This window comes from Callithrix jacchus, chromosome 9 (genome assembly GCF_049354715.1).
Source record: "Callithrix jacchus isolate 240 chromosome 9, calJac240_pri, whole genome shotgun sequence".
NCBI classification, from domain to species: domain Eukaryota; kingdom Metazoa; phylum Chordata; class Mammalia; order Primates; family Cebidae; genus Callithrix; species Callithrix jacchus.
This window is the reverse complement of record NC_133510.1, coordinates 48,413,674-48,485,762: the sequence shown is the minus strand read 5'-3', so window position 1 is coordinate 48,485,762 and position 72,089 is coordinate 48,413,674. Positions and strand designations below refer to the sequence as shown.

Genomic DNA, 72,089 nt, shown 5'->3' with positions numbered 1-72,089 from the left:
CTTTCTTGGGTCCTTTGTGTCTTAGTATCGTTAAAGACATTAAATATTGGAAATTTAGGGCGGGTATGGTGGTTCACACCTGTAATCCAAGCACTTTGGGAGGCTGAGGTGGGTGGATCACCAGAGGTAATCAAAACTCTATAAAAGGGAAACCATGTCCACTGGGAAAAGTGAAGGGGAATTTATAGGAATCTCATATGTGCAGGACCACCAAGAGCTCAGGCCCCTCAGAGGTGATGTTTGTATCACCCAACCAGGCAAAACCCCCAGTCTGCTGAGGTGCTGGCTAAGAGCAAAGGAAATGGAGAGTGGATAGCAGGAGAAAAAAGCTTCGGTAGTGTGCATTAGTAGCCCCAATTCTTCAGCCTTTCTTCTATCATCTCTTTTTTCCCTTGATTTTGGATTTGGCCATGTGTCTTGCTTTTGCCAATAAAATGAGGTGGAAGTTATGATGTACAAATTCCAAACCTAGGTCTTAGGAGATCCCATAGGTTTCCACTTGTATTCTTGCACCTTGGTCATAGCTATAAAAATAATATGCTTGGGCTGGCCTAGCCACAGGAGGACCCACATGTGAAGCATTGCCAAGCCCAGCTAAGCCCAGCCTAGATCAGCCAACTCCTAGCTAGTCACAGACATGTGAGCAAGTCCAACTGAAATCAGCAAAATTGCCCAGCTAGGTTCAGCCTAGACCAGCTGACTTTAGTTGACCAGTAGACTCATGAACTAAATAAATAAATGCTGCTAGAATGTTGTGGTTACTTTGCTATGCAGCATTATTGTAGCCATAGTCAACTGATAGGGAATTCATGAATACCAACATAGTCTTGCGATGAGAACTGAGCAGTAGTCTCTGTCCATATATTCTTTGCTGTTTCATGTATGCATTTTAACTAATTTTTCAATTGCTGATTTTTATGTATTTGCGTAGTACATTTTGATGGTGGTTAACTTAGCAGTTTAGCCTCTAATTTGTAAAATGTCAAGTTGGAATTGCAATGAACCTAAAGGAGGATTAGATATTATGATGCAGAAACAAGTGATTTTTTTCAGTTGGCCCTGTCTTTGGGCAGAGAGTAAGGGCATTTTTTCTTACATAAAGATAGTTGTTTAATGATAGTTGAGAACACTTTATTGTTGTTGTAATAGATATTGTTATATTTAGGTATGGAAGAAGAGTGTAATTGATGTTGGGAAGTCAAGGAATAGGTGATGGTAGTATTTGTCATAATTTTTTGGTTAGCTACTTTTGGAACATTCTTCTGATGTTTGGGAAATGTCTTAGCTTCTGAGTCCTGTCTTTCTAAGGTTTAAACTCACTTCCTAAGTCTCCTTGGTATCTGAGACACTGTCATATGACCTCAAATCATGGGCCACCAAATTATCATGCATCCTTAGCTACCCTGAACTGAGTATCCTCTTACCCACCAAGCCATAAAGCTGAGTGTGCACAGTAGAGCTCCATTATTGAAAGGAAGTGATATATACAATTTGACTCAAGCAGGCCTTGAAGGCACAAGTAAGTGCTCATATTCCCACGGCCTCTACTTTTGCTACATTTTACCCCACGTCTGCATCTGCAGTCTCACAGAGAATTCTCTATAATCAACTGATTGAGGGAGGAAAAAAAAACTCTGGCCTGATTGCATAGTGTATAAGCACCAACTGAGAATGGACAGTTGGAGCAATATAGCCACACTCTGGGGCAGTCCCGAAGGGCAGTGGTGAAGGGAAATCCTCCAGTGGGTAGAACTTCGACCAGTGTACCTGGTTCATTTTAGCTGGGAAGAGACATGGCCAGATATGAGATTATATATTGGTTTATGGCCTGTGGCCAATGGTTTGGCTGGATTATCAGGGACTTGAAAGGAACATGATTGGAAAATTGATAAGAAGGCTTGAGAAGAGGTATGTGGATAGATCTCTCTGAACACACAGAATGTGAAGGTATTTGCATCTTAAAGGGTGACCTCAGCAGAGGAACATTTTAATAATCAGATGTCTAGGATGGTCAATTCTGTGTATTCTAGTCAGCCTCTTTCCACAGCCACTCTCATCATTGGTCAATGGACTCATGAAAAAAGTGGTCATGGTGGCAGGAATGGGGGTTATGGGGCTCAGTGACAAAACTTCCATTCACCAGGGCTGATGTGGATATAGCCACTGCTAAATGCCCAATCTGCTATTGCAGAGATCAACACTGGGCCCTTAATATGGCACCATCTCTGGGGTGATCACCCAGCTACTCAGTGGCAGGTGAATTATGTTGGACCACTTCCAGCATGAAAAGGGCAGTGCCTATAAACATTTACTTGGATGTTGATTTTCCTTCCCTGTCCACAAAAGTTCTCCTTATCTACCATCTGCAGACTTACAGAACATCTTATCTGCTGTCATGAAATTCTATTTGGCATCTATTTACTGTGAAAACCAAGAAATTGGTTTTCACAGTAAATAGAGTATGCCAGTAGGTTCATACTCATGAAATTCACTGATCTTGGCACATTCACCATCATCCTGAAGCAGCTGGCTTGAGAAAATAGTGGAATGGACTTTTGAAGACTGAAAGTGTCAGCTAGATGATGGTATCTTGCAGTGCTGGGACGGTGTTCTCCAAGATGTGATATGTGCACTAAATCAATGTCCCATATATGGTGCTGTTCCCTCCCATAGCCAGAATTCACAGGTTCAGGAATCAAGGACTAGAAGTAGGGATGGCTCTCTTTACTATAACCGCTAGTGAACCACTCGTAAAATTTTGCTTCCTGTCCTGCAACAATAGGCCCTGCTGAGTTCTTAGTTCCAAAGGAAAATGCTTCCAACTGAGACAAAACAATGACTCCATTGAACTGGACTTGGAAACTGCCAGCAGGCCATTTTGGGATTCTCACGCATCTGAATCAACAGGCAGAGAAGGAGGTCACTGTACTGGTTGAGGGGATTGATGGCAACTATTAAGTAGAATTTGGGTCACTATTACGCAATGGGGGTAAGGAGAAGTATGTATAAAATATAGGGGATTCTCTAGTTTCTTCTAGCATTCCTGTGTCCTGTGAGTAGGTTAATGGGAAACTGCAATAATCTAATTCAGACACGACTGAATTGGGCTGTTATGGTTTAATTGTTGTGGGTCTAGACCCAGTAGGCAACCTGAGATGTTGGCAGAAGGCACAGCAAATACAGAATGGTTGGAGGAAGAAGGTCATTATAAATATACAGCTATAACCATGCAACCTGCTACAGAAAGAAGGTCGCAATATTTATGAGTATTTCTTCCTTATTTTGATATTAACATGTTTGTATATATGTATGTATTAACCTGATATTTTTGTTTTCTTTCTTCTTTTATCCCCTTATCATTTAACATAAGATGTGTTAATAATTTTAAAATAATATGTATGATGCTATTATTGAATGGAGTGTTCTATAAATGCCAATCATGTCAACCTGATTGATAAGGTTGTTCAAGTGGTCTACATAGCTGCTGATTTTCTGTCACTTATTTATTGAGATTTGTTGAAATTTCTCATTATAATTGTGGATTTGGCTATTCCTCTTTGTAGCTCTCCCAGTTTTTGATTTGTGTATCTTACAGCTCTGTCATTATGTGCATATATATTTAGGATTGTTATGTCTTCTTGATAGGTAACCTCTTTAATCACTATAAAATGAACTTCTTTATCCTCAGTAATAGTATTTGTTTCAAAATATACTTTTTTGATATTAAAATAGCAATCCAGATTTCTTTTGCTTGGTTTATCTTTTCTCATCCCTTTATTTTATAGCTCATTTGTGTTTTTATATTTTATATTTGTTTCTTTTAGGTAAGATACAGCTGTGTCTTGCTTTATAAAATCCAATCCAACAACTTCTGCCTTTAATTGAGGTGTTCAGACCATTTACGTTGAATGGGATGGTCAGTTATGTTGGGTTTAAAGCTACATACCACTTCGCTAATATCATATTTTCTAATTATCTTTGGTCCCTTAAAAAGTTCTGCCTCCTTTTGATTTTTTTTATTATTCCATTTTATTTCCTTTATTGGCTTATTAACTACAACTCTTTGTTGTGTTATTTTAGTGATTGCTTTAGGGTGTATTGTGTGTATCTTTAATTTATCATTAACTTATTACTGTCTACCTACCAGTGATAATGTACCGCTTTATTTATTGGGTAGGAATGCACAGCAGAGTACTTTCAGCTTCCCCCTCCTGACATTTGTCCTATTGCCGTCATATAATTCACTTTTATATGTGTCATAAATCCCATATTCTATTGTTTTAAGCAGTCAATAATTTTTAAAAGGGATTTGAATAAAAATTATTTTCTATTTATCCAGACATTTACCATTTCCAATATCATTTATTTCTTTGTCTAGACTCCGATTTCCATCTGGTGTCATCTTTCCTCTGCCCAAAGAAATTCTTTTTTACACTTATTGTTGTACAGGTCTGCTGCTGCTGAATTCTTTCACTTTCTGTCTGTCTGAAAGGTCTTTTCCTTTCTTCCTGAAGGATATTTTTGCTAGGCCAAGATTTCCAGTATCACTTTTTTCTTTCCTGTATTTTAAAGATGTTGTTCATCTCTTTTCCTGCTTGCATTGCTTTCAACAAGTGATCTGCTGTCATCCCTATTTTTGTTTTTCTGTACAAATGTATCTTTTTTATTGGCTTCTTTTAAAATTTTCTCTTTATCTTGTTACATGTGGTTAAAAATATATTTTTGGAGTTTCATTTTAGCTTCTTTTTGTGTCTTCAAGTTCACTATCATTTTATTTGCAATGCCTAAACATCAGGTCACCCAGGCCTGATGTTGCTTTCTTTTGTTTTGTTTTGGCATAAAGACAAACTTTATTGAGCCCCTCAGCACTAGTTCTCTTTCTCCTGTACAGTCCTGGTTCCCCGGAGACGTCCAGTTGGACCCGCAGCAATGAGACCCACTCTGCGGCCAGCAGGGACATCTCTGCGGATGGTGGAAGGCTTGACGTTGTGCTGGTGGTTGCCACCTCCAAAAGGATTCTCCACAGGGTTCATGGCCACACCCCGTACTCATGGCCAGCAGTTCCACTTTACCTTATATTTGTGGTAGGCCCGGCAGCCTTCAAGATGGGTTTGTCAATTCAGCCACCTCGGGCCACACCAAGCACAGCTCTGTTGGCTGAGGAGATAGATAACCTTCTTGGAGCCAGAGGGCAGCTTCACACGGGTCTTCCTCGTCTCAGGGACTGGGAGATAATGGTAGCATTGTTCCCTGATGCCTGGGCCGGCTTGCCACGGTCTCCAGGCTTCTCTTCCAGGCAGCATCTGATCGTACCCGCAGGCATAGTGCCCACAGGGAGCACATTGCCAATGTCGAGCTGGGCCTTCTTGCTGCAATACACACACTGGCCTGTGTGAATGCCCTTGGCCGTGATGAACAGCTCCGTCTGCTTCTTAAACCTGTACAGAACCCGGAAGCCCACTTTGACCAGGGGTGCGCTGCGGCCCAGGTAATGGATGATGTCCTTCATGATGCTCTTGTGTAGCCGTGTGGCTCGGCGAAATCCATGACGCGCAGTCCCGCAGCGCCCTCACGGTGCTTCACATGCGCGTGGAACACAGACCTGGTGCCCTTCCTCTGTCCATGGATCACGTGGCCCATGAGGACGGGTCCTGTTCACGAGCGTGGCCTAAAGAGAAAACGCGGCATCTGTGAGCTGCCTTATCTTCTAGGGTGGGGCCTGCATTTTTTTTTTTTTTTTTTTTTTTTTTTTAGTATTTGGTAGTTTTGATTTTTATGTTTGATTTGGGTATTTTAATATCAATTATGTCTCTGTTTAGTTTATTGTCTTTCTTCTAGCTTCTTAAATATGTGGAATACAGTTATCATAACCATTTTAATGGTATTATTTACTAATTCTATCATCAGTGTTGTTTCTGGGTTTTTAGTTAATTTATATCTTTTTTTAAATTACACTTTAAGTTCTGTGGTACCTGTGCAGAACGTGCAGGTTTGTTACATAACTGTACACCTGCCGTGGTGGTTTGCTGCATTGTTATCTCCTAATCTAATTTAGGTATTTCTCCTAATGTTATCCCTCCCCTAGCCTCTTGTCCCTTGACAGGCCCAAGTGTGTGATGTTCCCCTCCCTGTGTCCATGGGTTCTCAATGTTCAACTCCCACTTATGAGTGAGAACATGTGGTTGGTTTTCTGTTCTTTTATTAGTTTGTTGAGAATGATGGTTTCCAGCTTCATCCATGTCCCTGCACAGGACACGAACTCATTTTTTACGGCTGCGTAGTATTCCAGGGTGTATATGTGCCATATTTTCTTTATCCAGTCTATCATTGATAGGCATTTGGGTTGGTTCCAGGTCTTTGCTATTGTGAACAGTGCTCCAATAAACATATGTGTACATGTGTTGTTATAATAGTACCATTTATAATCCTTTGGATATATACCCAGTAATGAGATTGCTGGGTCAAATGGAATTTCTATTTATAAATCCTTGAGGAATCACCACACTGTCTTCCACAATGGTTGGACTAATTTACTCTCCCACCGACAGTGTAAAAGTGTTTCTATTTCTCCACATCCTCTCCAGCATCTGTCGTCTCCAGAATTTTTAATGAATGCCATTCTAACTGGCATGAGTTGATATCTCATTGTGGTTTCGATTTGCATTTTTCTAATTTCCAGTAATGATGAGCTTTTTTCATATGTTTGTTGGCCACATAAATGTCTTCTTCTGAGAAGTGTCAGTTTATATTCTTCTCCCACTTTTTGATGGGGTTGTTTTTTTCTTGTAAATTGTTGTAAGTTCTTTGTAGATTCTGGATACTAGCCCTTTGTTGGATGGAGAGATTGCAAAAATTTTCTCTCATTTTGTAGGTTGTCTGTTCACTCTGATGATAGTTTCTTTGGCTGTGCAGAAGCTCTTTAGTTTAATTAGATCCCATTTGTCTATTTTGGCTTTTGTTGCCATTACTTTTGGTGTTTTAGTCATGAAGTCCTTGCCCATGCCTATGTCCTGAAGTGTACTGCCTAGGTTTTCTTCTAGGGTTTATATGGTTTTAGGTCTTACATTTAAATCTTTAATCCATCGAGAGTTAATTTTTGTATAAAGTGTAAGGAAGGAATCCAGTTTGTTTCCTGCACATGGCTAGTCAATTTTCCCAACTCCATTTATTAAATAGGGAATTATTTCCCTTTTGCTTGTTTTTGTCAGGTTTGTCAAAGATCAGATGGTTGTAGATGTCTGATATTATTTCTGAGGCCTCTGTTCTATTCCATTGGTCTATATATCTGTTTTTGGTAACAGTACTATGCCATTTTGATTACTGTAGCCTTGTAGTATAGTTTGAAGTCAGGTAGCATGATGCCTCCAGCTTTGATTTTTTTGCTTAGGATTGTCTTGGCTATGTGGGTTCTTTTTTGGTTGCATATGAAATTTAAAGTAGTTTTTTCCAATTATGTGAAGAAAGTCAATAGTAGCTTGATGATTTTTATCTTTTTTGTAGGTTGTATTTCCTTATTTATTTGCATGCTTAATAATTCTTATTGGGATATTAGACATTGAGAATATCACCTTCTTGAGTTCTGTATACTTTTCATGTCCTGTGATATTTAAAATTTTTGTTTCTTAATAATTTCAACTTTTATTTTAGATTCAGGGGGGTATATGTGCCATTTAGTTATATGGGTATATTGTGTAACACTGAGGTTTGGAGTATGAGTGATCCATCACCCAGGTAGTGAGCATAGTAACTAATAGGTAGGTTTTCAGCCTGTGCCTCCTTCTCTCTCCCTTCTAGTAGTTTCCAAGGTGTACTATTCCCATCTTTATGTCCATGAGTACTCAATATTTAGCTTTGACTTATAAGTAAGTACATGCTGTATTTGCTTTTCTGTTCCTGTATTAATTTGTCTAGGAGGCTTTCAGCTGCATCTGTGTTGCAGAAAAGGACATGATTTCATTCTTTCATGGCTGCATAATATTACCTGTGTGTATAATATATTATATATGTATAATCACATTTTGTTTATCTAATCCACCATTGATGGGCACCTAGATTGCTCCCACATTTTTGCTATTATAAATAGTGCTGCAATGAACATGTTAGTGCAGTGGGGTTTTTTTTTTTTAAAGACCGATTTAATTTTTGGGGGGTTATAGCAAGTAATGGGATTGCTGGGTTGAATGGTAGTTAAGTTTTTATTATTTTGAGACATCTTCAAACTGCCTGCCACAGGTGCTAAACTAATTTAGATTCCCACCAGCAGTTTATAAGCATTTTCTTTTCTCTTCAGCCTTATTAGCATCTATTATTTTTTATATTTTGAACAATAGCCATTCTAACTGGTGTGAAATGGTATCTCCTGGTGATTTTGATTTGCATTTCTCTGTTAATGATGTTGAGCATTCTTTCATATGTTTGTTGGCTGCTTGCGTTTTTTTTTTTTGAGATGGAGTTTCGCTGTTATTACCCAGACTGGAGTGCAACGGCACGATCTCGGCTCACCGCAACCTCTGCCTTCCGGGTTCAAGCAATTCTCTTGCCTCAGTCTCCCGAGTAGCTGGGACTACAGGCACGCACCACCATGCCCAGCTAATTTTTGTATTTTTAGTAGAGACGGGGTTTCACCTTGTTGACCAGGATGTTCTCGATCCCTTGACCTCGTGATCCACCCGCCTCGGCCTCCCAAAGGGCTGGGGTTATAGGCATGAGCCACCGCGCCTGGCCTTGTGTATCATTTTTATTGACAAATATCTGTTCATGTCCTTTGCCCACTTTTTAATGGGGTTGCTTCTTGTGTATTGAATTGTTTAAATTCCTTATAGATTCTGGATATTAGATCTTTGTCAGATGCATAGTTTGTGAATGTTATTTTTTTCCTATTCTGTGGGTTGACTGTTTAGTCTGCTGATAGCTTCTTTTGCTGTGCAGAGGCTCTTTAGTTTTATTAGGTCCCACATGTCAATTTTTGTTTTTGTTGCAATTGCTTTTGAGGACTTAAATTGCTTGCCAAGGCCAATGTCCAGAATGGTATTTCCTAGGTTTTCTCATAGGAATTTTATAGTTTGAGGTGTTCCATTTAGATCTTTAATCCATCTTGAGTTAATTTTTGTTTATGGTGAGGTCTATTTTATTCTTCTGTATATGGCTAGCATGTGATCACAGCACTGTTTATTGAATAGGGAGTCCCTTCCCCATTGCTTGTTTTTGTTGGCTCTGTAGAAACTTAGATGATTTAAGGTGTGCAGCTTTATTTCTGGGTTTTATATTCTGTTCCATTGGTCTCCCTAGAATATTTTTGTGCCTTTTCTGGGATGTAGTTAAGTTACTTGAAAACAATTTGATCCTCTTTGGTTTTGCCTTTGAACTTTTGTTTAGGTGGCAAGGCTGCATTTAATATAGGGTTAATTTTGTCCCATAACTGAGGCAAATCTTTCTGAGGCCTCTATCTGATATTTCTGAATTAGAAGATTTACCACTTTGGCTAGTGAGAACAGGGACTATTTCTGTTCTTGGTTAGCTCCTAGGATTGTTCCTTTTAATTCTTGCACGTGGTTCATTTCACCAGACCTCACACTCATGTTCTCATCAGTACTTAGCTGTAGTCTTGAGGAGCATCTTCTGCAGATTTTCTAGGTCCTCTTATTGTGTAACTCTTCTCTAAGCCTCTGCCTAAGGAACTTCAGCTCTCTTGGCCTCTCTTGGCTCTTAGTAAGGGCTTCTCAGCTCAGGCTAATTACTAAGATTTTCTTGTGTTCCCTTTCTCTGTGTTGTGGCCTGGAAACTCTCTTAAGAAAATACATTGAAACAACTGTAGAGCTCACTTTATTTCTTATCTTTCAGGGATCTATGTACTTTGTTAATTAACATACAATATTATGGAAATAAGAACTAAATTGTGATTTTCTTCTTTTGTCCAAATTCCTGCCTAAGGGGCCTGAGGAGTGAGGCCCTACAAACAGAAAATCTCATCACAGGAGTTTTATTTTAACCCTATATTGCATGGTCTGCTTTCTAACCTGACTGTGGCCTAACATCACATAATAAATAGGCAAAGAAATAAAAATATTTTAACCCCAAACATATTTCCTTGCCGTATCTTGAAATTGCCCTGCAAGTTTGTCTCTTGTGGGAAAAATCCACATTCTGTAGAGAATCTCCTTTCCCCCATTTTATTTGCTTTTTCTTCATACCCAGGAGATAATCAACTAAGAGCTAGACACCCTTTTACCTCTGATAAGAAACATTTTACAACCTTTTCCTTCTGAAGTCCACTATCTGAGAGCTTCCTCTGCACAATAAAACTTGGTCTTTACAACCTTTTGTATTAACCTAAATATTTTCTTTCTATTGATCCGGTCTTCAGGTAAACTCAACAAATTGTCAACTGGAACATTTTTAAATCTACCTATAACATGGAAGCCTCTGCTTTGAGTTGTCCCGCCTTTCTGAACCAAACCAATGTACATCTTAAATGTATTGCTTGATGTCTCATGACTCCCCAAACTGTATGAAACCAGGCTGTGCTCTGACCACCTCAGGCACATGTTCTCAGGATCTGCTGAGGGCTGTGTCATAAGCCACAGTCTGTCATATTTGGCTCAGAATAAATCTTTTCAAATATTTTATGGAGTTTGACTCTTTTCATTGATAGAAACCATTGCTTTATATATTTTGTTTGTTTTTTAGTTGTTTGCAGCAGGAAGGTAAATCGGGTTCTTGTTCCTCTGTCTTGGAAAGAAGTAGAAGGCTCCCTCTGTCATGTTTTTGAAAAGAAAAGGAAGAAAGCACCCTATTCCTTTTAATATGGAAGAGAAAACCGTTTTCCTCTCTTTTCAATTACATTAAATGTACTCTGGGCTATAAGGGAAGTAGCACGATCATTCTGTAATGGATGTAAATGTGCTGCTTTTAGCAATATTTTCTTTCATTCTTTTGCCATATATAATTTTGAGATAAAAGATAATGTAGGGGTTGATGGTTCAGTTTGAGGGACTAGATGTTATTCAGGATGCTAAGTTTATATGTTTTTAGGATAAGAATTAGACAGTCCCCAAATGCTTTTCCCCTTTGAGGCACATTCTTTGATTATACTTGTATGAATGGAGTTTTCTCTTTCTGAAATTTTATGGATGAATGTTTCTTTATTTTAAATCACTATTCTAATCCGGATTGTTCGTTTCAGTAGTCTGGTGGCAGTTTCAGTGCTCTCATGTGCTGCATAATGACGTTTCAGTCAATGACAGACCATATGTACTACAGTGATCAGAGTAATGGGCTATACTGCACTAGATGTGCAGTAGGCTATACCACTGAAATTGCCACCACACAAGTAAAATGACTGGGTTTGGGTAGGTATACTCTATAATGTTTGCACAGTGACACAAAACATTTATGAGAAGGTATCACTATTGTCAAGGGGTGCATGACTGTAGTTACTTTCAAAAGTGGTTTGGAAGCAGCATAGATTTTTGTCTACATATTTTTGTGGGTTATTTAAAAAATATATGTATTTTTTTCTAAATACTAATTGGATGGAGAATATCCAAAAAAACCATTAGGATTTTCATATGGTTTGGCTGTATCCCCACCCAAATCTCATCTTGAATTGTGGCTCCAATAATTCCCACATATCATGGGAGGGACATGGTAGGAGGTAATTGAATCATGGAGGCAGGTCTTCCCACATACTGTTCTCATGGTAGTGAATAAGTCTCTCGAGATCTGATGGTTTTATTAATGGGAGTTCCCTGCACAAGCTCTCTCTTGCCTGCTGCCATGTAAGATGTGTCTTGCTTCTTCTTCACCTTCTGCTATGATTGTGAGGCCTCTCCAGCCATCCAGACCTCTAACCTCTTTCCTTTATAAATTACCCAGTTTCAGGCATGTTTTTATTAGCAGTGTGAGAATAGACTAATACAGTACATTGGTACCAAGTAGAGGGGCGCTGCTGTAAAGATACCTGAAAATGTGGAAGTGACTTTGGAACTGGGCAACAGGCAGAGGTTGGAACAGTTCAGAGGGCTCAGAAGAAGATAGAAAAATGTGGGAAAGTTTGGAACTTTCTAGAGACTTGTTGCATGGCTTTGACCAAAATGATGACAGTGATATGGACAATAAAACTCAGGCTGAGGTGGTCTCAGATGGAGATCAGGAACCTGTTGGTAATTGGAGTAAAGTTCACTATTGCTACACAAAGAGACTGGCAGCATTTTGTCCCTGCCCTAGAGATCTGTGGAACCTTGAATTTGAGAGAGATAATTTGGGGTATCTGGTGGAAGAGATTTCTAAGCAGCAAAGCATTCAAGAGGTGACAGAGAAGAAGAGTTTGGAAAATTTGTAGCCTGACAATGCAGTAGAAAAGAAAAACTCATTTTCTGGGGAGAAATTTAAGCTGGCTGCATAAATTTGTATAAGTAATGAGGAGCCAAATGCAATTCACGAAGACTGTGGGGAAAATGTCTTAGGTCATGTCAAAGACCTTACTGGCAGCCCCTCCCATCACAGGCCTGGAGGCCTAGGAGGAAAAAATATTCTTTTTTGGGCTGGGCCTAGGGCCCCCCTGCTCTATGCAGCCTCCAAACATTGTGCCCTGCCTCCCAGTTGTTTCAGCTCCAGCTGTGGCTAAAAGGGGCCAAAGTACAGTTGAGGCTGTTGCTTCAGAAGGTGCAAACCACAAGCCTTGGTGGACTACAAATGGTATTGGGCCTGTGAGTACACAGAAGTCAAGAAGTGAGGTTTGGTAACCTCCACCTAGATTTCAGAGTATGTATAAAAATGCCTGGATGTCCAGAAGTTTGCTGCAGGGGCAGGGTCCTCATGGAAAACCTCTGCTAAGGCAGTATTTAAAGAAAATGTGGAGTTGGGGCCCTCACACAGAGTTCCCACTTGGGCGCTGCCTAGCAGAGCTGTGAGAAGAGGGCCACCATCCTCCAGACCCCAGAATGGTAGATCCACAAACAGCCTGCACTGGGAAACAAACAGTGTGCCTGGTAAAAAAAAGCCACAGACACTCAACACCAACCTGTGAAAGCAGCTAGGAGGAAAACTGAACCCTGCAAAGCCACAGGAGTGGAGCTGCCCAAGGCTATGGGAGCCCATCTCTTGCATGACCTGGTTTTGAGACATGGAGTCAAAGAAGATCATTTGGAACTTTAAGGTTTAATGACTGCCCTGTTGGATTTGGACTTGCATGGGGCCTGTAGCCCTTTTGTTTTGGACAATTTCTCCCATTTACAATGAGGGTATTTACCCAATGCCTGTGCCCCCCTGTATCTAGGGAATAACTAACTTGCTTTTGATTTTACAGGCTCATAGGCAGAAGATAAGAGTTTGGACCATGGACTTGTGAGTTAATGTTGAAATGAATTAAGTCTTTGGGGGATTGTTGGGAAGACATGATTAATTTTGAAATGTGAGGACATGAGATTGGGAGGGGCCAGGAGTGGAATGATATTGTTTGTTTGTGTCCCCACCCAAATCTCATCTTGAATTGTGGCTTTGATAGTTCCCACATGCTGTGGAAGGGACCTGGTAGGAGGTAACTGAATTATGGAGGTGGGTCTTCCCTCATACTGTTTTCATGGTATTGAGTAAGTCTCATGAGATCTGATAGTTTTATAAGTGGAAGTTCCCCTGCACAAGCTCTCTCTTGCCTGATGCCATGTATGACATGTCTTCCTTCTCCTTTGCCTTCCACCATGATTGTGAGGCCTCTCTAGCCATGTGGAACTGTGAGTCAATTAAACCTGTTTTCTTTGTAAATTAGTCAGTCTTGGGTATGTCTTAGAAGCAAGAGAACAGACTAATACATATTTGAATTCTCAATCAACAATGGAGAGGAAAAAACTATTATTATTATTGCTGGCGATGCAAAATATTTTGCTGCTAAATTTGGGTCCTTGTCTCATAACCAGGAAAAATTTGGTATACAGACACATTGAAAGGTGAGGAGGATGGAATTTATGTAGCTAAAGGAAAACTCTCAGTAAAAGGAGGCATACTGGATGCAGGTTCCCAACTTACAAATTGTAAACCACACATGAGCTGAAGAGGCCAGGCTCCTTCCCTGTATAAGATTCAAGTTCTGGGTGGCTCCATCTAATTCCCCCAGTGCATGAGGATCTCCAGTCTAATGTGGGCATACCCAGGCAAGACCCCATGCAGGCCCCCTTATCTGTACAAAAACATCTGGTGTATATACTTGTGGGGCAGGTCCAAGATTCTCTGGTGGACCTTTCCCTGTTTGCCTATGCATTTGGCTGTCTCTTGCCTCTATCACTGGTATTGTACTGATATCATCCTAGTGTTTATTTGCACTCTGTAGATTTCAAAGTGTTTGTTGTTGTTGTATGTTTTTTGAGAAAGGAGCTTGCTGTCATCCAGTCTGGAATGCAGTGGCATAATCTCAGCTCACTGCAGCCTTCACCTTCTGGGCTCAAGCAATCCTGCCATTTCAGCCCTCCAAGTAGCTGGGACCACAGGTACATGCATTATACCCAGCTAATTTTTGTATATTTTATAGAGATGGGGTTTTGCCATGTTGCCCAGGCTGGTCTCGAACTCTTGAGCTCAAAAAATCCATCCACCTCAGCCCTCCAAAGTACTGGGATTACAGGTGTTAGCCATTGTGCCTGGCATGTTTTTTGTTTGTTTGTTTTGAATGCACTGTTTCTTCTAATTTCTACAGTTATGCTGGAAGTATGTATTGTTACTCACACTGATGAACCAAAAAACTGAGAATAAGTAATTAGATGATTTGCCCAAGGTTATGTTGGGAATCAAGGAAGTTGCCCAGTTATTTTGATTTGAAATTTATTGCCCCCCTGTCTGCCTCACTGTGCCTCATGACTTTAATCTGAAACTGGAAGTCATCCTTAGAATCAAGGTAGACATGTCAAATAAGCCATATTTGGGGGTCAATCTTTTTCAAGGGGCGCATTTAAATAGACCTGGTATCTTATTAATTGAAATTTAAATGAGTATCACCTTGAAAAGACTGCAGAATTGCTTAAGATGGATCGATTAAAGTGGATACCTATCTCTGTTCTCCACTGATGTGCAGAACTTTAAAGTAATCACCTTCTGGAAACAAATTAAATACCTGAATACCAAGTGTTAGTTCATTACAATTCTGCTTTATTAATCACCGGACTTCCTGGTATTTAATGAATATTATACTACTAACTGGTATGGGATGAGGTGTCAGAATTGTGTTATATTTGACTTGGAAGTAATAAATTCAGCCAATCAGTGGGACAATCAGGGAAGTTTTCTTCACAACTTTTTCAAAAAGCCTACTTTATGAATTACCAGCTTAAAACTTCTCTTCCATTTGAAGCTAAAGAGACACGTTTTTTTATTTGTTGAGCATCTACAGTTTTAGGTGCTAGTAACATGGCAGCAAGCAAAACAATGTTCCTGTCTGTATTGACTTTACATACTAGTTGGAAATATAGTCAATGAAAGCAACAAGCAAATAGATATCTAATTTTATGGCTGTTAGGAATAAGTGCTAGGAAGAAAAATAAAGCAGAGTAAAGGGAGGCAAAATGATGGGGGATATTCTTTTTGAATAAAGTTAGGGAATCAGGCATGCGAGAATCTGGGAATAGAGCATCCCAGCAGGGTAAGCTGAACGCTTAAAGACTCTAGTGTGAGAGTTTGAGGTGGATGTTTGGTCTGTGAAGTAAATAGCCAGGACTAGTGTGATTGAGCAGAGTGATGCAAAATATTACAGGATGAGGATTGAGTATTTATGCAGTACATATTTTAAATATTTTATGGTTTGAATGCTTGTGTCCTCTGTAAAGCTCATATATTGAAGCCTAATCCTCAAGGTGCTGGTATTAAGAGACAGCCTTTAGGAGGTGATAAGGTCTTGAGGGCTCCACCTCCATACGTGGGATTGTTGCCCTTAAGAAAGAGGCTTGAAGGGGCCCTTTTGCCCCTCTGCTGTGTCACAATGCAGCAACAAGGCCCTATCTATGAGGCAGAAAAGGAGCCCTCACCAGACACCAAATCTGCTAGCACCTTGATGTTGGATTTCCCACTTTCCAGAACTGTGAGCAGTAACTATATGCTGTTTATAAATTACCCAAAGGTATTTTGTTATAGCCCAGATGGACTAAGACAAATATATTTGTACAGATTTATGAGTTTTATCTTAAATCCACTTAAAATCTCACTTCTGCCATAAAATGGACTCTTTGAGGGTTGATACTATTTTACTTACCTCTGAGAGTGGCACGAAGTAAGTTTTCAATAAATGTGAGTTGAATTAATTACTGAACTCAGCAAGATGTTGAGACATTCTTATTCAGTTTTCCATCCATCTGCTACTGGTACTAATGGTTCTGAACATTCTAAGGCTTTATATGAAAAATAATGGTTTTTGAATTTTAAGAAAACGATGTTGGATGCTTTTTAATCTACTGGGGCCCAGGTTCTTTCTTAACAAAATTAATTAAATAATTTACTAGTGACAAATTGATGTTCAATTTCCATTTGTTGAGCATCTACAATGTACTATCTTTTTGCTATTGGGGATAGAAATGGGGTTCACATATGTTTCCTCCTCTTCATTGCCTACTTTGGCAATGAAATTCCAAGGAATCCATTGCCTAGCTTTGAAAAAATAGGTGCAGAAAATTACTGTGAAACAGAAGGAAAACTTATGGCATTGAGCTATGGAAAAAGTTCTCTGGGCCCAATGGCAAAAGAGTGACTGATTCTACCTAAGAGTGAGAGGCATTGGGATACTTTTAAAAGAGCAGACTTGGAAGAATGAATAAGAATTTATCAGGAGAAGAACATGGGTAATTAAAAAGAAGAATGCCATTTTATGTTGAGAAGCACAAAAGTAGAAAATGTTCAGTCTGTTTAGAGAATGAGGAGTTATTTGGTGTAATGAAAACATAGGGTAAGTGGAGAATATAGGGAAATGAGTTTGGAAAGTCAGATTAGCTTCAGATTGCCAAAAGGTTTGAATTTATCCTATAAATCCACTGTCTCCAAAATGAGCCAAATAGACAAAAAAGATTAAAACTTCTACTCACATTCATTTTTTAAAAATTAAAAATAAGAATAACATTACACTTTACTGAACGTTTTGTGATGTACTTGTTTTCTCTTCTGCCAGGGTTTCTGTAATTGGTTTATGTCTTATGGTTATTGTTGACCAGGTGGTGTTTCTGACAAAGTTGTTGCTACCTGCACATGCACATAGAAACTTACAGAATAATGGTATGCACCTTGGAAGAGTACTCAGAAGCACTCCCTCAAGATATGCTGTATCACTAATACTCATGATGGAATGGAGTAGGATGTTGCATAGAAAAACATGAACACTGACAACACTAGGTCTAAACGTTATTCCTAAGGGCCCGAAGCTGAATGTTTCTGGATTGCTTATTTATATTCTTCGTATTTTCCTTCTTAAATATATATAACAGATCTTTCAATCAATGTAAGACAAATTCTAAGTGCTAAGAATCCATCGTTCTACAATTAAATTGGCATTATTCTTCATTTCTTATTCATGCATAATACTGTTGTAAATATATGGCTTCTTAGATTAGGTGAAATACAGTAGATAATTGGACAGTGTGCCTTGACCCCATCTACATGTGAGACAGCTATGTGTTACAGATAGTACATGTGATAGCTTAAAGAAAGAAAGGAAATTCCAAACATAAGCAGTTGATTGGTATGGACTTACTTGTTAGTTTTCTGTAAGCACATTGTGGAGCATCACAGCTTATATGTGCCTGGTTATATTAATCACTCCTCACAAAATAGACAAGTGCTTTCAAAAGATTTGTACAAAGAAACCATAAATTGAAGGTGATGTAAATAATGCAAATACAAATGAGCAATTAGACAATAGTACAGCTTTAAACTTCCACTCGTAGTTCAAATTCTTCTTTAGACCCACTCTCAGGTAAGAAAAATGGGTAATCAGAGTTGACAAAAGTTAGCCTAATACATTTGAAATTATGTAGAAGACTATTTAAAACATTAATTTACATCCACTGTAATTAACAATCATCTATTTCTTAAGTGTGCTTAATGAGATGTTAGCGATTGATTGAGATTCATTAATGCAACTTATAAATAAGTGAATATTATCAAAGATCCTGCTTTAACAATCAGCTGATAGGTATATGCGATCAACTTTATAAACAAAGACAGGGTAGGCAATTTACAAAACAAGAAACAAATTGGCTATAAACATAAAAATGTACTAATTAAAAAAAATTTTTTTTGAGGTGAGATCTCATTCTGTCACCCAGGCTGGAGTACAGTGGTGTGATCATAGCTCACTGCAACCTGGAACTCCTAGGCTCAAGTGATCCTTGCTCTTCATCCTCCTGAGTGCTGGGACTACAGGCATGCACCACCACACCACCACAGCGAGCTTGCCATAGTTTATTAGGAAAGTTTATGCATTTGTCTCTCCAACTAAACTGTGCCCATTCGGAGGAGGGTGATTCATTTTTGCAAGCTTTAGCTGCCACAGTACCCACTATTCAGGAGGTTTCAGTAAATGTCACGTAAATAAGGTTCTGGAATAGATAACTTACAGTTTTTAATATCAGTGGATTGTTCATTTTCATTTAGCCTTGTGATGCTGTTTTATGTGTAAACTTGGCTAGGTGATAGTATTCAGTTTTATTCAATCAAATGTTAATCTAAGAGTTTCAGAGAAGATATTTTGTGGATGTGATTAAAGTCCATAATCAGTTGACTCTATATAAAGGAGATTATCTTAGATAATTTGGGTGGCCTAAGCTAATCAGATAAAAGGCCTTAAAATTAGAACTGAGGGGCTGGGCGTGGTGCCTCATGCCTGTAATCCCAGTATGCTGGGAGGCCAAGGTGGGCAGATCACCTGAGGTCAGGAATTCAAGACCGCCTGTCCAATATGGCAAAACCCTTTTTCTGCTAAAAATACAAAATATTAGCCAGGTGTCATGGTGGATGCCTTTAATCCCAGCTACTCAGGAGGGGGAGGCAGGAGAATTGCTTGAACCTGGGAGTCAGGGGTTGCAGTGAGCTGAGAATGTGCCACTGCACTCCATCCTGGGCAACAGAGGAAGACTCTGTCTCAAAAAAAAAAAAAAAAAAAGAAAAGAAAAAAGAAAAGAAAAAATAGAACTGAGGTTTCCCTGAGGAAAAGGAAATTCTGCCTATGGAGTACACTATCTGCTTTAGCCTGATAATTTCTAACCTGCCTTTCCTGATGACCTGCACTATGGATTTCTGACTTGCCTAGCCAGCTCCTACAAATCACATAGCTAATTCCTTGAAATAAATCTTTTATACACACACACACACACACACACACACACACACACACACCCCAGAGTTCACTGGAGAAACAACCAGTAGGAGATTGTATATTCTGGTGGTTTGTGCACTGGGCCCTGACTGATACAAGCCCCTTGCTAGTAATATAGCTCCCACTTACTAAGTACTTGTTATCTACCTGGTCTTGTGATGAGTGCTTTGTATTCATTATCTCAGTTCTCGAAAGAATGCTTAAAAGTTGAGATTATAATCCCTGTTCTGCAGTGGAGGTAAATTAAGTTAAGAGCCAGTCAGTAGATTTTCTAAGGCTTCCATTAAGTGTCGGAATCAGGATTCAAATCCAAGTTGGTCTAATTCCAACTCTTGGTCTTAACTTTTATGCTACTGTGCCATGGGAGTTTAATGTTACAGTGTAAATTATTTTATCTAAATCCAAATCCTTTCCATTCACGTGTTTGTTTTTATAGTTTCCAGAACGGAAAAGCCTGATTCACAACTGGACCAAGTCTCTAGCCCCTTCCTTTGGGCAGAGGACTTGTCACTTTGAAGTGGTGTCATTCCAATCAATCTCTGTTCTTAGCAGGGAAAATATTTCTAGGTGTCTCTCTGAATTATTTAGATTTTTTGGTATTTAGGTCGTGTCCAGTTCAAATTAATCAAGAAGATGGTATACCTAATATACCCAAGTGCACTCAATAATTAATCAAGGTAACTGTATATACTGTCTTAATGACAAATAATGCCTTCAAAAATACATTATTCTTCTCAGATATACTCATACTTTCACAGGTCAAATGTGTTCAGACACACACACACACACACAGACACACACACACACACACACACACACACAAATTACCTTTAAACCAGAGTGGCAAATTATCTTTCTGTACTGACTTATACTAGAAAACGGACTTGCATTGGTGGATAGTGTGGGTTGATAAAAAGATGACCTTGGGTTGACAAAAGATGTTACAGAATGTTTCTAACTAGAGGTCTTAAATTTTATTTTTTTTTTTTTTTGCCACAGGGCCTCACTCTATCACCCAGGCTGGAGTGCAGTGGCACCATGTCAACTCACTGCAACCTCTGCTTCCCAGGTTCAGCCTGTTTTCCTGCCACAGCCTCCCGAGTAGCTGGGACTACAGGCACGTGCCACCGTGCCTGGCTAATTTTCGCATTTTTTGGTAGAGATAGGGTTTCACCATGTTGCAAAAGCTGGTCTCAAACTTCTGACCTCAAGTGATCTGCCCATTTTGGCCTCTCAGAGTGCTGGGATTGTAGGTGTGAGCCACCATGCCCAACCTCTAACCAGATGTCTTCAGACATATTATACTTACCTCATTGGCCTCAATTTACATTCATTACCAAGTGAGGAGATGAAGTGAGCTTATCTGTGAAGTCTCTTGTAGCTCTAAGATTTTCTGTTACTGTTTTAATTTAAAAATTTCAGTAGTATTCATCATCTTGTCTCCTATTTCAGAGATACCCTATCCCCCACAAAAAAGTACCTATCTTTTTACAATGGTTTTTTATGGGATTTACCAAACTATTCTGTTGGCCTACTATCATTCTTCCCCACTAAGTCTTGTCTTCTCTAAATGGGAAGGAGATGAGGATACCTTTCTTTTTAAAAAATCTTTTGTTTATTTATTTATTTATTGAGACAGGGTCTCACTCTGTTGCCCAGGCTGCAGTGCAGAGGTGCGATCTTAGCTTGCTGTAATCAGAAAAGAGCTGGCGTTTTACTAATGGATTGCATAAAAATTTTGGTTTTCACTATAGAAAAGTTCCCATTTATGCATCTATGAAAAATACTGTGGTAACAGAAATAGTGTGATTTTTAATATAACACTCTACAGTTTATGTTTGTATAAACTTATGAATATTAGACACTCTCAGAGAATCTATTCAGAAAGTAAAAGGTATGAAGGGATTAAATAGGACTCTGCAGTCCTATTTTCTAGCTGAACCTTAGTGAAAGGAAGCTAAGTATGCATGCAGCAATCATAACCAGAAACAATAGTCAGTAGCCTCAAAGGATGCTACCATTTAAGCAGCAATTCTTTTCAGATTAGGTGTGTTTTGCACCTGCTTTGTTGATTGAGGTATATGTGCTACAATGACCGTACTTTTGAAACTTAGTCTCCCAAAGTCTGATCAAGGGTCAGACTGTAAAGTCAGGACCACGCTAGATAACCTAGGACAAATTATCTCTCAATCATCACTGATGGCATCCCCACCCCATGGCATCTTTGACACCATCCCTAACAGAAATAGGAGAAGACACAGGAAGAGATGAGAGTTGGCTCTCTGTCACGCCATTGCACTCCAGCAGCCTAGGTAACAAGAGTGAAACTCCGCCTCAAGAAAAAAAAGTTGAATTTCCATATCCTTGGGTTCTGCATATGTGGATTTAACCAGTTGCAGATAGAAAATATTTTTTAAAAGGATGATTGTGTCTGTGCTGAACATGTACAGATTTTTGTCATTATTCCCTAAACAATACAGCATAATATGAATTTACATAGCATTTACATTGTATTTAATTCTGTAAGTAGTCTAGAGATGATTTAAAGTATATGGGACAATGTGTGTAGCTTATATGCAAATATTATGCCATTTTATATTAGGGACTTGAGCATCCGGGGATTTTGGTAACGATGAAGGGAGGAGGTGCCCCAGCACCAATCCTTCACGGATATGAAGAAACAACTTACTTTGTGTACAAGACGGTCATCAAACCTGGAGGATCCCTGAAGGCTATTCTGATCAAAATGTTCTTAGAATGTTAATAGATATTATATGTCTGCATGGTTTGAAATATCCTGGGATGGACAATTTCTTCTCTAATGACTGTGAGGCTTTATCCTGATAAGGATTACGAATTTTATTGAGGCCAGTATGGTGTTCAGTGTTTCCAAAACGTTTGACCAGGCGCATTTCAAAGAGAAGTGCCTGGAAAACACTACTTATTTGCTCATCTCTTCTCTTTTTTGCCCATATAGGTAAATATATATATTTGTCTGTATATATATACACACACACACACACACATTAGTGAAATTAAAGTCAGCTCCAAAGGTAGCTTTGAAGGAGAAATAGGAGAAGTTTATATTTTACTGACTAGCTACGATGTATTCATATTTAGTATCTCATTTAATCTTCACAGCATGTCTTGAACACAAGAAAATAGAATAAAATGGTTAAGTAAGCTGTCCAAAGTTGCATAGTTAGGGAGTGTTGCAGCCTTGTGTGTGTGTGTGTGTGTATACATATGTGTATGTGTGTGTTGTGAGAGGGAGAGAAAAAAGAGAGCTAAATTCAGCAAATATTAATTTGGCATCTGTTATGTTGCTATTCTAAGCACAAGAAGATATTTAGATGTCTCTGAATTCTGAGAGTTTATAATCTAGTAGGGAAGATACAGTATAGACAAGTATTCATGTAAGGCAGATTGTGGTAAATGCATACTTTATTAGAGATAATTATTAATGGGATCAAAAGGGCAAAGACAGTGTCTTAAAATGGGAATACTTCAGGGATTAGCCCTTGGAGATTTTCCATTCTCTCTCTGTATTTATTTATTTGTTGGTTTCCTCTGGTCCTATGACTTTAAATATCATCTTAAGCTAAAGACTGATATATGAATTCTATTCCCTCTCCTGAAATCAAGATTACTGTATCCAATGGCTTACTTAACATTTCCTCTTGGATGTTTAACAGACGTCTTAAATTCAATTTGTACAGCTGAACTCCTAATGCTTCCACTCCCACGCCACACCCTCTAAACCTGTACCACCTGCACTCTTGCCTAATGCAGATGATGGCCACCTCAGTCCTTTGATATACTCAGTCCAAAACCTCGGAGTCATTCTTGACTTCTCTACATTCTACATCAAATCACTAAATTCTATTGGGTCTCCCTTCAAATTATACATAGAACTGCATGTCTTTTCACCACCGCTGCTACTGCCCTTGTACACCGCCCTAACACCAATATTTTTTTCTTGTGACAGAGTATCTCGCTGTAGCCCAGGCTGGAGTGCTGTGGCACAATCTTGGCTCACTGCAACCTCTGCCTCCCAGGTTCAAGCAATTCTCTTGCTTCAGCTTCCCAAGTAGCTGGGAATACAGGTGTATGCCATCACTGCTGGCTAATTTTTTTATTTTTAGTAGAGATGGGGTTTCACCGTGTTGGCCAGGCTGGTCTTGAACTCCTGACCTAAGTGATCCGCCCACCTTGGCCTCCTAAAGTACTGGGATTACAGGCATGAGCCACCGCACCAGGCCCAACAACATTTCTTGCCTGGATGATTGTAGTAGCCTTTCAGCTGATCTCCTTATTCATTCTCTTGCCCACCAAGCTTACAACACAGTGTCTAGGGTAATCCATTTAAAACTTCATCAGATCATGTCACTCTTACGCAAAACTTTGCAATGGCTTCCCATTTTACTCACAATAAAAGTCAGAGTCCTTAAAATGGTCTACATAGTCCTGTTCCCTCTTTGTTTTCATCTCTTCCTCCTCCTCCTCCCCCCATCCCCTAACTCCCCTCCCCCCTCCTCCTCCCCATTCTTCTTCTTCTTTTACTTTTTTCCTTTTTTTTTTTTTTAAGAGACAAGGTCTCTTCCTGTCACTATCATCAGAATGGAGTGCAGTGACACTATCATAGCTCACTGCAGTCTCCAACTCCAGGGCTCAAGCAATTCTCTCACCTCAGCCTCCGGAGTAGCTGGAACTCTTGAACTCCTGGCCTCAAGCAATCCTCCCACCTAGGCCTTCCAAAGTACTGGGGTTATAGTCAGGAGCCACCATGCCAGTCTCTTTCTGCTATTCTAATGGCTCATGCTGTTCAAGCCACCAAGCTTCCTCCAGTTCCTTGAATATTTTATGGCATGCTCTGTCTTCAGGGCCTTTCCACTGGCTGCTCTTTCTATCCAGATCTCCATTCTTCCAAACATCTTCATTGATCACTTCCTCATCTCTTAGATGTTTTTGCTCCAATGCCATTTTCTCTAAGAAACTTACCCTGGATTCTCTTTAAAATTACAGTTGTTTTGTGTTCCACATTAACAATCCCCCTTATTCTCTTCTAATTTTCCCATGACATTCATCATCTTCTAACATATAATATGATATTGAGGGAATGTTCTCTTTCCAGGTTCACAAGGGGGTGTAGTTTTAAGGGCAAGAACTTCCCAGCACCATGCCCTCCTCCCATCTCTCTCCATCTGGGAGATTTAACCACCTCTGTTTTAATTTTCACAGGCAAGGAAAAAATCAAAAAGTCAATCACTCCAGCAGAAGTTCTAAGGAACTCCTTTCATTGGCCAGGGGTCTAGGAGAAGGTGGGGGTTCCTCCCAGGTTAAAAGTCCCCTTCTTCCACACCCCTTTGGACTCCATGTTTCGATCCCCTTCCACTCTTATGGAAGCCGTCTTCCTCTCTCCTGGATTTCCCCTCTGGAGTCCCCTTGCACACTCTCTCGTGGAAGCCTGTCTTCCCCTCCTAGACTCCATCTCTCTCTATTTCCTTCCACTCAGGGTGGAAGCTGCTTTCCTCTCCTGGATTCCATCTTTCTGGATTTTCTCACTCAGTGTGAGAGTCAGCTGTTTCCTTCTCTCTCCTTCTCCTGTTTCTCTTTCTCTACTTAAATAAATCACTATCTACAAACACTTTGGGGTCTGGCATTTACCGCGCACTGCGCCATGTTCTCCTCTCCCGTTCTTGGGGGAGTGAGACCAAGAACCTGGAGAAACGTCCTCAGGGGAACTGAGGGCTCCCCTGAACCCCAACAATATGCTTGGCTATTGAGTTTATTGTTTTTTATCGATCTCCACCACTCATTTACTACTGTTGTCTAGAATGTAAACTCGCTGAGCTCAGAGATCCTTACGTGTGCCTAGCACTGCAGAATGAAGGGAGGAAGAGAAAGTCTTTCTGACAGAAGGGATCTGGAAAGGCCTCATGGAGAAACAAGATTTCACTCTAATAGCCTTCAAAGGTCTTGGTGGTGCAAAGTCATACTGGTCAAACTTGGGAGAAATGGTGCATTAATTTGCTAGAGGTGCAATAAGTTATCACGGACTGGATGGCCTGAACAATAGAAATTTATTTTCTCACAATTCCAGAGGCTGGAAGTCTGAGTTCAAGGTGTTGGTGGGATTGGTTTCTTTTGAGGTGAAGTCTCTCTCCTTGGCTTGTAAACAGCCCACTTTTCACTATGTCCTCCTATGGTCTTCCCTGTGTTCATTTCTGTGCCATAATCTCCTCTTCTTATAAGGAAACTAGTCATATTAGGTTAGGGCTCACCCTAAAGACCTCAGTTTAACCTAATTATCTTTTTATAAACAGTCTCCAAATATAGTTACATTCTGAGATACTGGGGGTTATGAGTTTAACATGGAAACTTGGGGTGACCAACGCAGCTCAAAACACACCTTGCATCATTGGGCCTGTATCTGTGGATCTGGCTCTGGCTGCTTTGACTCAGCCACTCCTACCTGGGATTTTTTTCTTTTTTTTAAGTATGAACATTTTGATGACAATTCGACTTTGCCCCCCAGTACGAGAAACTAAAACTTTCAACTCTTAAAATGTGATGAAACAACAACCCGTGTCCATCAACAGATGAGTGGATAAACAAAATGTGGTGTATACATAAAATATTATTCAGCCGCAAAAAGGGATGATGTCCTAGCATGTGTTACAACATGGGGGAACCTTGAAAACATTATGCTAAGTGAAATAAGGTGGACACAGAAGGACAAATATTGTATGCTTCCATGCTTATACTTAGAATAGGAACATTCACAGAGACAAAAAGTTGAATGGTGGTTACCAGGAGCTTGGGGAAATGGAAGGAGGGGGAGTTATTTTTAGCAGGTACAGCATTTTTGTTTAGGATGACAATTCTGGAACTAGATGGTGATGGTTATACAATGTTGTAAACATTGAATTGTATGCTTACAAATGGTTAAAATGATAAAGAAAAAGGTTACTAACATATAAGGAGACAACCTTATTCTCGAGTCTCTCTCTGAAGTGTGGGGTGCAGATACGGTGAGGGTGAATCCTCAAATGTCCCAAAGATGGGACAAGGAACATAGCAGAGAATAGGACAAGGCCTCAGTATCTTAGGGCATTTAAAATGCATGTAAAGGGCACTTCAGGAAGGGCCAGCAGTCCCTTTAAGCCAAGTGCTGTCTAGTTTAAGAGAATTAACTTGTATCTTGAGTGATCTATAGTTCAAATTCTCAGGTTAACCTTTGTAAGTTTAGGATGTTGAAGATAGAATTTCTGAGCCATTGTGTGGTTTTTCCTTAGTTCCTAACAATCCAAGAAAGTCTCTCAAGTTTTCAACACTTTTCCTTAGCACTCCTAGTAATATATGTTATATTTAATATAATGAAACTCTTTCACAAGGCTGATTATGGAGAAGGGGATCGATATCCTCTGAAAGGCTAACATAGTTGTAAAGAACTTTGAAAACCTTTATTTAAAATAAAATTGTTATGAATATAATATATTAGAAATCCTCTTATCTAGTGTAGCTGAGACGTGTAGTTGGTTGATAGATTGAAAAAGGTGGTGAAAGCCAGGATTATAAAAGTGATAACGTGCGTATCTTAAACTTTTTATTTTAACTTAAAATATACAAATGTACATTCATTCATCAATCTTTTGATACAAAATCAAGGCTTTTCATTGAGTGTGGATTTACTGATTCGAATTCTGTTTGGTATTTCTTTTCTAAAGGATACTCATAATTCCAAAATGCAATTTCATTGTATTTAAAGTGGAGGAAGAAATCAAAATTTTTCATGAAGCAATATGGAAGCCTTCTAAACTTTTATGATCTAATTCCACCTAATTTAGTGAATTTTTTCAACTTTCCTTTATGAAGTGTTTCCAAATATTCAAGTTAGTTTCTTTTTCTTTTTTTTTTTTTTTTTTTGAGATGGAGTTTCGCTCTTGTTACCCAGGCTGGAGTGCAATGGCGCGATCTCGGCTCATGGCAACCTCTGCCTCTTGGGTTCAGGCAATTCTCCTGCCTCAGCTTCCTGAGTAGCTGGGACTACAGGCACGCGCCACCATGCCCAGCTATTTTTTTTTTGTATTTTTAGTAGAGACGGGGTTTCACCATGTTGACCAGGATAGTCTCCATCTCTTGACCTCGTGATCCACCTGCATCGGCCTCCCAAAGTGCTGGGATTACAGGCGTGAGCCACCGCGCCCGGCCTCAAGTTAGTTTCATAGAAATAACCCTCTTTTTCTTCATACTCATATTTCGATATTTTATTAACATATAATTAAGATAAGTACAATTGGCATGACAGGTGGGGAGACAAATGCAATGAACTTACTGGTAAGCATGTGGAAAGCCTGCTGATCTGAGCATTCAGATGCTGTGGGCATCAGCCAGGAAGGGTTAGAAAGGGGGTGGAGAGTATTCATTCACTTGGCCAGTTTGCTGAGTGGACATTGGAGTTTATACTGTATATCCTCCTAAAATCCATGGAACACTGAAATGAACACAGTAAAACATCTTCCATAATAGATGGGTTGGGGACAGAGGGAGGGATGTGTATTGAACAGGATCAAGAGCTCTGTTTAGATATGTTTATATGATATACTTCCACATGGCTAGTGTAAGGTACCCATACCCAAATGGGACATGAAATTGTCCTGATTCATGAAAATAGTCCCAAAGCAAAGTCTACCATGGGCTCCCTGTGAACAGAGAGTGGATTTGCTTAGGCAACACTAAGATTCTTAAGCATAGATATGTGGACAGTGGGAGGATCTTCTTCTTTCTCCTTCCTTCTTCTTTCCTCTTCTTCAGGATCTTCCCTTCCCTTCCTTCCCTCCCTCCCTCCCTCCCTCCCTCCCTCCCTCCCTCCCTCCCTCCCTCCCTTCCTTCCTTCCTTCCTTCCTTCCTTCCTTCCTTCCTTATTCTCCCTCTCCTCCTCCTCCTTTCTTCTTCCTCCTCCTCCTTACTTCTTCTTCTTCCTCTTCTCCTCCTCTTCTCCATCATCATCTTTTTCTTCCTCCTCTTCTTCTTTTCTTCTTCTTTCTTCTTTTCAACATGGGATCTTGCTATTTTTTTTTCAAGCTAGAGGTGAATTCCTCTGCTCAAGTGATCTTTCACCCTTCTAAGTACCTGGGACTACAGGCATTAGCCTCTGTGCCTAGCTGTTTTTTTTTCTCCACTTTGGAGTGAAAAAGGACTTATCACACATGGAAGGCAATGTGCCTTTGACAATGTAGATCTGACGGTTGCCCTAGAAACTAAGATTCCTAGGTAGAATTAGGCCTGTGGGATTAGGCTTATGGATCAAGGATGCAGCGCTGACCTTTTAGCAACTTGACTTTTTTTTTTCTCTTTTCCTCTTTGGCTACTTGCCTTGACAAGAATTTTAGCCTTAGCATATGATTGACTGTCCTAGCTTAGCTAGTCAAGCTGATGAAGGGGTAATTTTTACCACCAGCCAAAAGGATGCGCTTCTTCCTAAGACCTACTGAGTCTCAGCAACTCAGAGCCACAGGGAATCACAGTTTTGAGCCTAGAGGGGAGACAACTGTCTCAACACTGGGCCTCCTTGATTCAGCAGCTCAGTGGGAGTTTCTTAAATGCATTTTAAGGGTATTGATGGAACTGAGGGGCTGGAGAGACTCATCTCTCACAAAATTTGTCCTAAGGGTAAGATCTAATATTGAAGTGTTGTGATCTCTTGTGGTTCCAGGCAAGGAATCCATACAATAAAACAATTAATCCCTCTGTTTAAAACTAGGAGAGTGGGGGCATTCTAAACACTGAGTAAAAAGCAGGAGGAAAATGGTTCTACATAAATCATCCTTGCTGTCTTGTCCCTGTGGTCATATAATCACAATGAAAATTACTGATGGTTTCACAGCTTCATCTCCTTCCCACTTTATGAACTTAAGATGAATATACACTTCCTATAAAACAAATGTGGTTTTCTATTGTTCTGTGTAAGGTCATAGAGGCTTTATACAAACACAGAAGAAACACATTTCACTCATTCAATATTTTGTATAATAGTAATAATACAAAAGACACACAGGAACACTCACAGTTTTGCAAACCAAGAAGAAAATGTCACAGCCATTGACTGTCATATATGAACATATTATTTGGCATGTAGCAGGTTGACAAAGCTACAGCATCTACACAGTCATCTACACACAGGGCTTGATGTAACACAACTTCTCTAGGTTAAAATTAATTCCAATTCAACCTACACTAATGTTGATAATTATTCATATCCTTATTGATGGCAAGCGGATAAAAGCCTCTAATTTCCAACTAGAAGGGTTGTCTCAAAACGATGAGTTGACCAGATGTTTAAAATAGCTAGGGACTTTTCCAGCTAGCACAAGGAAGATGGCACAAGGAAGATAGATATGTGGGACAAATTATCTTGGGAAAGCCAGTTGGCCTAAGACTCGCTGACTGCATAAGCTCCAACAGAAGAAGCAACAGAACTGCTTACGGCTCAGGTCCAATAGCGATTTGCTGATCCTTCAGTTTATTATTTCTTTCTTCTAAATGTTTGAGATGAAGCTGTTTAAGAAAGATAAGTAGGCCCAAGTTAACAAAAAGGTTGAAAATGTTGGATATTTTCAAGACAGCAACATTTTAAAGTCCTATTGCTGTTAGAATAAACATACAGAGGGCATTGCTGAGACTGTTTTATGGAGGACGTTTCTAAAACTGAATGAAATTTTAGACCTGCCACCTTGAATTGGGATACAAAACTCAAATGCCTTTGGAGCCAGTCCGGTGTCACAAATTAGTGAAACTGACTAGAAGTCAAGTAATAAGAAGTGGGAGGAACCAAGGAAAGCAAGGGTCGCTGCTCTGTTGGGAGTGCAATGGATGCTACCCAGCAACAGCTGATTGTTGCCAGGACAGAATGCAGGCCCATTATAATCCAATCTTGTGATTTTTAAGAAGAAATGTACACTCTAAAGAGAAATCTTGATTTTCATGTAAAATCCTCTTAGATATAAATATTGGCAGCCAAATAGAAGTATTAAAAGAAAGTTGTAAGACAAACAGAACACATCTGTGGATGAAATTTAGTCTGATGCCCTACTAATAAATGCTTTAACAAGTTTTGGAGTAACATTCATGGTCAATAATCCAGTGATGTATGATCTTAAACTTTTTTTATCTTCAGCATTAAAAATTAATACAAAGCTTTTATTTGCATACTCTTCCTGCCTCTGGTCTTTCCAAATTGTCTTCCACACAGCTGTAAAGATCCCATGTCACCCCCATTCCACCAGTTCTAAAACCTATGATTCCTTAGTGCCTGCAAGAGACTTTTCCACACATACAATGACTTTTTCAATTTGCATCTAACCTACTTTTCTGAATTTATCTCTAGACAGTGCTGCCTTGCATCCCTGTGTTCCAGTCATACCAGATTACACATCATTTCCCCAAACTGGAATGCATTACGCACTTATGTGACTTTGCTAATGCTGTTCCCTTCTCCTGAAATGCTTTTTCTCCCTATTCCTTGTCAACTCGCAACTCAAATACTTCTTGCTCTTTTTAGTTTTCTCAGATTTATCCATCCTCAGGAAGTTTGGTTATTCTGTGTTCTTATTAATGAAATGTATACTTTACTAGGGAACTTATGAAATTGTAGTATACTGACTTGTTTTTGTGTCTCTTTTCAGACAGGTAGTGAGCACACTGGAAGAGGATCCTCAACTCTTATAATTGTAGGTATTTTTTTATTAACTCAAATTTAATACAATACTATATAAAAAGACATTAAAATGTTATATATTTAATCCAACTGATGGATTCCCAGAAGATTGTTTATAAATAAAAGTTAATAAATTGTATCAGGCTTTTATACTAGGAAACTTATCTGAAAGAATTATTTTGTAAAAAGAAGAATGCATTTGAAATGCCTAGGGCTGATCACAGGTGTACCTACTTATACATTGTGATTCGAGGGGACAATAAACCTCCCTGCATTTTAGTTCTGTCTAATATAGTGCCTGATGGACTTCATTACTCCTTAAGTCTGCACTGTTCAGCATGTTAGCCACTAACCACATGCAGCCACTTAAAATTAATAAAAATTTAATAAAACGTAAAATTTGTCAACATTTTTCAATCACACTTGCCACATTTCAAGTGCCCAGTAGCCACATGGGCTAGTGGTGATCATATTGGACAGAAGAGATATAGAATATTTCTATCTCAACAGAAATTTCTATTGAAGGGCAATGCTCTAAGAGTAGTAATTCCCATCAAGAAATGGGAAAAAGAGAAAAAGCAATTTATCTTCTGGTAAAGATGGTGAGTTATCTGGTAATGACTCCCAGGTAATAGTCTGTATCAGGAGTCAGTAAAGTACAACCCATAGGCCAAGTCTGACCCTCAGCCAGTTTTGTATGTGAAGTTTTACTGGGGCACAATCACAGCCTCTTAATTAACTTATTGTCTGTGGCTGCTTTTGAGTTACAATGGCAGAGTTGAGGAGTTGAGATGAAGATTACACTGTCCGCAAGCCAAAAATTTATCGAGCTTTAAGGAAAAGTTTGCTGCTCTTGGTTTATATAGTTGATGCCATATTTATTTTTCCACTAAATTAAAAAATTGAGAATAGGGACTCTAATGAGTTTAGAAAAAAGGAGAAAGAATGTAGGGAGGCTTCTTAATGAATGACATTAAGGAACTAAAGATGAACATTTCCAAGGTTTACTTTGATTGGCCTGGAAATACCAATAATGACTTCTCAACATTGAAGCTAAATAACAGGATGATAATTTAGGAAAATTTCACCCTTTAAATTTCTGTGCCACACAGAGAAACATGTTTAATTTTTCTGACTAAATCATCAAAGTCTTTGGGAAATTCTGAGATTAATAAGTATTTGTTAGAAGAATGAATGAGTTTGTAAAATGAGGAATTAAAGCAAAATGATGGCCAAAATGTCATCTGGTGAACAGATTTATCTTGGTTGGAAATTTTACCTGCTAGATTTTTTTTTAAAAAAACACAAGACATATCTGAATAAAGATCCAATTCCTGCTCTCTGAGACCACCCTTGGCAATGCTGAGGTAGACAGATATCTCCAGGTTAAGTACATGCAAATCACATAAACTAATACAGAAACAGATAAAGAGGTATCAACATGCACACTGCTGATGGGTGGGTACATTTTAGAGGTGAGATGTAAGAATAGCTGGAGATTTTCACATTTAGATTTCATAGAGTGAAGTGCAAAGGTTAGAACACTTCGTAAGCAACCCACGGGTCTGAGAAGGAGGTGCTTCTTCATTTTGAGTTGCTGCTTGTGTGAGGGTCTGTGGTAATAACTAAGTGCCAAGTGAGGGAGATGCTCTCTCTGTCCTCGAAGCAGGAGTCTTGGTGATGCAGGATATTTTCTTGACCCCTTTGTGAGATTCTTGACAGGGATAGCCTGTTTACTCAGCCCACCCTGCTCAAACCCTTGTCAGAGGGACCGTGTGAGTGAATGAGTGTGGGAACCAGAGTAAGCAAGTGCAGGAACTGGCTGGCTGCTTTAGTGCCAGCAGTAGCAAACTCTGTGAATGTCCTGTGGCAACATCCACGTGGGGGTGCCTGAAACTCCAAAACCCCAGAGGCCATGTTACAATGCTTTCTTAGCTCAGTAGGCTCTTAGAATTCAGGATGCACCAAGTGTGGGTACCCAAAAAAGGCTGTTACACTGGCCCTTTGCCCTTGTTGGTGAACAGCAGTTGCCCAACATGAGGAGGCAAAGAGCCTCAGTGGGCAGAGGGCCAGTGTGACAACCTTTTTGGGTACCCGCACTTGGTGCATCTTGAATTCTTGTCTGGTGCTCAAAAGAAATGTGGTCACACAGATGAATTGAAGGATTGTGAATGCAAAGAATTATATTGACCGAGGAAAGTGGATTTCAGCAGAGAAGGAAGCTGGAAAGAGGATGGGAATGGCAGATTGCTCTCCGCTGAAGTCAAGCCACCTTTCTGACTCTCTCTTCCAAAGTCAAGTTGCCTCATTCTGGGGCCCAGCCACCATCTCTGAAGTCAAGTTGCCTCTCCCTGATGTCTAGATTCTTCTCGTCTCTACCAGCTGAGTCTGGGGTCTTTATAGGCGCAGGATTGGAGGTGAGGGTGGGCTATAGGTAGTTTTGGAAATGGTGACATTCAATTGGTAAGGACACTATTTAGAAGGAACCAATCAGGAGAGAGTGGGCACACAGGGATGGAAGTTCTCACATGGGGCCACTGGATTTCAGGCTTTTAGGCTTAAAGGTGGGGTTCTGCCAGGTACCTGCCCCTGTCTGCCTAGAGTTTCTCTGCTTCCTGTTTATATCATTGGCAGATTCTTTGGATTGATGCAACTTGTGACAACCAGATATGGGGCTCAAATTCTCATTTTCCTAGTAATTGTCCTTTATTTCATAGTTCATGAAAATGTGCCTGAACAACATATCTGCTATGGTGCGCCACAGGAGAGGCCTTAACGATTTGTAAAATGATAAGACTTTTGTTATTGAGTTTCAGAAATTCTTTTGATTGACTTTGAAGTCTCTGAAAAAGATCAAGTCAGGGTTAAAAATAAACTCAAGACTTCAGGGAAATTTGTACTGCTCGTGCTCTCTCTGACATACTGATCTTGGGGCTAAATATAGATCTTTATTCTCTAGGATCATTACTTTGCTAACATTTATCATTACAAAAATAAATAGAAGTTAAGCCAGGAGTGGAGCCTTACAAAGCTTTTGCCAAGGGCATTGTTATATACTGAGTCTCACGTTCCTGTAAATCAGTTTCCTCCCTTCCTCGCTCCCTCCCTTCCTCCCTTCCTCCCTCCCTCCTTTCTTTCCTCCCTCTTTCTCTCTCCCCCTCCCTCTCCTCCTTTCTTTCTTTCTTTCTTTCTTTCTTTCTTTCTTTCTTTCTTTCTTTCTTTCTTTCTTTCTTTCTTTCTTTCTTTCTTCTTTCTTTCTTTCTTTCCTTTCTTCCTTCCTTCTTTTCTTTTTTCTCTTTCTCTGTATCTCTCTCTTTATCTTCTTTCTCTCTCTCTATCTCTCTATGACTCTTTCTCTCTCTCATTCTCTTCTCTTTCTCCCCAGGTTTTTTCTGTCTCTCTCTCGTTCTTCTCCTGGAAATATTCCAGTGAATTACATAAACTGCCTTCTAAAAAGCAGGAAGATATTAAATTGGACTATAAGAGGTACAAGGCACAAAGAAATTCTTCAATATATCTGAAGGAAGGAAGAAATAAACAGAGTCAAATTCTTGTTTACATATTGGCCAGCAACTCCCTTTTCCCCATCTGTGATGTTCTTTTTCGCCATATTGGAGGTCCTTTTACTGTTGATATTTAGTTATTTCATCAGTTACAGTAATTGATATCTCTGCTTGGGACTATCATATAAGATCAACATGTGGTTCCTGTGTAACTATTAAAACTTTACTGATAAAATATCAAAAAGAATACATAGAAAGCTGTTGGAGTTTTCAATTGGCTCCCTACCTCCACTCATTTCTCCCAATAATAGTTTGGCTTTTAAAATTAAGAAATTCAAAGATAGAAATCTTTGAAGGAGAGATTTAAGGAGAGATTTAAGTGAAGTTAATTAACTATAAATCATTGATTAAATACATTAATCATTGATTAAATACATTATTTTATAAACCACCCAGCTTCCTTTCTGCTGCAAATCACTAATTGACCTGAAATCATTCAGTTAAAAGCCTCTGCAAGTTTAATTTTGTTTTTCATCATTTAAACTAACCCATTTAATTAGAATTTTACTTAATTTTTAAATATTCAGTAAAAAGATGGTGTCTGATGTGGTCAGGTAAAACTTAAAATCTTTAGATCCAAAATTCTCAGCTGGATCACAGACTGATTTGAATGCACCACACGTGCTTTCCTGGAGCCCCTGGTTGGAGACAGAGTACTAAGACAGACTCAAAAAAGCATAAACATTTATTAAATAAATATGTACCCTGGCTTGTTAGCAAATGACATCTTAAATTAGACATTTTTATAAACAAAGTTGAAAAATAAATAGAAGATGTCAGTTTACCCAGGAAAATAATTTTAACATGCACTGGGGATTGGTGGTGGAAAGACTATGAACAAACAATAAAATGACTGAAAGTTGAAGGGAGAGGTAATAAGAAATGAACATGAAATGTCCTCAGATTACTAAGTTGTAGTCTTTGCATGTGTGTGCAAACACAAACTTGCGCATATGTATAAATCCCACGCCTTATTAATTTGAGGTTTCCAATACTTAGAGTATATTAGACTAAGATGGGTTCTGTTAGGATCTGCCCTCCTGACACTCTGGTTACCTAATGCCCATATACTGTACTCATCACCGGGTCCAGGTCCTTTAATTACCGTCCACACCTGCCAGTTCAGCTGGGCTTGGATTGAATCGTATTTCCATAGAACTGTGTAAAATCTCTCAGCCTGGTTCAGAGTTACCTTTGCTTTCTGAAGTCCTTTTCAGGTAGCAGGAAGTGGGGCTAAGTCTTGGTTTGATTGTGAGCTTGACTGTCCTTTTTCCTTCTGTGGATCTCTGGGGTTCTTATCCATCTGCCTTGCTCTGCTGTCCTTTTTCTTGTGCTGCCTGCTTTGACTTCTCACATGCTACTTGAATTCTGAAATAAAGTCTGCTCTGGAATTTGGTGCCTGGATGAGTTCTTGCTCCAGATGCTTTCCTCATTCAGGAATCTCACCTCTGCCTGACCACATACTTCTTACAGAGGCCTTCCCTATTCCTGCGGCTATCTTCCAGTCTTTATTCCTAGCCTTAACTTATCCCTTTGGCCTGAGTCCTTCTGGGCTCTTTGGCTTCCTACGGTCTCACCCCTGGTAGCACCATACCCTCCAGCATCATGGAACTCAGTTATCATGTTACTGGCCTCCAACACCCCTAACCTTTCTGAGGCTCTTTTCCTTGTCTGTGATTGAGGTTAGACTAGTGTTCTTTGAGGTTCTTTCCAGATCTAATGTGAGATGATTCTATCTACTTCAATCACAACCTAAAATAATAGGAATGGGGAGAAGGCTTTAACAAAACTCATTATAACTAACAACTTCATCCTGTGTTGATCAGGAGGAGGCTGCCCACATGGTCTCTGGTTCTCCTGCTATGTTTTTGGTCCTGACTTGCCTGCACAGCAGGGGGTATATAAAAGGACAGTGAGTGACTTGTCCTGGAATTAGAGTTCAGCTTAGAATCTCCTGTTCATAATCTTTCCTTCAAGACCTATGGGTCCCTTTTTATTGCTGTGCTTTCCAAATAAGAGGCAGGCCTTCCTTCCTTCCTTCCTTCCTTCCTTCCTTCCTTCCTTCCTTCCTTCCTTCCTTCCTTCCTTCTTTCCTTCCTTCCTTCCGTCCTTCCCTCCCTCTCTCCTTCCTCCTTTCTTCTTCCTTTTTTTCTTCTGCCTTCCTTCCTTCCTTCCTTCCTTCTACCCTTGCCTTGCCTTCTCTTCCCTTCCCTTCCCTTCCCTCCCCTCCCCTCTCCTCCCTCTCTCCTTCCTTTCTTTCTTTTCTTTTCTTTCTTTTTCTTTCTTTCTTTCTTTCTTTCTTTCTTTCTCTCTCTCTCTTTCTCTTTCTTTCTTTCTTTCTTTCTTTCTTTCTCTCTCTCTTTCTCTTTCTTCTTTCTTTCTTTCTTTCTTTCTTTCTTTCTTTCTTTCTTTCTTTCTTTCTTTCTTTCTCTTTCCTCCTTTCCTTTCCTTTCCCTTTTCCCTCCCCTCCCCTTCCCTCCCCTTCCCTTCCCTTTCCCTATTTTCTTCTTAACTTAAAAAACCCACCCTAAGCTTCTTGGTCTGCATTTAATACATGGTCCAGTGCTTTCATGTTCTAGCCTCCAGGTCCCACCATGGCAGGTGTACTTAACCATTTAGTGATTTCTCCATCAATGAAAATCTTTTAAATGTTCCTGCAGAGATAGTTAAGTAGGTCAATAGCTGAGATGAGAATAGGATTTGGAATAACTAGAAAGTTAAAATTATTTTAAAAACAAGGAAATGTTGACCAAAGACTAATATATGACCATAGTTCTTTTATTAAAAGAACTGGCTAGTTGTTTATGATAGCAGAAGGCAGCCTAATTTGTCTTTTAGTTATATAAAAACCACCCACTGAGAAGCCATGTTAGTTGATACAGTGCTATTCAATTGTCCTTATTTATGCATTGTCTTTATTTTAATGACTTGCAAAAAACTTATTTAGAAAGATGTTTCGATAATAATTTGGAGGTAGAGACTAGGCTTGTAGAGTTTCTTACATGAGAAAACCATGAAAACTTTGAAATAGTTCCTTTTATATTATTGCATAAAACATTGTGCTTTGAGCAGGTTCACCTCCCCACCCCCCACCCCCACTTTCATATAAAGAACTATGAAGAGTTGATTTCTCTTTATCATGGGAGGATATCATGTTCTCTTCTATTTATTCACCTTCATAATAATCACATGAGCCTTCTGAAATAATTGTAATGCACTGCTTTCAAAGTAGCCAAAATACATTATATAAAATTTCACAAAATTGATAAGGTTGTTTAAAATACCATTCTCAGCATTTTAGAGTGTGGCATAGTGGAATGGTGCTGATTATGATGTCAGTTGAGTTTCACCAGTTGTCTTCTTGTAACAATCAAGTTATAAAGAGATATCATTTTTCCTCCTAGAAATTCCAGCTTCATGCCAGCATTAGAACATGTATTCATCTTCCTTTTAAGGCATATAAAATTGGAACACTAATTTCCATCCATGACCCATACTCTATTAATCTCTCACATACAGTGCCGATCACAGTGCCAGATACAAAGGCAGGAAAATTGTAAAGTCTAGTGTCATTTCTCCTGGCTTCACTTTTAGGTACTCTAAATTCCAAAAGGCTCTGAAGAGAATGCAATCTTAACCTCCTTAACTCCCTGGAAAATCATATCCAGCATGAGTTCAGATCAGGTGATATCCTGGAAAGCTTGGAATGCTCAGCTTGGAGCATAATAATACCCTAGCATGTTCCAGAGTGGGACTTTTGCAAGACCATGTGCCTGAGAGGTTGCCAGTGCACAGTAGGACGTTTTTCAGTTTTTGAATGTGTTAATGGCCATAAAATACTATTGGGTAAATCAACCTGAAAATACTGTTTAAGAAAGCAAGATCCACAAATGATGTATTTAAGTAAGTCCTTCGTTTTGCAATACGTTGGCTATTCATAAATTGTATCAAACTGAAGATAAATGTTTACAAAAAAGTAAATTGATTCTAGATTTTAATTGAATGCAGACTAAGTAAATGCTTACCTTAGAACTATATTTCTTTTTCTTTATGAGAATATGGGTTGGAAGTTTGTTACTTCAATATAGTATAGTTGATTTAGTAGTAAAAAATTGGAAATAACTAAGTCCCCAAGTATGACAAGTACTAATACATTTAAAATATAGAAGAAGATTTTTTTAAAAGGTGTGGCTAGCTGAGTCGTTTTTGAATTACGTTAAGCAGATATTGCCAATGTTTATCCATAAAAGTTCAAACTTGTGACATATTTGTAAGCTCAAATACAAATACACAAAACTTCAACTCAAATACTTTTTTTGCATGATTAAAAATGTGACTAATGAAGCAACAACAAACATCTTTAGGGAAAGAAGGAAAATCGAGCTGGGAAAAGATGGGGAAATATTTTTTATTGTCCACTAGATGTCAGTACTGAACTGGCAAAACATCTGTGCCATGGTGCTCTTAGACAACATGCTATTAATTTATAATAAAAGGTATCTGACAGCTTTATTCTGATGAATTATGGGAATCCAAAGCATAATTCCCAGCCTTTGGTTTATAAATTGTCATTGATTTTAATGTTCTTTGTAAAGTTGTGGCATGCAACAAATTTTCCTGCCAAGAGCTGTTAAATAAATAGTCATCCTTTGCTCTGAGTAGTACATTGAACTTGTTAGACTGATGAGCAGAACCAATTGATGGTTATCCATAAACCATTTATGACAGATGCACAGCAGCAATTCAAACAATTATTGAATGCATTCATTACATATTTTTTAAAAAATCTCAAGTGAACCAAAAGGAATATCACAGGTAATAGACCATAGCAATGCCACACAATTCTTTATGAGCTACTTCCTGATTGACAGGTGACTAGAATTGTTGTAGGATTTGCTGAGGGCTCATCAAACCTCACTGGAATTATTTGGTTTTCTCTATTGTGCGATTTGGCATCCCAAAAGTATATTGCATGCCTTTTCTAAAGAAAGATGGTTATTGTAAAGACAGAAGCTTTTGTTCATGTAAAGATATCTTACAAACTGGCATGAGAACAAAAGAAAGCTTATGCCCGAGATATAATTTCAGTGCATTTGGAGATTCAGTTTATGTATATGGGAATGTGAAATTTGGAGGTCTATGATGACCAGTAAGTACTTAATCACTTTAAGCAAAAGTTCTATCTTTTAGAAAAATTCTCCACTGGCCTTCTGCTATTGTGTTTGATTTCACTCTCTGAAAACACTTAACATCCTTGGCGGTTTTCAGAAGGACCCTCGTTTGCCTTTGTTCTTTGTTTGAAACTGTCCTGCATGTTCTGTTGCTATGTCAGGGACCACCTCTCCTCCCCAGAAGTGGCTTTCAGGGATGTAGCCTCCAGTCTGTTGTCTGAACGATGCTTTAAGACTTCGTTGGGATCAAAGTAAAGTGACCTAAGCATGTAAAATTCTGTTAATGGTGCTATTTGTCAAATACACCGGCAAACTACCTTTAGGCACAGTTAAGCAGCAAAACAGTGCATTAAAGACAGGAGCTGACTCTAACGTCTATCCTTGATTTCCTTTTCTTCGACCTTTCTATTGCTCTGAATGTTGTGATATGACAGGAGTGGACAAGCTGGACACGTCTCCTTGGTTTCTCTTTGAAAAGGGCAAGTCCATGGGCTAAGGGCCCATCTGATCCTACCCCGAATTCCTCAAAAAACTGGAAAGATAGTTTTCATTTAGTGCCGTTTTCTTCAGATTTAAAAATAAAATATTCTTTTTAAGAAAAAAACATTAGGAAGACTGAGAGCTTGATACACATATGGCTGCCTTTTACAAGTCATTATGATCTGTCATATAAATACTGTATTTACTGACATTTCAAAATGTGGACTCTAATCTCCACACACATTTATTTTTTTAATAGTTGCTTTTCATTGCAAGCTTCAGTCCAACAAATAACACGAGAAAACATGCAACATGGTCCACAGGTTCGACTATCAATGTCATTACTCTTTAAAGAGCTCGAAGACAGTCGAGTTCAGAGTATAAAGCATTTAAACCTAAATCCAGTTAAACTAAATGAGTGGGGTAGAAAGTAACTGAGAGGCGTCATTCTGAGCGCTGATACAGTTTTTAGTGCAAGGGATGAATGGTAGCTGTGTATTGCAGTATATTTTTCCAAAGCTATTTTTTAATACTGGTTCCTTTACCTGACTCTCAGACTTTCGCCGTCTCTCGTATTTATCAACAGAGAGAACTCTTGAGCTGCATTAATTAGCTGCAGTGGCATTTCAATCAGGCAGTATTACTCTATGCAGTTACCACAGTGTTTAAAAATTTACATTCTTTGTCCAACATTGTGACCACCTGTGGCCAATCAATTTGATCCATAGAGTCGGCAGCTTTTTCTGTGCTGAGGGTAACTGGAAAAAACCGTTTCTTGGGCTAATGCTTCTGGGGACCATGGGCTTAAGCAAAAATTGGGTGTGAGGAAATGGGGAGGGAGTAAAATAGTTTTTTAGAATTTTGTTAAAAACTTGTGTAACTAGTATTTTGGATAATTTTTACTCATGCAAATTATCCATACATCCCTTGGAGTAAATATTGTACAAATGTTGCATCTAACAGTCTAAATAAAATAACTGATCAAATCTAGAGAGAAAAAAAAATAATTCTTTTTTTTTTTTGAGATGGAGTCTTGCTCTATCGCCCAGGCTGGAGCGCAATGGCACCCTCTTGGCTCACTGCAACCTCCACCTCCCAGGTTTGAGCAGTTCTCCTGCCTCAGCCTCCCAAGTAGCTGGGATTACAGATGCACACCATCATGCCTGGATAATTTCTGTATTTTTAAGTAGAGACTGGGTTTCACCATGTTGGTCAGGCTTGTCTTGAACTTTTGGCCTCACGATCCGCCCGCCTCAGCCTCCCAGAGTGCTGGGATTACAGACGTGAGCCACCATTCCCGGCTAAAAATGATTCTTTTTGACAAGCTAAAATGTTCACTTTTCAATCAATTTATTTATGCAGTCACTGAATATATATCAAGCTCCTGCAACAGGCCAGGTACTATTTCTTGCACTGAATATAGAAGTGAAGAGAAAGAAGTTCCTTCCTTCCCAGGAGCATGCATTCTGGTAAAGGGAGGCAGACAATGAAAAAATACTTATAAAATAAGACATCAGGGGTGAGATGTGCTGAGGCAACAAAGGTAAAGCAGGTCAAGGAGGTTAGCAAATGGGCTTCTCGGATGTCTACCAACGGGGCTTCTCTCTAAAAGAGCACACAGATTAGGGCTGTTGCTCTTTAAGAGAGAAGCCCCTTTGGTAGGCATCTGAGCTGAAACCTGGAAAAAGGAAGTGAGCCTGAGTCTGTAGCTAACCAGAGAAGGAGGATTTCAGGCAGAGGAAACAGCATGTGTAAAGGCCCTGTGGCAGGGACAGGCTTGGTATTGAAAGGAACTAATCTGGGAAATGATTACAATAATCCAGGCAAGAGATGATGGTGGTTTTGCCAGGGTAGCTAGGGCGATGTGGCCAGATTCTGGCTATATTTTGAAGGAGAGCCAATAAGACTTGCTGATGGGTTGGAGGGAGATGAGAAGGGAGGAGTTAAGGGTGACTCAGGATTTGGCCTGAGCAACTTTGTAATTGCTGGTACCATTTGCTGTGTTGGGGAACACTGGAGAGGATTAGTTTGGGGGTTTAAAGAAGAATCAGGAGATATTGAGGGATGAGTACAAAATCAGGTTTTATCAGTTTAGCAATATCACATAGTGTGATGGGACTGAATGAGATAACTTGGGAGGAAAGGGAGAAGAGGTGTGGAGCCTTAGTACATGCCAATTTCGATGTCACCGGAAGAGGAGAACCCAGCAAAGCAGACAGAGCAAGAAGAACATTAAGAAAGTGGGAGCCTAGAACAGTGCTGCTCAAAGTGTGGTCTGCGGACTTGTAGCAGGTATGGCCTGGGAGCTTTTTACAAATGTAATTACTCAGACGCCACCCAAACCCACTAAATAAGAAACTCTGGAGGTGGATCTCAGGAATCTGTATTTTGTTTCTTGAGACAGTCTGTCACTCAGGCTGAATTGCAGTGGCATGATCATAGCTCACTGCAGCCTCAACTTCCTGGGCTCAAGCGATCCTCCCACCTCAGCCTCCCAAGTAACTGGGACCACAGGCATGTGCCACTATGTCTGGCTAATTTTTTATTTGTAGAAATGAAGTCTCTCTCTGTTGCCCAGGCTGTGTTCTTGAACTCCTGGGCTCAAGTGATCCTCCTGCCTCGACCTCCCAAAGTGCTGGGATTACAGGTGTAAGCCACTGCACTTGGCCAGAAATCTGTATTTTAACAAGCTCTCCAGGAGATTATTTTATCCAGTGAAGCCAAACCAAAGATGTTTCAGGTGTGTCAAATGAACAGCAGAACAATATTTGAAGGATTCACTTCAATTTATTTAATTAAAATATCAAATTTATTTTATATTTCAATTTATTCAATATGAAATATTAAAATTTCTTCATCTTTTAACATATAATATTTTTTATTAGAAAGTAGAGCACTATACTTAGTTAGGAATAGTATTTGGAAATCCATATCCCAAAATGAGTTCAGAGATCCAAAATGACCAGCTAAGAAATATCATTGCTGAAGGTATCAGTAGCATTAATTGGGATATACATCACTGTTTGGAGACTTATTTGGATTCTCGATCAGCTCCTAGAGTCTTGATTTTCCACAGTAGAGGATAAGCAAATTAGTGGCTCACCTCCCAAATCTCCTGGTTTTAGCCCCATATATACTGTAAATGCATTGACCTTACCCTTATATCAGATATCACGGAGGAATTGTTGACCTGGGGCATGAATTGAATTGCATTTTTTTTTGTATGTGAGTACAGGTTGTGGCCTGACTAGATTTCTCGCATATAGGTTGCCCTTCATCACTCAGCAGTGAAGAATGAAAATCAACAGAGCTTTCCCCAGCCTGCTGCTTAAGCAGCTGCTAACAGGCTGAGGCTGCCCAGCCGCATTAACCCATTAGATGCTGCGTTAGCCCGGGAGTCATTCTTAATGAGGCTGCTGCAGGTAAGCCAGACATGCACCAAAATGTTGGGGCATTAAATTAAGACCCTTAAATGTGGGACCTATACTAGAGTTATTTTTATGTCAGAAACAGATACATCAGAGAGCAATCTTAAGGCAAGTAAAGCAAATGATACTATTACCATCTGTGAATCTATAGTGCTTTAAAGATGTCGGAAATTTTGAATTCAGGAGGCACTTGGAAGCTTGTCATTTTCCCAAGCATTGTGTCCCCCTAATTAGCAACTCTGTTCTCTAGAATAGACACCAATGTACAGAATCAAGTCAGATTTCAGATCACAGCTGAAAGCAGTCTCGATCCTCTAAACTTACTGGTTCACAATTTTCTCTGGATAGAAAATGATTGTAAGCAAAACTAAAAAACAGAACTAAACACCACTATTTCTTTATAGCCCAGAGGCCAATGAGAATTTTGTTTGTGCCAATAAAAAAATGTTCGCCGTGCTGTGAGTAAGACCTTGGAAGCAAACTGTGCCACGAAACTGACAATGGCCACTCTGTCTATAGGTGGATTTTTAAGGTCTCAGATTAGTGTGTGCTTGTGGTGGAGTTTTTGACAAGACTCCTAAGGTTCAGTGTTATAACTTCTTCATCCCTAAAATCTTAGCAATTCCCCTTTGCCTCTTAATTTGAGTCTCCTTTTATTGGAGAAAATAATTTCATTCTATCTCTCTATTTCTTTCACATGCCTTCTTCTGTCTTTTCATTCCAATCAGGTCTCTACAAATATCTGATTTTTTAAAAAAAATTAAAAAATGCTGCTCTTCTTTATTGTTGCATTATATTAAAGAGAGAAAGCCATGCTTTTACAATTTCCCTGTTCAAGAATATGCTGAATAAAGTTTGCCATCCTTTCCCAGGTGCGTGAATGCTATTAAAATTTTAGATTGTAATCTAATACAATTTCATCTTATCCTATTGCTTTTCTTAACACCCGCCCCCCCCCCACAACAGCCATCAAGTACATAGTCTTAGTATCTAACACTAAGAAAAAATGAGTTCATATATTACACAAGTGTTTTTCAATACATTTTTTAAAACTTGGAGGAGATGGCGGTGGTGGTGGTGTGGGGTGCTTCATATAATTTTATAGGACCTCTGAGGCCCAGAGATTTTAAGTAATCTTTTTTGATGTTTTAAGACAGACCATTAAGCTGAGGATAAAAGTCCCTGTGTTCAATATCTGGATACATTAAGCATTAGGTTTAAAATTTACAGCTTTCATTTTGACAAGGAAAATGACACGTTTGGTCTCGAGTGCTACCTTGAACTGTTTTTCAACACGGAGACAGGTTGTCAGGCTGAGGGTGGAGGTCTGTGCTCTTAGTCCCCGAGACACTCCATGGGGTAAACTGTTCCAGCTCATCAGGAAATGCTGACCGAACCCTAGGCAACTGGTTGATGTCTGGTGGGGGTGATGGCAGACAACCACCTGGATGCTTATCCCTTCGTGGGTTGAGGTCTACTCAAATTCCTTCTTATGTAAATGCAATTGATCCAAAAGAGAAAAAAGTGAGCCAGACAAGGAGAATGTCTACATGTAGGGGTGGGCTTCTACATACTTCCATTTTTATTCTGCCCATAAGAAGTTCTTCAATGGATCCTCTTCTTCCTCAGACAAGTTAAATTGCTCTGGGGACTAGGACTTCAGGGAGTTGTCTAAACTAAGTGATACCTAGGGTTAGAAGGTAGAGGGGAAGCCAGGGAGATCATGCTGGGCTGTAGGAGCAGTTAGTAGGGAGGTACAGAAATGTGAGGAGAGTGTAACGTGATTCAGGAGATGCAACTAGTATCAGAACTATGGATAAAGATATAACTCTCCTGCCTCCTCTCACTCCCACAGAAGGAGGCTGGAGAGGTAGGCATGGGAAAAATGGAAAAAGTTTTCTAAGCTAGGATAAGGAATGTGAATACTACTTTGAAGACAAAAGACAGAGATGGCAAGATTAGATGTTGCTTTTGGAAAATGAGTGGTGCTTCTAGACTGGAGTGGTAGGTGCCCACAGGAATCCAGGGTGGAGGTGATGAGTTGTGGAGAGGTACCCCATGCCAGGGAGGACTGGCATTGTGGCACAATGGGGCAAAGTGGGCAACCATGAGCAGTATTCTCCAAAGGATCTGATGGGATTTGGTGATGGATGTGAAGGGTGAGGGAAAGGGCTATCTGGTTTCCTTTCTTTTCTCAATTTCCTGAAGATCTGGAAGGGCAGGGAAGAACTCCACGCCCCATTCATGAAATGGAGGCTCCCTGTCTTTTTCACATCCTCCCTTTCATATTTCTTTGTGTCTACTTCTCCCTTACTCCTCTCTCTAAGCCTCTGAGGAAATGGAATACTTCTATCCACTAGATTTCTGTCTAACTCTGCCTATTTCTGCTTTTTATTTTTGTTTTTGTTTTTCTGCTACAATGATACTACCTGGATTTATAATATCTTTATCCTGTTTAAATTATTACTCTGAAATGTTTACACTCTAAACTTGATACCTATTCTTTCTCTCTCTCTTTTTCTCTCCTCTTGTTTGCAAATTTGTTCCTCTTCATATAAACACATAGAAGGCATGGAAGACTAACATCCTCTGAATTCTTTCTGTTTAAGAGATTATGTTAGTGGCAAATAGTGTGATTATGTAAAATATGCATGTTTAATTTAACATTCATTCCTGGCATTGTGGTTTTAAACAAATCTTGCATAAAGAAAATATCAACAGACAGTACAATAAGCCTTCATTGATTTTGACTTCATGTAGTATAAGATCTACCGTGTCCAGAATGGACAGACTATACAAGTTATGTAACTCTCCTGAAGGCAAAGTCTGAAAGGAAACTCACAGCGTTAGTTTGCGTGTAGGTGTGTGAAGAGAGGGTTACCAAGAAATACAGCCACTTAAAACTTTCAAATAGCAAGCCTTTGTTTTAGCATTAGACTCTGAAATTTTGTGTTTGTAAAGCACGATTGATCTGAAGGGATTGCCCTCAACCTCATCTATTTGCATAAATGATAGAAAAATTCAGGTCTTCCCAAATCAGAATAAATTCTTCACCTTACTGCCCCTCTACGAAAGACCAACAAATAAAATGGAAATATACTGAAAATGAAAATGACCATGAATTAAGAAATTCCCCACAGCATTTTACCCCCATTCAGTAATATTATCTCAAAAATAACAAATAGCCTGGGGCCAAGGAATTTTCCCGATAAGTAGGATAAATAAATGTTATCCAAATCCAGACCACTGTAAAAATATCAGAAACACCTACGCATTTCACTCTGTCTAGCCTCATCAAGGCAATGACACATGATCAATTTGAAAAAATCAAATCCACCACACAGCTGGACTGCTGTTTTGAAGCTTTTATTTCTGTTTTTATTTTCAGCAAATATCTCATGAAAAGGATAAGTTAAGATAAAAAATGAGGGCAGAACATTTGTATTTTAAAAAATCTGTGGAACATTCAATATCTGTTCTGCATAAACATATTGGACTGTTGTCTTGGAGGATTCACCCAGAGAAACACGAGCATGCCTCACATTACAAATGCTTTTCAAATATTTTCCAGGGACATAAAAGAGAAAATATCATCACAAGTAATGAAAGTGAATCAGGGAAGAAAAAGAGGAGGATGGCGTTTGGACAGACCCAGTGAGAACACAGAGAGGGAGAGACAAGGAAGGAAAAAAAGATCTTCAACGTAGATGTAGGCAATTGATCATATAGAGATTCTCTTCTAAGCTTAGTTTTCATATCGTGTTTTGGTCTGTTTTGTCATTTGTCTTCAGCTATACTGGGACTCTGTGACTCTCTTTTATCTCGGAAATATTTGTAAAGGAATTTTTGTAAGATATACTCAGAAATAATTGGTAAAAGAATAAAAAGGGTTTCTGAAATTCAGGAAAACTGATTTAATTAAATATTTTAGGAGCCTGAGAAGAAAAAAGGCTGACTCAATTAAAATCCATTTTCGGAGGATTTCCTTAGGAAAGGTGTCTGTGACAATGCTGGAAGTATGAAATACACTCTGATCTACCTTGCAGAAGTTATGTAAGGTGCAGATAAAGTTGGTGAAGCACACATATAGCCATGCAAAATATATGCCTGTGCATGCCTGCACACACACCAGCCTTATAAATACCCAGACTGGTAGGCCTAGCTTATTTAAATCAATGAGAGAAAATATTTTAGTCTATTAAATATGTATGTTGCAATTTCAGATAAATGTTACCTTTTATCTGAAAAGGAGCTTTTCTCTCCCAGATTATTAAATCAGTGTTTAAAACTATTAGAAAAGAAATGCCTAGCCAAAGTGCTATCCCACTTACCATTTGATAAAAACGTTACCAGGTATTTATCCACCTAAATTATGTTAACTCCTTAATTTAGAGCAAAGTGTCAGTTGTAAACATGTTTCGAGGTGGCCGCCCAGCCTGCCACACTCCTTTGGCAAATGACCCCTCCTAACCCTGCTCACACAGTGGCCCCTGGCAGCCATGTCTGCATTTTTTGACACCATATCTCAAGGCATAGCTGATCAGGTATGTACCTAACCCAAGCTGTCCTGGATATCTGAAACTCAGATGCAGGAATATTTATTAGCACATGAGAGTGTTATCTGTCAAGCATAAGCATAGGAAAGCACAGCATGAGGATACCCAGAGAGAAAAAAGAGTATGTAGTGGAAGCAGTCTCTCTCTCTCTCTCTCTCTCTCTCTCTCTCACACACACACACACACACACACACACACACACACACGTACCACTGGGCTTTCCACCTCAGGGCCTTTATATACATAGTATACAACTCCTTTATTTGTTAAAGCTGCTTACAATGACTTTCTGTTACTTATAAGAAAAAAAAAATTGTTCAAGAAAAATGGAGAGAGGAAGAGAGAGATATTAGAGAGGGTAAGCTCAGTATGGTGAGAACACGCACCAATAGAAACCCTTTAAGAAAGGAGGGGAGGAAATTTTGTATCTATGACCCTCTAGGCCTTCAAGGTTAAAAAGAGACTACTGGAAACCTTTTCTCCTCCTTTCTGCAACACTCATGGACTTGTCCCAACTATTTGCCTAAAATCCAGGAATCATCTCATATGCCCTTTCTCCTTGATTGTGTCAGCTACCACAAAGCCTCTCAGGTCACCCTCCTCTTTTATCCTTTACGTCCCAATAGCATCTGTCCCTAGCTCAGTGGTTCTCAGGCTTAAGTGTTCATTGGAATCACCTGAAGAGTTTGTTAAAAAACAGTTGCTGGGCTAGAATTAGTTTCTAATTCTGTAGCATGAAGTCGGGACAGAGGATATAAATTTTTTCTAACGAGTTCCCAAGCGATGTTATTTGCGGTCCCAGTGGAAAACCACTGTCTTATTTCTATCATTCCTCCCCGAGTCCTAAAACTCATCCACCTCCTGCTCTCTGAATTCAGAGTCTGTCGAAGGCAAAATCCCCATAGCCTCATCCTCTTCGACCTTTTTGCTCTAAGAAGAAGTTGACTCCTCCTTAAGGTCACATTTCCCCAACACCCTCTCTAATGGTGGCTGCTTTTCCTCCCAGCTCTACAGAAAGACCTGAAGTGGGGGTAGATACTGTCCTCATGGCTGCTTTCAGACCTTTCTCCCTACCTCCTTCCTAAAAACAGCGAACTGTGAATTTCAGGCTATGACACAATGTCAACCCTTCCACTCATCGTTGCTGTTAATTATGGATTCCTGGGATATTTCCTTTGATTTCTTCGTGATAGAAGATTTGGGTTCAGTCTCTCTAATAATATCCCTGCCTTAATTATGGTGGATTTCAATTGATGTATATACGATCTTTCTAACACTTTGGCCTTCAGTTCCTGAACTATCCTTCTTCCAAAGATCTTGTCTTTCACCTTATTAGGTACTCTTTTGTGGTCATACCCTGGACCCCCTCATAACTGAGATTTCAAACATTCTACTCTCTGACCGGCGTGTCTTACCTTTTTAGCCCGCCTCTCCAGTAATAGGGCCTCAACAGTCCCTCCACCCTAACAAGATGTCTGATCTTTTGATTGTACCTTCTTTTTATTGACCTCACATTCTTCCAGATTGAATTTTGTGGTTAATCATTGTAGTCACTCCCTCGCAATCACTCTCCATTCCCATGCTCCTGCCTCATTGTCTCACTTGCTTGGCAGATCCACAACCCGGGTTAAATCCAACTCTCTGCCTACTCTATGTCTGCAATCCTGAAGCTAAAACTGTCTGGAGAAAAACTCACAGCCACACAGACTCTAAATTAGAAGTGGGCCCTTAATTCTGCAAGGCAATCATACTAGATGTTTTTAAAAATTTATTCTCCCACACCCTTGATAAGGATTTAAAATACTTTTCTCTTTTCAAATTCCAATAGGAAAATTGGAACATTCATAAGAGAATTTACAGAGATTATCATCACCACTGCAGTCCATCTGTCGCACCTGCCCCCACACACTTTGACCTCCTGCTGAGGAGGAGGTACTGGTAATGGGTGTCCATGTCCCTTTCTCAAGTCAACCCCTCTGCTGTGCCCTAGAACTCATAATCTCTCACTGGATTGAAAAAACTTTCTATATTATATTATGTTATCATCTTCTCCACTGTATCATTACACAAAAATATTGTTACTTCTCTCAAAGTAAAAAACTTTCTCTTGATCTATCTTTTCCCACCAGCTTGCCGCCCCATTTTGTTGCTTCTATTTGCAGCAAACTGCTTGAAAAAGTTATCCATAGTCACATCTCCAATTTGTCCCTCCGTATTCTCTCTTTAACCCACTTCAATCAGGCCTTTGCCCACATCACTCCAGCAAACCTGCTCCCCTGAAGCTCACCTGGGCCACCGTGCACCATGATCAGATCTCTGCTTTAATCTTAGCCTGTCAATGGCAGTTGAATTACTCATCTTCCTTGATATATTTTCTTCACCCCTGTTCCGGACACCACACTTTCTTGGATTTTTTTTCCCACATTACTGAAAGCTCTTTCTGGGGTTCCTTTTTTGTTCTTTCTCTTCTCCTTCATCTTTTCATGCTGGGGAGCCCCATGGCTCAGCCCTTGGTCCTCCTTTCTTCTTGATCCACGGTCACTCTCTTGGTGATCTTATTCAGCCTCATGGCTTGAAATATTATATATACATGTATTTATAGTGCTATGGAAAAAACCTCTCTCTAAGACTCTAGAGTACTGTGGTCAAACATCTATCAGACACATAACACTCAGTTTTCTAAAACTGAACTTCTCAGCTCGACTTCCTCCTGCTCCATCTAAGTGCTTTACTAATTGCTTTCTACTTCTCAGCTCATGGCAACTCCATCTTTTCAGTTACTTTGTTAAAATTTTGTCTTCCATTCCTTTAAGTCTTTCAGATCCCACATAAAATGTGTAAGGAAATTCTGTGTTTAACCTTCAAAAGTATCTGTGATCTAACATCTTCTTTCTATTGCTACTACTGGATTACTGTCATTCTTTACCTTGATTAATTGGCTTTCTAATACGTCTTACGCTACAGCCCGGTTTCCTAAACTCTTGCCCCAGAAAATAGCATCCAGGACCCTAGTAGCTAGAGAAATTTGGACCCAGGATGCAGTATCTCAAGAGAAGTATGTGGCAAGGGAGTCTGGGTCTAGCAAGGGCTGCTCAGAAATTCATTCCATACCAACGAACACTTTGAACCCAATGCAGCAGCTCACCTTCAGCTGCCTCCCGCTATTGTACTTACCCTATCACTTAACACTTTCTCGTATTTTCATTTCTTTGTTTAATTTTGCAAATTGTTTACACAGTTATGTTATAATTTTATGTGTTTTGTTTTGATTTTGTTTGAGAGAGTCTCACTCTGTAGCCCAGGCTGGAATGCAGTGGCACAATCTCAGCTCACAGTAGCCTAGACCCCCGGGCTCAAATGATCCTCCCACCTCAGTCTCCTGAGTAGCTAGCACTACAGGTGCACACCACAACACCTTGCTAAGTTTTTGTATTTTTGGTAGAGAAGGGGTTTCACCACATTGCCCAGTCTGATCTCAAATTCCTGGCCTCAAGTGATCCTCCTGCCTCATCCTCCCAAAGTGCCGCTGAGCCCAGCCATATATGTTTTTTAAAGACAAGGATCTTATTTTTTTCTTTTCAGTCTAGTACCTACAACCTCAGTAAATGTTCAATAAGTTATAGGTTGTTAATAATCAATTTCAGTAGGATTAGCCATGATGGAAAACCCAACCCAAATGTTAGAAATGACCATTTCCCACTACCTAGGAAAGCAGGATTACCGCCTTGATTGTTTCTTCTTTAACTGTGTGGGATAATGACAGTATCAACTCAACACCTTTCTAAGCAATGAACTGTCTAATTCCCATGCTGCAGTTTCTTTGACATAGTCAAATTCTACTGCTTAAAAATAAATACAAGCAATAAAATAATACTCCGAAAGCAAAACAAAATAAAACAAAAAGAGCAGTTAGAGTAATTCTTTTAAAATAAAAGTCAGACTACATCGCTGTTCTATGTAAAACCTTGTGATGACTCCCATTTTTCTCATAGTAAAACCCATATTCCTAACTATTATGACCTTGGATAGCCAGTTTTTAATATGGTCTTAAATGATCCCAGACCCCTGGAACTTGATATGTAATATGATTGCACACTGAATGGCCCTTACCTGTGTAATAATTGGATGTTGAAGAAATAATAGTGTGTGCCTTCTGATGCTGGATCACAGATTACATTATAGTGTTGGTCTCTTTTTTTTTTGGATCACTTTTTCAGAGAAAACCAGGTACATTTTGCAAGAATACTCAAGCAGCCCCATGGACCTGTCCATACAGCAAGGAACTGAGGCCCTCTGAGAAGAACCATGTAAATGAACCATCCTAGAAGGAGATCCTCCATCCCCAGTCAAATCTCGAAATGACTGCGTCCAATAGTCAATATTATAGCTGAATCCTCATGAAAGACCCTGCACTAGAACCACCAGTAAGCCCCTTCCAAATTCTGAAACTGTAGGAATTGTGTGAGATAATAAATTTTTACTATTATTTAAGGTTTCTAAAAGCCATAAAAGAGAATAAAATCTTGTCCTTTGCAGTAACATGAACGTAGCTGGAGGCCATCATCCTAAGTGAATTAATGCAGGAAGAGAAAACGAAATACAGCATGTTCTCACTTATAAGTGGGAGCTAACATTATGAACAGAAAGATGGCAACAAAGGACACCTGGAACCGCTAGAGTAGGGAGAGGGGAAGGGGACAAGGGCTGAAAAACTACCTATTGGTACTATGTTTACTGCCTGGGTGATGGGATCATTCACACCCAAAGCCTCAGCATTGTGAAATATACCCATGTAATAAACTCACGCATGTACCCCTGAATATAAAAGTTGACATTGTATTAATAAAACAAAGCTGCTAACGTGCAGGATCATTTGTTATGCAGCAATAGCGAATTAATACATAACATATATTTGCATAATATAAGCCATGTTATAAATCTGTACATGTGCCCCTGAATCTAAAAGTTGACTTTATGTTAAAAAAAGAAAGCTGCTGAAGTGTGGGATCATCTGTTATACAGCCACAGCTAATTAACACATGACTTATATATTTGCATAATATACACCCCTCCTCTAGCTCATGAGTCTCATCTCTTGCTACTCTCATCCTGGTTCATTCAGTTCCAGCCATGGTGGTCTGACAATTCCTAGAACATGCCAGGCACATACTCAATTTAGGCATTTGCTCTAGCTGCTCTCTGTGCATGAGATAACTCAATTCTCTGGGTATCTTCCTGGCTATTTCCCTAGCCCTTCTTTAAGTCTTCTTCTAAATTGCATCTTACCAGTAAGGCTCACCTCGGCCAACATGGTATAAGACAACCTGTATTAATATACTCTATAATTAAGCGATTTAGTATACATGACTTTTGTTCATTTCTTTCATGGCTTGACACTCAATGATTTCACTAGGAGTTTTTAGAAGCTCAAGCACCTTAAGGATAGTGTTTCTTTGGAGGTGGCGAGCTCTTTGTTACTGGAAGGCAGACACTGGAACAAGCACTGAACATCCAAATTTTACCTAGATGACTTTACCAGGTGATTTAAAAAAATCATATTTAGTCTGAGATTTCAGGCTTTAGAAAGTTCAGGTAAACTTTAGAAAGTTTACCTCCATCTCCATCATCTTTTCCCTCATGCTTAATTTTATTTGCAGTCAGATATGCCCCTCATTGTGACCCTTGGCTGTTCTAGTCTTTACTAATGATTACAAAAAACAAAAACAAAAAAAAAAGAAAGAAAAGAAAACACTAACAATAAAACCCCAAACCTCTGAAACTGAGTCTCCTTAGCTGTCACTGGCCAAGTTTTGGATCCATGTCACTTAAAGTACATGTAGAGAAAATGGACAGGGTTTTCCAAAGAAACTGTGTGTGTATTCACTAAAAGAAGGTAGAATGAAAGCTGGAAAGACAAAACAACAATTGTCTGCTGTAATATGCAATAACAAAAACAAAAAAAGTAGTATGATATGTTTTCATAGGCAATTTGAAAGCAGATTTTAGTTGAAAGAGGAGGAAAAGCTGAGCATCTGACTAAACTCCTTAGTCATGGCTTTGTCCTCTCATTTAGTGAAATGAAATGATTGGTGTGCTTCCACCCAAAGGAACATGTATAAGTAGTAAACAAAATACATTAAGTATCATTTATATAGTAATATGTCCAACTCTTGTTATCATTCATCTGGTAGTGTTTGGACTTGTTATCATTCATCTGGTAGTGTTTGGACAGTTTTGCATAATGGTTAGCACATGGGCTTTGGAATCAGAAAGATTAGAGTTCAAGCCCCCCTCTATTTCACTAATCGAATGGACAAATTCAATCTCTCAGCCCCTACAATGTGGAAAACAATACAACCCCATAAGACTATTGTGATAATTAAGTAAAATATGGTGATGTTTCAGTTTAGCTTTCACTTGAAGCAGAGTCTGAGACAGGATAGTTAGGGAGGTGCTCCCAGGAGGCAAGAGTGAGAGGATGATTAGAGTGAGCCAGAGAAGGAGGAATAACAAATGTAAGAGTGTAATATTGTGGTTGCTGATGTAGGCATTTGTGGATTTATCTAGCTAGAATTTCAGAGAAGCAAAGAGAATGGATCCCAGAATTGTCTTACTGAAGGATGGGAGTCTGGGGCTCTTCTTCATTACTGAGGGTTTCCCACAGGGATGTTTTCTTCTCTGCATTTTCCAAATGATCCTACACAGGATGCAGCAGACATCCTGTATGAAGCCATGTTTTTCTCTGAGGGAGAATCTGTATCTGTTTACTCTAGCAATGGCTGTAGCTTCCTGGTGGCCTGACATCTTTTTTGGGGATGAACTCCTAAAAGATACTAGGATGTAAAAACCTCAGGAACAGTCTGGTCTTGATGCTGTTTGAGATGAATGAATAATATCCAATGGTTTCTTCTGTTTTGGGTCAAGTATCAGAGTTCCAGAAGAGGCCATCTCATTAGATAGGGTTAGGTCATGTTTTCACCTCTCTTCTTCAGCTGGGGTAACATGGAGAATTATTTGCCTACTCTATTACAAGAGATTAAACTTTACATAATAGCAGATTATTATTTTGTAGTTAAATATTTTTCCTCCATGCAAAACATTTAAATAATATTCATCCCTCCCATTTAAGAAGTTTGAACACTATAATGTACTTTTTGTTCATGGGTGAGTGAACACTATAACTTGTCACTCTAAAAATGATCAAGCTGTTCAATACCTATCTAATTAAAACAGAAGTCACTTGCTCATATCTTCATGCTTAATCAATTAAATCCTAATACAGAAAATAATATGCTATTTAGATCAAAAGAAAATAAAAAAAATAACCTATCAGCTCATCGGTGAAGTGTTTTTTTGTTTTTTGTTTTTTGGTGTTTTTTTTTTTTTTTTAACCATGAACAAGGAAACTTCTGTCTCAGAGCCCTGGCTGTTTCTTTGAAATTTTTGCCCTTTCTTTCCTCTTCCCCTTTCTTCTCTACCTCTTCTATCATACTGCTTTCAATAGAAAAGACATTTGGAGAGAATAATAACTGGTAGTAGCTTTTCTTCTTTTTCCTCCCCTAGGTTTTAGCGAAATTCTCATACTATTGCTGTGCTTTTAAGCTCTCTTCAGTTACTACCATAAAGCATCATCTGTAAATATTAAACCATCATTAAAAAGTAAAACATCTATAGCTAACAGGTGATTGGAGATTATGAGGAAGGTTCTAGGAGGACCTCGCTTCTTGATACAAACTTAATTGGAGCATAAATATTGAGAAATATGGAAAATATGTTTTAATCATGGGAAGGGCAACCTTTGGAATTCCCATTCTCTTTCATTATTTCTGTATATGAATACCGAGGGAGAAAGCTTGGCAACTCAATATTTTGTTTTATAGTTGTTTTTAAAACAGAAAACAAAAACTGGCAATAATTTTTGGGCAGTAGAGCTCTTTATTATACTCCCTTAGTAGGCCCTCAGTTCAATCTGGTCTTCTCTTTTACCATGTACAAAGTTCTGTTTCAGGGCACTGGCTGGTTCTTTGAAACTTTTGCCCTATCTCTCCCCTCCTCCTTTCTCTATACCCTTCTCCCCTGCAGTTATAGCCCGAAGTTAGGTGTTCTGGGGTAGGAATGCTCATTTTATGGGACTGTCTTTCAAGAGCTAATGCATATTCCACTCTATGATTCAGCCTGTGAAAATGCTGTCCAGAAAGCTGACTTGCAGTACTGTCTGGTGCCAACATTCATTCTTAGCTTTGAATACAAAAGCCAGTAGCTGCTTTCGTGTATATTTTGCTTACTGACAACTGACTGATGTACCATGTCAGTTATCAAGGATTATTTTTAAGTCCTTATTACTAGAAAAGGAACAAAGTCATTTAGGTAATCTAATCTGACCCCTTAGTTTGATGCACTGCTTATCTCTTGGTTTAGCTGCTGTGAACTGTTTTACTGTGAATTGCTATTTGTTTTTGTTTTCACTTTAACAATCCTTAGTCTTAAAAAAATCTCAAAATGATCTTAAGGAGTCAATTTCGACCTTCATCTCACTAAAAACTTCTTCCTACTGTTCCAGACTTCTGTCTCAGAGGACTGACACATTCGGGGAAAAGGCATATAAAAATGCCTTTTTTACTATCAGGATTACAAAATTTTATTTATCTTTCATTATTAATTTTTTCCAATCATCACACTGTCCTCCCTTGGACCATATTCTCAGGTTATATTTTTCTGCAGATCTTTGTTTCTAGATGTCTACGATGATGACCATCATAAAAGCTCATTCCTAGTGAAAATAGGCTAAATTTGTAAGTAAAAAGGAAATCTTTTTCCTGTTCCCGAGGACCAGACATTTCTGATCTCAAATTCGAGAGAATTAATGTTGCTTAGTTATGGTATTTGAGTCAAATATAGAAATAGGTAATATTTTCTTACTATATTTAGCATTTAAGTTATATTAGTATTTAAGTGTAAATACTAGTTTGTATTTTAAATACTAACTTAAATGCTAACACTAATTTTACTAACACTAATTTAAATTTAAATATGAGTGTTTTTTGAGTTAAATTTTTTAAAATTTAAATACTAGTATTTAAGTTAGTATTAGTATATTTAGTATATATTAATATTTCATTTCTTCACAGGTCGTTTTTCTGGTTCCTTCTCATTTGGGTAGACTATGTCAGAGGGAAGCTCTGGGACTCAAGGGCTGCTGTTCAGATTCTTTTGTCCCACAGAGTGCTTTCTTGATTGAGTGCTCTCTCTTTTTCCCTAGCGATGGGGCTTACTGAGAGCCGAACTGCAGTGATTATTATTTCTCTTCTGGATCTAGCTGCCCATCAGTGCTACTAGGTTCTGGGCTGGTACTGGGGAGGGTCTGCCAAGAGTCTTGTGATGTGATCAGTCTTTAGGTCTCTCAGCCATGGATAGCAGCATCTCCTCTCCTGCAGGTAGCCGGTGACTGATGTGGACTCTGTGAAGGTTCTTGGTTGTGTTTTTAACTGTGCTAGTTTTGTATTGGTTGGCCTCCAACCAGGAGGTGGTGCTTTCAAGAGTGCATCAGCTGCAATAGTAGAGGGTGGATACTAGCTTGCCCTAAGCTCAAGTGGTAGGTGGGGCCATAGAACTCCAAAGAGATTATGTCCTTTGCAAATGTTGGCTAGTGGGTAGGGTAGAGAAAGACCCTCCCTGGTGGGGACAAGGTTAGCTGTCTTGCTGTGGCTGCTGTGGGGGATGGGGATGTGTGCTGGCTAATGGAGTTATGTTCCCAGGGGGATTATGGCTGCCACTGCTGCATTCACACAGGTTGCCAGGGTACTGGGAAAAAGTCGGCAGCCACAGACCTCACCCAGCTTCCAGACAGTTGAAAAGCCGGTGTCACTCTGACCGTGCCCCCACAATTGAATTTATTTCTAGGCAGCCGGTGAGCAGGGCTGAAAACTTGCCCCAGGCCACACGCCTTCCCACTGAGAAAGCAAACAGTCTCACAGTTCCTCGGCTGTCCCACAGAACCTGCAGCAGCAATCCACCGTTTCACTCTTGTTGCCCAGGCTGGGGTGCAGTGGCGCGATCTCGGCTCACTGCAACCTCCGCCTCTGTCCCTGCAGTAGTTTTTGGAGCAAAAGTTCACGATGAGTCTCCACATATTGCTCTGTCTCTCTGAGTGGGAGCTACAAGGTTAGTCCCACCTCCTATCCGCCATTTTTTGATCCTCCCCCATAGGTAGTTCTTTACACGTGTAAGCAACAAGTGGTGTGGTTTTTATGGTATTTGCTATCTTTTGTCAATTTTTTCTGTGCCAGTGGTCTAAGGATGAGTGGAGAATCATGATTCAGAATTTCTTTTTTCCATACTTCAACATGGCCCTGTGTGTAGCTTCACATTGCTGAGTCACACTTCCCAAACTCATTTTCTCTGAACTAGAGGGTGACAAACTGAGATGTGACAAAATGAAAACTTCCAACATTATGAATACTACAATAAAATATCTTTAAAGATAAGGGGAGCTATTTGTGCCCCCCCACCCGTAGACTGTAATGTTTTTCAATGTACAATTGCCATAAAATAGTGAACGTTTTTGTTTTGTTTTTTTTTTTTTTGAGATGAAATCTTGCCTTGTTGCCCAGGCTGGAGTGCAATGGTGTGATCTCTGCTCACTGCAACCTCCGCCTCCTGGGTACAAGCAATTCTCCTGCCTCAGCCTCCTGAGTAGCTGGGATTACAGGTGTGCGCCACCATGCCCAGCTAATTTTTGTATTTTTAGTAGAGATGGGGTTTCATCCTGTTGGCCAGGCTGGTCTGGAACTCTTGCCCTCAGGTGATCCACCCGCCTCGACCTCCCAAAGTGCTGGGATTATAGGTGTGAGCCACCGCACCCAGCCTGTTGAACATTTTTGACTAAAATTTTCAGTGGGATATATGGATAACTTAATGTCACAAATATTTATCTACATACATGAAAAACTGAAACAAAATGTTCATGAAATAATTCTTACCCTATATTCCCCATAAGGCACTCTGAATATTTTTTCTTTTTTGTTTTTCAAAATGTTGATTAAACTCAGTTGATTTTGTGACCCACTAAAAGGCTGTTAATCAGATTGAAAAGTACTGTATTAATGGGGTGCGGGAATAGCTTTCTAAATCATATATACAAATATAATATACAAAAACATGAATGTTTTTCTAAATTTATTTTTATGTTTATGCAAATTGTAGTTTTCACCATAAGTTTTTGGAAGAAAAGTGTGCAAGCCACTACCTGAATGAATAAAAGAATTGAAACTTTTATGTGACCAACAAACATATGAAAAGAAAATTCAACATCACTGATCATTAGAGAAATGCAAATCAAAACCACAATGAGATACCACCTCATGCCAGTCAGAATGGCTATTATTAAGTCAAGAAACAGCAGATGCTAGCGAGGCTGTGGAGAAATAGGAACGCTTTTACATTGTGGGTGGGAATGTAAATTAGTTCAACCATTGTGGAAGACAGGGTGGTAATTTCCCATTTGTCCCCGAAATCCCATTATTAAGTATATACCCAAAGGAATATAAATCATCCTATTATAAAGATATATGCACATGTATGTTTATTGAAGCACTGTTCACAATAGCAAAGACATGAAACCAACCTAAATGCCCATCAATGATAGACTGGATAAAGAAAATGTAGTACATATAGACAATGTAACACTATACTACGCAGACACAAAAAAGAATGAGATCATGTCCTTTGCAGGGACCTGGATGAAGCTAGAACCCATCATCTTCAGCAAATTAACACAGGACCAGAAAACCAAGCATTGCATGTTCTCGCTCTCAAGTGGAAGTGGAACAATGAGAACACATGGACACAGGGAGGGGAACAACACAGATCAGGGCCTATTGGAGAGGGATTGGAGGGGAGAGAGAGCTTCAGAACAAATTGCTAATGCATGCAGGGCTTAAAACCTAGGTGATTGGTTGATAAGTGCAGCAGATCACCATGGCACACCTATACCTCTGTAGCAAACCTGCATGTTCTGCATAGGATCCCAGAACTTAAAGTAAAAATAAGTAAATAAATAAGAACCTCCCCCCGCACCAAAAAAACCTGAAACTCGCCTTCAGAGGCAAGTAGGGGACTAGAATGTGCAGTCCTAACTTATTTATTTTTTGTTAATTAATTATTAATTAACCATACGATTGCTTTGTTTCCTTCCTTCCCTCAACTAATTATTATTTATTCACAAGAATGATTGAGTTCTCCGATCATGTTATAGACATACAATAGCTATGTCAAGTTTTGATTATAGTGATGGAGTTAGTTCCTTGATCTTAAACATAATGAATAACTCTTTGATATAATCTTATAAAGATAATCTTTAAGGAATCTTATACTTTTTTTAAATAACACTTTGGGACTACTTTTTCAGCTATGATGAGCAAGGGTTAATGCATATTCATGTTGTAAAATGGATCCTCTGTAATCGTTCCTGTATTATTACACATCCCAAGGGCGATATTCATGACAGTTAAAGGGATAAATTTAAAAAGCTTTCATGAGAATTGGCATAGTGTTCATACAACGTTAAGTACAATACTAATGACTGGAGAACTCAATGATTCAGAAATATATGCCCATTTACATCAGAAGCAGTGACTAAGTGTCTGAGTCTCTGACTGTATGCAATGTAGCGCTAGACTCAAAGCAAACACAACCACGACCTACTGTCTGCCCTTCGGAGGCTTCTACTCTATAATATCAAGTCCAAAATAAATATTTTTCACCCCCGATAAAGGAAAAGTGGGAGATTTTTGTCTTAGAGGCACTCCTTATTTGATAATCATCTCTCCTCATAGAAATTCTCTTCTCTTACCACTCCCTTCTCTATGATCTTTAATTCCTCTGCTCTCCCCCAGCCCTCTCCCCTTAGCTCTCTGGTGCTGCTTTCATGCTAGCTTGCATATCTAGCCCATTCTCACCACTTCTCTCACCTTCCACTAACTGAATCAGAATAGACTATAGATTCCAAATTTGACTCTCAGGGTTTCAGGGCCAAATACTGACCAGCTTTGCAAACTTGGACAACTCATTGCCGTAAATATAATAAGTGCCAGAATGTCTGAAACCTACTTTCAAATAGTTCAACCAAGTATACATATAAGATACATACATACTTTAAATACAAATACACACTTTGTATGCACACACATGTACAACACAAATATAACTGGATGTTAAAAACTGCAAAATCAATGTGAGCAGTAAATATAAGTTCATTGTGCTATTTTTTTCAAATATTCTATAGAAATTTCAAACTAAAATTAGGGAAAACAACCAGAAAGACCATTTCCTTGTATCATAAGTACCCAATAAATGCTAGCTATTATTTCTATTAATTCTGCACGGTATACCTGTGGGAAATAAATCCCCAGCCCACTTCTAGGTAATGCAGACATTTAGTGCTAGTCTTTAAGAGACATAATCATAATGGTTTTTGCCTGCCTTTCTGTATAAAAATGGATTGGGAGTTTTGTAGAGTGGCAGTCTACTGGTACATAGGTGACTACTTAATTATTTAGAGTTTTAAGCTGTTCTGATTTTACTGAGTTGAAAGTTCACTCATACCACACTAGGTTTTTATTTCCTGTAGCCGAGCTAATCTCCCTCCTGAGCAACTTCCAACATAGTAAAGAGAACAGAGTAGTAAGTGAAACAGAGACACGCACACATGCACATGTGTGACACACATATGCCACATAAACATGCTAACTGATCACTCAAACCTTTAGCTTGCTAAGTAATACAAAATAATTTTTGTCTAGTTTACACAAGTTCAATTAAATCTTCAGAAAATTGAGTGTTCAGTTCTTGATTGAGATTGATCTTTCTTTGCCAGACACTGTCTGGGTGTACGGAAAAGCTTAGGACTCCACCTGACTATGGGAATGACGTGGCTGGATCATGCTTTGTTTTTCTCCTGCTCATCTGTTTTCATCTCTGGACTGACAAACCCTGGCAAGTGATTCATTTAGGTGCCCTCGAAGGACCTGAAAGCTTTTACTTCTGCCCTAAAAAGTAATCATAATCTCCTCTCGTGGCAGCCCTGAGATTGCTGAAAAACCAACTCAAAGTCTAATTCTGAGAAGTGACTTGCCGTGAACAGACTCCAAGAAAGCCCCAAATTATCCCTACCTGCCAGTATTCATGCTGTTGTTTAGTCTCCTCCCTTTTAATGCTAGCGGTCATGTGGGTTTTTTTCTTGCCCCCTTAACAGAAGTCACAGCAGGGGCACCCCATCTACTTGGCCCACGGTGCTCGGCCCACGGTTCTCAGCCCCTTGCAGAAAGGAGCAAGTGAGTAGGGATCCGACTGGCTGCTCTGGGCATTGACACAGGAGCAAACTCTGTGTGGGCCCACGACCAGACCAGCCGTGTTGCCTTGAGGGGAATGCAGCGCCACCGAGGGTACCTGTGACCCCGAGGCCTCAAAGGGTACCTATGACCCTAAAGCCCCAGAGGGGGTGTTATAGTGCTCTTTTAGTTCTGTTGCCCACAGTCCAATGGACACTGGTGTTAGCAGCTCATTCGGCTCCTTGCCTTGTCACATGGGGTGGCTGCCCTCCATTGGCAAGGGCAAAGGGTCAGTGTGACAGCCTCTTCTGGGTACCTACATATGGTGAGTCCTGAGCTCTTGTCCAACATCCAAGAAGCATAAGGTCACGTGGACGACTGAAGGATGGTAAAGGCGGAGAATTGTACTGAGCGATGAAAATAGCTCTCAGCAGAGAGGAGAACTGGAGAGGGGATGGGAAGGGCAAGTCGTCTTCCCTGAAGTCAGGCTGTCTCTTCCCCAAAGTCAGGTTGTCTCCCCTACTCTATAGACTGAGTCTGGAGTGTTAATAAGTATAGGATGGGAGCACATGCTGATTGGTTTGTGAGTATGCAAAAACAGTTAAAGTGACACCACTCAAAGTGGGCACAACAGTGTAGAAAACCAATTAGGAAAGGGTACATATGTGTAAAATGGGTGAGGCCTGGGGTTCATTAGAGAAAAGTGCACCAAACAGGAGGACAAGTTCTCAATCCAGTCCGAGGACTTAACTTGTAGTTTGGCTTTCAGTCTTTAAAGTGTCTTTGGCTTGGAGGTGGGGTTTCACCAAGTTCCTGCCCCTATATGTCTGCCCAGGCATTTAGCTGTTTTCTGTTGCTATCAGTGGGACCTGTGGACTTGCTGTTAACTGACAGAATATGGCAGAGGTGATGGGATGTCACTTTCACGATTCTATAAGATTGTAACACTCTATTGCCAGTAGCCCTTCCATATTGACTTTCTCTTGCTGGCTTTCATAAAGAAAACTGCCATAGAAAGTAACCAACCTGTTAAGGAGCTAAAGGCAGCCCTGACCAATAGCAGGGAAGGAGCTGAGGCTGTCAGTCTAACAGCCTGGAAGAAACTGAACCTGCTAAAAGCTTATGAACTTAGAAGAAGATTCTTCTCCAGTCAATCCTCAGTTGAAATTCTAGCCCTGGCCCATGGTAGCCTTGTGAGAGACACTGAAGCAGAGCACCAGCCACCCTGCCACTTGAATTCCTGACTCGCAGAAACTGTGAGATAATAAGCTGCTAAATTTGTAATAATTTGTTATATAGCAATATATGATTAATACGTAATTTTTGCCATAAATTGAACAACCAAGGAAGTCAACAGAGTTACAAGTTCCTAAAGTTCTGGACTTATTTATGGCATTTAATTCTTCTGGACATACTTGTTTTTTTAGAGGTTTTAAAAGAACTGAAACTAGATTCAATTCAAGCCAAGCCTATTTAATTCCATTCGACAAGAGTTCCTGAAAACTTTCTATATTCTCCTGCGAACCCTGCCCCATTGTGACAGACCCTGCGAATGAAAAACTAAATATAATGCAGTCCTCAATTCAAGGAGTTAGCTCTCTCGGGGAAGACAAATCTCTAGGACTTACCACCACAGGTCAGGATGATTAGGCTGTGAGTTTTTATATATTTTTAAAGTACTCCCTTATTGTTAATTTTATGTGTCAACTTGGCTGGACCACTATTCCCAGATATTTGTTCAGACCTTATTCTGGAAGTTTCTGTGAGGGTGTTTTTGGATAAGATTAATATTTAAAGAAGTGACCTTTGAGTAAAGCAGATTGCCCTTCATAATGTGGGTGGGCCTCATCCAATCAGTTAAAGGCCTATAACAGAATCGAGACTACAAGACTAACATCCCCTGTGCAAGATGGAATTCTGCCAGGAGATGGCTGCTGGACATGTACTAAAGCAGCTCTTCCCTGGGTTTTCATAATAGCATGGGCCAATTTCTTAAAATAAATTTCTCTGTAAACAAATATGTATGTACACATTTCTATTCATTTTGTTTTCTGGAGAACACCCTCATGCACAGCCCATACTGTAACACTAATATTTTAAATTGTAACCTTTAAGTTAATTAGTTCTGTATTCAACTGTGAATCTTTACTTACAGTTCATGTTTGTTATTTGGTTCCTTCTCTGACAGCTTTCCTACATGGTAAGGTCTTTGAGGACATCTGGGTGTTTTTAAAAATCTGTATACTTACAAACTATCTATCCTGGAACTGAACCACTTATTAACTGTGTGACTTTAGACAAACTACTTCATGTCATTAAGTCTTAATTTCTCTTTCTCTTTCTCTCTCTCTCTTTTTTTTTTTTTTGAGACAGAGTCTTCCTCTGTTACCCAGGCTGGAGTGCAGTGGTGTGATGTTGGCTTACTGCAACCTCTGCCTCTTGGATTCAAGTGATTTTTGTGCCTCAGCCTCCCAAGTAGCTGGGACTACAGGTGCGTACCACCATGCCTGGCCAATTTTGTATTTTTAGTAGAAATGGGATTTCACCATGCTGGCCAGGCTGGTCTCCAACTCCTGGCCTCAAATTATTAACCCACCTTGGCCCCGCAAAGTGCTCGGCTTACAGGCATGAGCCACGATACTCACCTAATATTTTCATCCAGAAGAGTAAACTACCACTTCATAGAATTGCTCTTAAGGTTGATTGAGGTTAAGACTATAAAGAATTTAGTACAGTGCTTAGTGCTATAGTAAGCACTCAATAAATCTTATATTGTGTGTATGTTATCTACACCAGCAGAATAGTTAGTATTGAATGAATAGTCATTAAATCCAAAATTATAATAACAACATAGAAGACATCATGTCCAAAATAAAGAATAATAATTCTATATAGAAGCTTTACCTCATTATATTATTCTATATAAAATAATAATTCTATATAGAAACCTTACCTACATGTCTCTTTACTTGAGAGTTTCTTTTTACTTGAGACATGTAGGTACTTAACTGAATGTGCCTCTAATAATGTAAAACATGATTTTCAGGTACATTCTGTGAAAAATGTAGTGTAGAAAAAAAAAATCTTCTCAGATATTACCAGTTATATACCCAGAATTTAATTTTGCATAGGTTCTTAAGTATTTTGATGCTGCCTTAATTTGTTCTTATCAATTATAAATAATTTTTCTAAACTGTACATTTAGGAATAGATTCAGGTATTCTGAACAGGTAATTATGCACAATAAAAGGGAATATAGTGGGCTTATGAGGTTATAGTTAAATATTAGCAGGTTAGGACCAATTTTTCATAATTTTTTCCTTTCTATTGTTATTAATGAGAGATAAATGTTTTTGGTTAAATTATGGAGTTCATCAGTGGAGGAAGGAACTCAAAATTGAAGATTAGTTTTCAGATAATTGTCTTTTGTATTTAAAGAAAAAAAAGAGAAAGCATTTGATTATCTTTATAGACAACTTTCTTCTTTGTCTAAAAATTTTAGCTTGTCAAATGCACGCTATGGAAAGTTATATATATGGCAACAAAGCCTGTATAATTTTCAATTTTTAAAAAATTTGCAAACTCAGTAATTGCAGGAAAACAGTAACCTAACCTCTCAATGCAGATTTAATAATAGTGTACTCTACTGTGGTCTCTTTTTGGAAGATTGTATTGTTTAAAAACAGTGTAGTTCAGGACAACTACTAGAATACTAAAAACTTGATTATTTATAATTAAGTAACACTGGTTCAAATATTTTCTTTCTTTTCATTTTGCATTAATTTTGTCATGTTTAATAGCAATATCAGTAAAGCTATCATGGCATAATACACAATTTATTTTGAAATAACTTAGACATAGATATTGTACAAATTTTGTTAGATTTATACTTAAATATTACATTTTTAGAAGTGCTAACATAAACAGTATTGTGCTTTTAATTTCAAATTTACTTGTTTGTTGCTGGTATTTAGGAAAACAATTGACTTTTATATATCTTTCTCGTATCTTGCAATCTTGCTATGACTGTATATTAGTTCCAGCAGGGATTTTTTTGGGGCGGGGATCAATTCTTTCAAATTTTCAACATAGTAATCAGGTCACATATGAACAAAGTTTTATTTCTTCCTCCCCAGTCTGTCTGCCTTCTATTTTTTTTTCTTGTCTTGCTTCATTAGTTAGGAATTACAGTAAAATGTTGAAATATAGTGGTAACCAGGGGCCTCCTTGCCTTATTTCTGATCTCAGTGGGAAAATTTCTTAACATTAAGTATGATGTTAGCTGTAGCTTTCTGTAGATTTTAAAAGTAGAGGCATCTCTTCTAATGATCTCTAGATTATTGAGAATTTTAATTATAAATGGGTGTTGAATTTTGTCAAATGATATTTCTGCATCTATTGATGAGATTGTGTGTTTTTTTTCTTAGCCATTGATAGGATGGATTACATTAATTAATTTTTGAGTGTCAACAAGTTTTGCATACCTGGGATAAATTCAACTTGGTCATGTGCCAAGTCTGACCAGCAGACTCTGTCTGAGTGACAGATCAAGAAAGGATTTGGGACCACACAATCAAATGCTGAGGTTGGCACTGATTGGTTTTAGATGACTGTAAGGGTTCAATATTGGGAGGCAACTTCCTCACCTGGATAAAAAGGGGCAGATCTGAATCACAGTACATAAACTTAAGTGTTCAAGAAAAGTAACTTTCCTTCATTTTTGCATTTTATTTTTTTAAAGAAAAATAATTTAAACTTTTATTTTAGATTCAAGGGGTACAGGTGCAGATTTGTTACATGAGTATATTGCACAATGCTGAGGTTTGGGGTGCAAATGATCCCACCATCAGGTACTGAGCATAAAACCCAACAGTTGATTTTTCAACTTTTACCTCTTTTTCCCATCTCGTGGTCTCCAGTGTCTGTTGTTCCCATCTTTATGTCCATGAGTACCCAACGTTTAGCTCCCTCTTTTAAAGTGAAAATATGTGGTATTCTGTTCCTGTGTTAATTTGCTTAGAATAATGGCGTACAGCTCCATCTATGCTACTGCGAAAGACATGGTTGCTGCACAGTACTCCATGGTGTATATGTACCACATTTTCTTTATGCAGTCCACCATTGATGAGCACCTAGGTTGACTCCATATCTTTGCTATTGTGAATAGTGCTGCGATAAGCATACAAATATGCTTGTCTTTTTGGTAGATTAATTTATTATTTTTGTGGCTATACATGCAGTGGTGAAACTGCAGGATCAAATGGTAGATCTGTTTTAAGTTCTTTGAGAATCTCCAAAGGGCTTTCTACAGTGGATGAACGAATTTGCTTCCCTACCAACAGTGAGTATATCCTTTGCTCTGCAGCCTTGCCAGCATCTGTTGTTTTTTGACTTTTTAATTAATAACCCATCTGACTGGTATGAGATGGTATCTCATTGTGATTTTGATTTGTATTTCCTTGATAATTAGTGATGTTGAGCATTTTTGAATGCTTTTTGGCCATCTTTGTGTCTTCTTTTGAGAAGTGTTGGTTTATGTCCTTTGCCCATTTTTTTAAATGGGGTTATGTGTTTTTTGCTTTTTGTGTTGTTTAAAGTCTTTAGAGATTCTGGATATTAGCCCTTTTTTGGATACAAAGTTTGTGAATATTTTTTCCCACTCTGTACGTTGTCTCTTTGTTGATAGTTTCTTTTGCTGTATAGAAACTCTTTAGTTTAATTAGGTTCTATTTGTCAACTTTTGTTTTTGTTACAATTGCTTTTGAGGACTTAGTCATAAATTCTTTCCCAAGGCTGATGTCCAGAATGATGTTTCCTAGGTTTTCTTCTAGAATTCTTGTAGTTTGAGGTCTTACATTTAGATCTTTAATCCATTTTGTGTTCATTTTTCTATATGGTGAAAGGTAGGGGTCCAGTTTCATTTTTCTGCATATGGCTAGCCAGCTAGCTCAATATCACTTATTGAAAAGGAAAGTCCTTTCCCTATTGCTTATTTTTATCTACTTTGTCAAAGATTAAATGGCTGCAGGTATGTGGCTTTTTCCTTCTGGATTTTCTCTTCTGTTTCCCTGGTCTATGTACCTGTTTTTTTGTACAAGCACCGTGCTGTTTTGCTTACAGTAGCCTTATGGGACAGACTGAATTTGGGTAATGCAATGCCTTTGACTTTTTATTTATTTATTTTTTTTGCTTAAGATTGATTTGGGTATTCAAGCTCCTTTTTATGGTTCCATGTGAATTTTATAATAGTTTTTTCAAGTTCTGTAAAAAATGACAATATTTTGATAGTAATTGAGTTGAATCTGTAGCTTGCTTTGAACAGCATGACCATTTAAAAAGCATTGATTATACCAATCCATGAGCTAGGAATGTTTTTCCATTTGTTTGTGTCATCTATGATTTCTTTCAGCAGTGTTTTTTAGCTCTTTTTGTAGAGATCTATCACCTCCTTGGTTAAATGTATTCTTAGGTATTTTATTTTCTTGTTGGCTATTGTAAATGGGACTGCATTCTTGCTTTTTCTCTCAGCTTGGACATTATTGATATACAGAAATGCTACCGAAAAATATCAATTTCTTCATTTAATACAGCCTAATCGATGAATTTGATACCTGATCCTGTCAGGTAGGTAAGACATTCTAGCTCAGTTATTGTTTGAACCCTCTCCATTTCCTCGTCTTTCCTCTTGCAGTCTCTTTCTACATTTTCCCCTCTGTCTTCAAGAGTTTCATCAGAATTCATGGGGCTTATAACACACCTCTAACGTCAGAAAAGGATCTCTGATTTCTAGTCTATTATAGTAGCCACAGATGTTCTTATTGTTCAAATAGGTAGCAGTCACTTGAAGTTGTGAGGGGTTTTCTGCATCTGCCGTTTTGCAGGTCAGAGAAGCTTTCCCAAAGCTGGGCAACTTAGTGTCTGAATCTTACCTTTCTAGGTAAACTATACTATTATTTGTTTTCAGGGCTGCCTGTTTCCTATGAGGGCAAAGTAGCCAAGGGGAACTATGTTTCTTCATTCCTTTCCAGTCTGAGGTCCTTGTTCCCTACCTCTCTTACCTTAAACTGACATCTATTCTGATTTTTCACAATTGACTGTTAATGCCCATTGAACACAGAGGCCAAATTACTATCAATCTAAAAACTTCCATTCAACCTACAAATGACCTTACAAACAGAGAGGTAAGAAGAGCTAGTTGATTTTATCCTTTTAGTGCAACAAAGAAAGATAATGAACATAACCACTAGATTTATATGTTAAAAAGTATAAACATTCATTTCTTGCTACAGAAATGAAGTAAGTTAGCACAACTTTGAAATGTACACCTCATACTACAAAGTACTTTTATGCTGGTTAGTGAGAAGTGCTAATTAACATTCATGTTTTTAGATTATTACAAGTTTTAAATTTATTTGCAGGAATAATCAATTCATCAGTTAATGAAGGCTTTTTATATGAAAGATTTCGGGCAATTACTTTTCATGTCCACTAAGGATGACAGAAGAGCCAGTGGTCTTAAAGGAAACCAGCAGTAGTTTAGCTTTCACATAATTAAATGGCCCAAAAGACAAGTCTAGGGTGTCATCATAACTAAGGAGGAAAAAGAACATAAAGTGGTCATTCTGAAGAATCTCTAAAGTTTTTTAGAGTGTGACTTAAGCTTGGTACAGTTTGATAGTCTACTGATGTTAGCCTGGATTTAAGAAAAATTATTAAAAACCAGGAAACAAGGCATACAAATGATTGCATGTACTTTCAATATTACTGGAGCATTGCCTAATAGTCCCAGGCAAGGAGATGTATGTTTGTTTTACTTATTATTTACTGTTGATTAGAACGCAGACACTGTGCAATTAATTGTTAACTTGTAGCTTTTGGTCCATTGGAAGAAAATGATTTCTGCCAGGTAGAGAAGATCCCAAAGGTTATACTTGTATTGCCTGGCAGGATACTAACTGGTATTATGTCCAGCTTGGCAAGTTCATTTTAACATCCCTTTCCTAACTGACTGTATAAACTTTTATTTCTTGAATTCTGTGTTCAATGCAGCTTTCCTATCTTGCTGGTTTCCTCATAAATGAATTAAATAAACGTTCGATTTGAGCTCATTCTAAATTGGTATGAGAGCCCTGCTTTAAAATTTTTGAGAATTGTACTTTAACAGTGGGGAATCAAGAGAACTGATTTTCTGGCAAATTAAGTGTGTGTGTGTGTGTGTGTGTGTGATTATAAGAAGTAGAAATTCACAAAATAGATGTACATATGTGTGTGGGTATCTTAAAATAGATGACCTCAGAATAGAGAGGGAGTGGGTAGTGAGAGGCAAACAACAAAAAGAAAAAATGAAGGAAAGAATTATTGAGCAAAAATATACTGCTTTGAAAACTCCCCAATATGTATGATTTTACCCCTTAATATAAAATCACATATTTATGAATTTTTAGAATATATGAAATCACATACATGAAACATGTATGAATCACATACATGAATTTTTAGAATGTATGAAACATATATTTGTAGAGCTGTCAAGTGAAAAAGGCAAACAGCAGAGAAAAGAGTGTAAAGTGTATATATTATGATTCAGTACTGGAGTAAACACAAAGTATAAACAAATACCCTGTATATGTATATTTATGCTACATGTGTATATATCTATCATATATCTATTATCTCTCTACTATAGATATCTATCTATAGATAGGTAAGTAGTTACAAATGACAAGAAAGTTTTACAAGGAGTCCATACAAATGTATTGGATTTGTAACCAATTGGAAACCTGACATGGATAGAATGGAGAATAGAGTGGGGTGGAGAGGAGCAATAATGTCTTCACTTAACTCATCCTTATATTGTTGATTTTGTTAGAAAAAGTGTAAACTTGTTGGAAGACATCAAATGAAAGTTTAAAATGTATATATGTATAAATAAAAAGTTTTTAGAAATAAAACATTTCAGCAGTAATTATAACATAAGTCAGCATTGCTTTGCAGCAAGCTAGTGGAGTGGGACCCTCTCTGGCCCTCAGTTCTTCAATTATGAAGTGATGGGAAGGGAGTATTTAAAGCATTCAAATTCTATAGGTGGCTGAAAATTGTTTTCTGAGGTTTAAATAAACTACGAAATTAACTTTTAAAATGTCAAAAATAGAAAGAAGAAGAAAATAATGTACTTAAGTGAAGAAGAAAGAAACAAAAGAAGTAAAGAAGTTAGGCAGTTAGAAAGTTAGCAAGGGAGGGAGGGAGGAAAGGCGAGAGGGAGAAAGAAAGGGCCACTTAGAAAATCTTGATTTGATGTTTTTGTAATTTTGCCAGTTTGGGTGTACTTGCTGGAACACCGTTACTGTTGTAGCTTCTACTTTGCTTTTGTTCAACTGTATGGTGGCAGAGCTTTCGCAACAAAGAGTGTGTTTCTTTTTTTTAAGGCAAGAATTCACTTCTAGGAAGTGAATTAACTGGTTGTTTGGGCATCCTAGACAAGACTTTTTTTTTTCTGCTAAGGGTTA

General features: G+C 38.8%; 1 long non-coding RNA gene and 1 pseudogene across 1 annotated transcript; one reads left to right on the top strand and one right to left on the bottom strand.

Moving 5' to 3' along the window:
* Positions 1–4,868: 4,868 nt before the first annotated feature.
* On the bottom strand, positions 4,869–5,640 carry LOC118144452 (large ribosomal subunit protein uL2 pseudogene; annotated as a pseudogene).
* Positions 5,641–31,024: 25,384 nt separating this feature from the next.
* Positions 31,025–65,249, top strand: LOC144577715 (uncharacterized). Its single transcript, XR_013522241.1, has 3 exons — positions 31,025–31,071; positions 43,539–43,694; positions 64,957–65,249. It is a non-coding gene; the product is annotated as an uncharacterized LOC144577715 (long non-coding RNA).
* The last annotated feature ends 6,840 nt before the right edge of the window (positions 65,250–72,089 follow it).